Genomic DNA, 72,089 nt, shown 5'->3' with positions numbered 1-72,089 from the left:
TTTTTTTCGTCTCCCCACCCGTTACTTCCGCCGTATGGCTTGCTCCCCTGCACGCATATTACACGATGTCTACGACGCCACCACAGTGGGTGGGACCTCGCCACAATAAAGCCGGTAATCGGTTTAAATTCTCATGTAGCAAAAGTATTATGGGACATATTCTGCATACAAATCGCCTATAAATCATATTTCCATAAATCACCGAATTAAATTTTTGAACAGCGCGGTGCCTGATAACAGAAACATCGAGTCAGCCGGAAAACTGGGCTGGGGGCTGGAGGCCGGGTAAACTTTGCGCGATGAACTCTACTCTCTCTGCAGCGTTGTCATCACACTGCACTGTGAAGGCTTCGAACGGGGAAAATACCGCGTGAGTTCTTGTTCGACTTGCTGACCGTGCGGCCTTCCAGTGATGATGATCGTGACTCTGGTTGCGGTCGAGGCATCCCGAGAGCGCGCCTGATTCACGTTAACATTTATTTTAAATGTTCCTTCGTCGTTCAATATTGGCGGTTAATATGGCTTGCAGTGTCGAGGGGAAAAATCTGGCAAGTAGACAAGTCTTAGTTTGGTGAAAAACGTGGCGAACGTAATCTTGTACTGTGGTTAATGGAACATTTTCCATATCAGCTTTACTGTTTGGCATTGACGATAATCGTGACCGTGACAGTTGAACCAAAAATGGCTGAGAGTGCTCTATGTTTTTCGCTTTAATAATGTTGCAAAAAATTCTCGCTAACGATCGACAATGCCTTCAAATAAAATAATTATTCCCAAGTCCATTAGCATTTCATCTGAACTTAGTTGCACTGCAGGACGGTTAACCGACTTTGGAGAATGCAGCCTTGCTTGGTTTCACTAATTGCACAAAGTGACTTCTTCTGCAAAAATTTGCATCGTGTAACCTGTTGTGTCATCAGCGATAGCCACACAGGTACTGTACAAAAAAAAAAAATACGACGCCGACCATCAGATTGCAGCACAAGAGTTTATCATTCGAGTGCTGTACCCAGAGGGGAGCCACAGCAGGAATAACAACAATAACATTTTTACTCCGAAAAAGTAGCATCAGCTCAACTGCAATCATTTTCCGCTTCAAAAGCTTTGGAGCTCTCCATGACACGACAGAGGCCAGCACTGCAGCCGGCAAAAGTGAAACTAGCCAGGATTGCGATACTCGTCCGGCAAAATTCCGCTGTGTGCAATTATTCCGCTTCGATGCCATAATTTTCTAGATTACACAAATATGACGTAACAAATGGTTAAAGTCATGATAAATTATCTCCGGAACGGGATGAAAGAAAATGTTTATCTAACAGCCAACTATCATAAATATTGCACTCGGTTACGGTGGCTCCGAGTCCGGCGTCATCCCATAGTTTCAGCGTTCAATCTGCGAAGGGCTCAACTGACAGAGATAACTCTGCGGGTCCGTTTGATATACAAATTTGAAAACCACCTCCCGCGATTGGATTTCGGCACTAGGGTTGAATTGGGTTCGCGGGAGTTGTTTGCGTTATAAAAACTTAATACATTATTAGCGTTGCAGTGGTTGTGTAACATTTGAATAATTGAACATTTGAATTATTCCCGAAAAGATAAATAAAAATGTATATACAATGTTGTTTCTCATAAAGAGCAAGTTACGGATAATTATAGGTTAGCAAGACCGCAGTGCGACTCTGTCCTGGCTGTCTCGCAATGCTAGCCCAAGTGACCACCGAGTGTTGGCCGAACCGCAAAGTTCCGATATGGTAGACCCGAACCCCATCAACCGAATCGCGCCCTAGCTTTGTGGCTTCAAAATGTGGTTCACATATCGGCGTACATCGCCCAAAGGAATGCCGAATGATGGAAATGTTACTAATAGCTTTCTCATAGCCGTTCCCACCGGGCAAGCCGCCGCTGCTGGTGGTGAACAACGGGAGCAGGAAATGGGGCAGCCTCCCGGGAGAGCGTGATAAGTGCCTGTCGCTCATTGTTCTGCTGCTGCACACACGGGGTGGGAATACTAGAGGCAGAGATCAGTAAGTGGAGCAACCGATTTTGATAAATGCAAACTACACACGCAAGCATCGAAACTGATAGGGCCGTTCGATGTTTCAAAGTTCGCCATAATTTCCAACCCATTAGCGACGATCAGCAATTGCTTGACTGCACGTCCTTACGCGATGTAGGTCTATTCATTTTTAATGGCTTTCAGTGCATGCGATGCTGTGGAAATACATACGGTTTTGACTTACAAAATGGATGGTAATGTGCGTCGGGTTAGTCATTTGATGACGTTATAGCTTTATTGCCATTGTTTAATAAAACACTAATTACAGAAAAACATTGACCATTCTCCATCTTGTCTCAACTTGAACCATAAGCAGAAAACTACTCCAATTCGAGGCACTGCGTTATCGTTTCTGCAGTGCAGCCCAGTGCATCACGTACTCGGTGGAAGATGTGTGCCTACAAAGTTATCCTATACTTCAATCTCGCATTGCAGCCTCCTCGCTATACAATGTAGAAAGCTCCGCCACACATCATAGCTCTTTCTCCGCTCGGTGTAAAATATGCATTGCATGCTAGCCTCGGCACAGCCCTTCCCAGCCTGCAGCAGCAAAGCGCAACAAATAGCATGTCTACCTGGTTCCAAGTTATTACACACTGTCCTCCGCTGGTAGAATTTCCCGAACGGAATCAGGTCACCCCAGCCCTCCCTAGCAAGTCGATTTGAGAAACAGGGGAAGAGACTAGGGTGATGTATCATGAGTGAACCATAAATTGTACTGTTTTCAAGGTGCACCAATTTTAGTGACACTCAAAATACGTCTAGTCAAGATCAAAATGAGCCACTAAATTCTCGTTTCATGTATTGTACTTGGAATCAAGGGCAGTGGGATCGCTAAATGTGTTAAACAGAACACATCTCTTCGATTGATAACAGTCTACTGAAATTGTACATAGAACTGCTAAAGTAATGCTCTGAAGGAGCACTTCATTTTCAGGGTGATCTCACTTTTTAATAATTCATCAATTACGTAGTTCATTAAGCAAACAGTATGTGAAGTAGGGAAAGCGAAAAATAAGCGAACTGGAAATATGATACAGATTTAAAAAAAATATACCGCATCCCGACGGGACTTGAACCCGCAATCTTTCTGTCTCCGGCATGGTGTTTTGACAAATTAAACTACGGGGGACGGTGGTACTGTTCCACAATCTATATCGTATCACATTCCACTGCCGAAAAAAACAAAAAAATCACCTCCGTGGTGTGAAATTGACAGTGAAGCGAAATTGAGAATAGGACAAGTGAAATGAGATTGTTTCCCAGCTCAAAAATCTCTTGGTCCCAGAAAGTCATTTTTCCGTTTTTTTAGATAACACCAGATCTTGACGTATTCTGCATTTCTAAGACATTCGGCACAAAAAAAAATGTTTTTTTCGGTATCGAAAATTTCCTGAACTAGTTTGCATTTTTTTCATCGGGCAAAAAAATGAAAATTTGAATCATTTCACCGTTCAAAATGGTTGTGAAATAATTCCACGCGAAACGTCGTTTTTTCCGTTCTCACTTCCCTGATATGACACTCATAATAACCCAGATTCCGCGGCAGATGTCAATTTGCGACGTTTTTCTCACTTACGTGAGTCCCGTAATAGAATTTTGGTCACTTCACTCTGATTTCACCGTGGAGTGACTCCCGTAATAAGCACCATTCTATTGCTCATCCCTAACTACACACACTGCTGTGCAAGCGTTATTTATAAACTGAAAGGAATGTCTCATCACACACAGAAGACTCAGCTGATGCGGATAACTCTTATAGACCTGTGTGGTCGAGACCAAAGTCAGTCTGAGTCATGCTTGCAAGTGCGACACAACAACGGAAGGGGCACCGTAGGGGCTAAATTTTTGGAACTAAATTTCTATTTTTAACAACGGCTTTTACCCGTTAAGACACAGGAAGAAATGGAAATAACTGGTAAATGTGTGTTACGCGTTTACGTGTGTGCTTTAATTGATGATCTAAAGAAAAACTTCGTAAAACAGAAACCTAGCCTTATACAATAACCGTACACGAATAACTGGCGATTGTACCGTAAATAAAAACTATAAAGCTTATAGTTATTAAGTTGAAAAGCTGTTGTCTCGGAATAGTCATACTAGGCACAATCATAAAAGCGCATAAACGAGCCGGTTGATATGATGAATAAGCTAATACGAAGGATTTAATTTCTCCAGGTAGTTGTGATACCGATTTCACGTCCCTGTAAGCAGACTTCTTCCGTTCTAGTGATTTTTGCTCAAATTTCCTTCTCTACCTGCCAAACCCCTTGGAGAACTAGACTTTCTTTCACACAGAGTGAGTAATTTTCCACATTTAGGCTTAGAGTATTTCAGTCGCGGAGTTCGTTTTCACTCTTAATCATCGCATGTTAGGGGTAAACATTTATTTGCTCTCTCAGTTTAAGAGGGAGTAGTTTCCGTTAGCTTCTCCTTTACTAGAGAAGTTGGCCAAATATCAAAACATTTAGGGTTACATTGAAGCCACATCCTAACCGTTTTCGAATTAAATATTATAGGAAGATTCACAACTCACCTTGCTGTATTCTGCAGAAAGTTCGATTTCATACTGTTTTTGCCGCACCCCAGAGCGATGAGAACGGTAACGTATTGCTCAGTTGATCGCCGAGCAATTTATTTCGCTTTTCTTGCGTGCGCGAATGAGCAACTTACAAGAGTTTCAATGGGTTTTTGCTCTGTCGAATAAGGAGCGTTTTTTCGGCAGAGAAACTATTACTCTGTGCTCTCTCTACAGTAGATGGTGTGATGCACATTGAATGTTAGCTCACAGTTGTTAAGGGGGAAGAAAACTGTTTTCTCTTCAAGATGAAGATGAGCAAAACAATGCCTGCCTGTAGGTGCAAGGAAGAAGTATCTGCACTGAATCGAATGTTATTCAAGGTTGAATTTATTGAAACTGAACAACTTTATTCTACCCTACTGAAAAATAGGAGGGAACCAATTCTATTTTCGATTTTCCTCTCTTTGTCAGTCCTATCGCTCCTAATTACTACAAAAGGGAAGACCATATCGTTGGATTCGTGCAACATTAACACAACTCGAAATTTGCCTTTTTGAGTTTTTAATGGCAAATGATGTTAAATACTGTAAATTCCCTCCCACAAAACCCCATTTAAAATTCTCAAGAAAGAGCTTTTGCAGTATAAATCGGAATTTCTCTATGAAGATAATAGAAATTGGGTTTTAACTTGTACAACGTGCTCATAATATGTACATAAAGGACCCAAAATTTTGACTGAGACTTAGAAATTTTCGACGCAAATTTTCAATCGCGTTTTTCCGAAACTATGCCACGCTGCCACAAAGTTTAATAATAATTATTAAAACTTTTTAGCTTCAACATTTAACCAAAAGCTTGAAAAATCGAAAAACAAAGCTCAACAAAATTATAGTGTTCAATTGATTTTATTAATATTTTCTGTAAGTACATACATTATTTATGTCTCAATATGTATATGAAATCGAGTTACTTCTCGTGAAATTCTCAAAGATTTAGTTAAGAATTCTTTACAGAAGGAAAAAGAAGCCCTTTAAACTCAAGACTCAAACCATCTCCGTACCTTTCTATATTCCATTGTCTTTAGTTGGCCCAAGACGCAATCCGAAAAACGATCTTTTTCGATCCCTCTTCAGCAATGGAACATAGAAAGGTACGGAGATGGTTAGAGTCTCGTGTTTAAAGGGCTTCTTTATTGTTAACAGTGATGACGTAGAACCCCAAGATCATTGTGAAAAAAACAATGTTTGGTAGATTTTTTCAAGATATTTCACAAGTTTTGAAAGTTTCACGCTGAAAATGCCTACCTGCGTCGTTAAACAAAGCGAAATAGTGTTTCATGTGGCTTCCTTTGTTGACCGAGATCTACGTCACAATCCAAATTCGTGCTTCTGTTTACATTTTCGTCGCTACTACTGCAGACAAATGTCTTCTTCTTCCTCACCTTTGTATACCTTATTGCCTCTACAATTACTCCCAAGTGCGATATCAAAACAAACAAAAAACAAAGCATTTCGAAAAACCTCGTATAGAAATGCCACTTATCTGCATGAGGACGATCTGCTGGCTCCTTTCTGCACTTTCACCAGTAGCAGCAGAACCTGAACCAAAAAACTTAACCAGTTACACTAATATCTCTTGCAAACAACTCAGCTCGAGTAAACTCAACCGAAACTCCAAATAAACAATTTGATAAAGAAAAGCCTTTAAAAACATGCAGCGTGAAAGCAACTCTTGTGGGAAAACCGCGTGTCTCGGGTTTTTAGTACGCGGCTTTTTTTACGCGGATTCCGGAAATTGCGCGGTTTTTTTACGCGGATTCCGGAATTTACGCGGTTTTTTAAGCGGTTTTTTGAGCGGTTTTTTTTCGCGGCACGTATCCTCCGCGTGAAAAAACGACTTTAGTGTACACGTAAAAAACCGTGTAAAAAGACTTTGGAGTATTTTTCTAATGAGAGCGATATATAAAGATCTTCCACAGACCAACAGACATGCCACTCGATGACGACCTCATCGACCAAAAAAATAACGATTATTTTGAAATTTTGCTGGGCACTAATGCCGCTAGTGTCGCTATAAGCAAACGTACGCATTCATTATCAAAGACAAAAACCGTCAGTAATGCCGCTGGTGTTAATATGAGCAAGCATGCACACCTATTGTAAAGACAAAATCCGTTTTATGAAAATAAGTTAGTAGGCAATAAGCTCACATGGTGGCGCATGAGTGTAACGTTTCTTTGAAGTGGCACGTCTGTTTGACAGAAGGCCAGTACACCTCCTTCCGCTCATGAGCCGTGAGGCATAGATCATAACTTTTTTTTCTTGATTTCTCCATGATCGGACCGATTTCATTGTTTAGGTAATCTGTATTAGTTTAAAAAAAATAGATTTAATAAATTAGCCTTTCCGATAAATATTTTTTGATTTTTATTTTAACTATTTTTCTGAAAAAAATTACAAATTTAATTGTAGTGTATATTTTTTGCCGGAAAGACAAAATTGTTATCTACAGCTTTGCCGAGGACGTCATACCGATCAAACAAACTGTTTTGGCCTTAAAAATATTACAATATTGAATCATCAATACGTTCCCAAAATAACATTATTTTGAAGGTAGAACAGATGTCCTTTCAGAAGATCAATTAGTTATTTGCGTGTTTTTGCATAATTAACTAACACACATAAAACTCTTAAATCTTTTCAAATATAAGAGATAGAAATTTGACATCTTTGACATAATTCTACTACAAAAACATTGCTACAACTATCTAGAAGACACTGGCTATCTATCTCACTGTCCTAAAAAAAATCTTTATATCATTTCTAAGTGGATTAATCACTGAATCGTCCATTCCAAAATAAAGCGTTATAAAATACAGAAAAACTTTTGAAATGTTTCAAAACAGTGCTGTTTGAATCGTGTTAAAATTAAATTTCTTTTGACCAACTTGGGTCCATGAGGGCAGTCACAACTAATCTGTTACAGATCTCCTAATTGTGTACTTGCTCAATGGATGCGAGATTGCAAGTGGATGCTATGTACACAGCAATGTTCACTGAAAGCTGGATAAACTGGGTTTCTCTGCCGTGCTTGTGAGATGGTTTCGATCACACCTGACTGGCAGAGTTGTACGCGTTGGTCACCCGCTGGATTGGATCGTCACCCGCTACGAACCTGCCTCCATATGAGCCCCTCCGCATGCTATTAGTAATTGAGACGTTTGAAAGAAGGAGATCCAATGCACAAGTCATTTTTGTTGTAAAGGTCCAGGTCCATTTCGTTAAATTGATTCGCCTGCTATTTTCGCGGAATTGAGCGTGTATGCTCCGGAAAGGAATCGGCGAAGACCCCAGCTTCTGAAAACATAAACAAGTTATAGTCTGTACGGCCAGTATGATGCGATCAGGTTCATGTCAATACGGTTCAACGAGGTTGGAGATCTGTTCGACTTCAATGAACCCATTAAAACGTTTTCGGTTCACCTATAGACTTACTATAGATTTCCAGTTGGTCTCGTTGATGCTTAAGATGATGGCCTAACAATTCAATTGTCGTAGGTTCGACTCTCGGCTCGGGAGAGACTGTTAGTGTCAGTAGGATCGTAGCGCTATCTCCGCAATTGTCCTGTATATTAAACAATGTACTGCTGAGAAGTCTGTATATAATTAACAGAAGGTCACGTTCCGAAACGAAATGTAGCACCAAGGCTTTGCTCATAGATCCGCTAAAAATATTTGTTTTTTTTTTATTTTATAGTAGTTTTAATAATTGACTTATTCACTGAAACGAATTATCGTCAGATGGAATTTTGAATATAACATAACAATTAAGCCCAGCAAACCATAAGTCGTATAAGGATGTTAGTTCTAAGTCGCTCAAATGTGCATTTCAAGTTGAAATCACACAAGATGCAACATTAAATTTGATAATATCATATAATAAAACCCTGTATGGTCCAACAAGCACCTTCGCATCCTACTTCGACGGCGCTCCAACTTGCTGAAACAGTATTGCCAGCATAGAAGCTTGTATGCGAAGCGACAATTTGACGAGGCGAGTCGAACCTACCGTGGTTATAACCGTTTCCTATACAAAAGGTACGTGAGGCGAAGCAGCTGGCTTCGCTCCTACCTGAGCAACAGACAGCTCTTCGTAAAAATTGGATCAACAGTATCTGAAAGCTTGCCCCCTCCTCTGGCGTGCCTCAAGGAAGCAATCTGGGTCCACTGCTGTTTGTGATATTTTTTAACGACGTGACGATACTTCTTGCGAATGGTGGAGTACTAATCTACGCTGACGATTTGAATATCTACCTGATCATACGAAATGAAGCTGATTGCAGAGAACTCCAGAAGCTACTGGATAAATTCGTTCATTGGTGCAAGTCAAACTTCCTGGTAGTGAGTGTGGCAAAGTGTTACGTGATTTCATATCGACGACTTAAAGGACCTATCCTATACAACTATGTCATCGGTGATCAGATACTCGAACGGGTTGACGAAGTCAGGGTTCTTGGAGTATTGCTTGACTACCAACTCACATTCAAGCTGCATTATTCCGCGATAATCCAAAAAGCCAATCGTCAACTAGGTTTTGTTCTGAAAATGGCAAACGACTTTATTGACCCCATCTGCTTACGTGCCCTCTATTGTTCCCTAGTTCGTTCGATACTCGAGTTCGCATCGGTCGTCTGGTCACCTTATGAAGCTGTGTGGAAATCCAGAATCGAATCTGTTCAGCATAAATTTGTCCGTCGTGCGCCAAGAAGACTTCCATGGCGCAATCCCAACGACCTGCCCCCTTACGAACATCGATGTGCCCTATTGGGTATAGAGCCACTGAAGTCCCGTCGAAATATAAACCAAGCTTTGTTTGGCGCTAAAATACTGCGCGGAGAAATCGATAGTGCCTGCTTGCTGGAGCGCATGAGAATTTATGCTCCCGCACGTGTACTGCGTCCACGGCAACTTATTTGCCAGAACCGAGGAACACCGTATACGGTGATAACGATCCAGTCAACACAATACGGAGACGTTTTCAAGAAGGCTATCACGTTTTCGACTTTAATGTTTCTTGTGTCAGTTTTAGACAACGCTTGCGAACTGTATTTTTAACTTTAGACTAGTTTTAAAATCATTCATTAAGACCACGATGTCAGATGAAATTTAAATTAATAAATAACCGTATTTTATTTATTAATTTAAATTATAAAATTTGAATCCTATAAAACGCAATATTAAATTATATGTGAACCAATTTAACGTGTCATATAGAATTGTAAAAAGCGTCATTCCTCGAAGGCGTATAGAATGCAATTAAAAGTTTAAATGAGGCCATTTATAGCCTGCGAAGTTATATAAAATCGTAACCAATTTTTGTGTACGATGTACGTAGATGAAGATTTGTGCACATAGGCGTATTTCATGCATCTTATGTGATAATTTTCTGCCAAATAAGGGTTCACTTAACAGAGTTGAGCGCGAGTTATACGAATGCAAGACAATCTAAACTATTCATTACACCTTGTAATAGAATCACCCGCAACCTCCTCAGTACAAATAAAGCTGATCTAAGTACGTTGACTGGCCTACTGACTGGACACTGTCCGAGTAGCTATCACCTTAAAAAAAATAGGTTACCTGACAGAAGACCTATGTCGCTTCTGTAATGTTGAAGGTGAAACTTCAAAACACCTACTGTGCCAATGCGGCGCATTATTTTAGCAAAGACAGCGTATTTTTGGAAAAGGTGTCCTTGCGCCTAACGAGGTATGGAATGCTGAACTAACAAAGGTAATGAACTTCATCAAAGAGGGCTTTCCTTCTTGGGGGGAAATGCAAAGTCCTAGGGCGACCGTCACTGATACCCATAGTGATGGAACGAACTGACAGCGCATATATATTAACGCGGAGTATTCCACAATATATCTAACTAATGGTAGCAGTGGTCATAAGCTCCTACAAGGGAAAAAAAGTTATACGAACCAATTTGTTTGCTGGGAAGGTATATCACACTATAACTGTGCACTGCAAGCGCTAAAAACTGCAAACTTACTCGATGCTAATGAGAAACAACATTGTGATCGTTGCTTAGGCGTACTAGGAAACAATAAAAAATAAAAATGAACATTGGCTAATTTTATCTTTCGGACAATTTTTTTTTGACGTAGAATACGTCTAACTTTAAGGAATTTTTTTTGGCCGCAGACGGTAAGAGCAGCGATCGAAAATATTTTGATTTCTCCACCATTCCCTCGTCTTTATCTTTATATTGTGTTTATATTGACTTTTTTTAGCTAATTTATCAAGAGATTTTTCCGAGTATGTAGTCGCAATGATATAGCTGCTTAATTTGTATTACACATACTAAAAGACTCAATAACGATAATAAAAAAGTTTGAAACATGATTCAAACTAACTGGATAGCTAAAATATGATGGCTCTAGCTTCGAACCCAGCATACTTGGCTAGCTTTCTTGATAACAGCTAAAGGTTGAACTTGGCTGCTCTGCCGCTTGTCCGTGGCCCGCTTGTGTCCGCGATGCCATCTTAACCCGAATCAGCCCAGATTTCCTAGTGAATATTTTACTTTTTTCAACTTAGAATAGCTACCGCGTTCACGTACCAAACCAAACTAACTAGGGTATTTTGCCAATTGTTGCACACCACCCAATTATTGCACACTTCACACTTTTTATAACTATTATCGGCGGTTAATTAGGTTATATGTTATTTCTTTATTATATCGCCCGCAGAATTTTATAACCCGTTGAATACTAGGGTAACCGCTCCTATATTCATCTCAGTATCTATATTCTTCTCATCGCGCCTTTTTGATCAATTTATCGTTAAATTTTACCATATTTACAACGTAAAACTTTCACCCACTTGAGAAAATCGAAAAGCAAATAGATTTACTTTCGAAAATTTGTAGAATTTTTACGGTAAATTGGACAAGTGAGAGAAATAAGATGAATATAGGTGCACCAAGCTGTTGAGACGAATAATGGAGCGATTACCCTATAAGTGTTTTTGTAATTCAAAGTGATTTTTTAAGCTTTATAATAATTTTTTTCACAGGTGTCCCAGTTTCGCCTTTGCGAAGCGGTTTTCTTATTTTCGTGCTTAAGAGAGTAGATTTTTATAACAAGCGTTCATCGATCGTTAAATACAAATACACAGGTTCTATGGCTTCCAGATAATCGGCAAAGCTTATCTATTCTTAACAGCTCATTAAAAATCTGTCTATATACTAGAATAGATAGATAAATTCACAAGTTCAATAATTGGAACGACGAACGACAGTTTTTCCAATTTTATTTCACACCCCTAACCACTTTTTTCTGCATCGGGCATTTGGCAGTTCGCTCCTCTGCGGTGTTGTTTTTGTTTATCTATGCAAGCGGTAGGAGCCGCAGCTTTCCGTATCGCAGTTTATCCTATTTTTCACCGATTATCACGAGGTTACCAGATCAACAACGGATATAAAGGTAACTCTAAAGTATAATCAAGTGATTTTGCTAATATTCATACCATATTATTGAATACAGCGAAGCACCTTTCCGATTCCGAAGCCCAGCATTTCAGCTCCCCTTCCAGTAAAAAGTTGTAAAAAGTACACGGAAGACTCTCTTCGACGGGCTGCTGTCGCCGTGAAAACCAATGCAATGACGTTGGGGCTGGCATCCAAAAGCTTTGGAGTGCCGAAATCTACAATTAAGTTTCGATTAAGTCAAAAATAAACGAAAAAAAATCGTCGCGGTCCGCAAACTATGCTCACGACTGAAAAGGAATCGAAGCTTGTAACTTGGCTGCAGGAAATGGAGCGACGTGGTTTTCCCCGTACGAAGCATGCCCTTATTTCGAGGGTTAAAGGCTTCTTGGATAAAAGCCCGCGTGACTCTTTGTTCAAAAATTACACGCCAGGTAAGTACCATAAAAATTATCGAGCAAGTGCCCAACCTAACCTTAAATTTGATTTGCGTAGGTCACAAATGGTTGCAACTTTTTCTCGGCCGTCACAAACAGCTAAGTATTCGAACTCCGGGGAGCATTTCCTTGTCCAGCGTGACCTTACGTGAATTGGACTCGGAACTGGCTTGAACACATTCGTAAATACGCGATCGATCATAAAATCGAGGATATTTTCAAAGACCCGCGACGTGATATTAATGGCGATGAAACTTAGTTTGCTTTCGATCCCATCACAAAAGCTGTTGTTGCATTCAAGGGAAATCGGAATGTTTATTTGGTCCAGAAAGCAGATCCCAAAAAGAACGTTACGGTAAAAAAATCCATGACGGACGATTAGCAAGAGTGTCTGCTTACAAACGAAAACATCATCATATGATTTTTTTAGGCGCTGGTTATTTTGATTGTTCAGAACATTCACAAAATAAAAATGTGTTAACGAGAATATAAATATATGAGCATAACGCTTCAATGAGAACATCAATGTTTAAACTTATTAACCCTGGATGGTCCACGTGGTACATGGATAGCCCCATACCATTACACGACGTGTTTACATATTGCAAATAAAACAATTGTTAGCAACTTAATAACTAAAACAATAAGAAAAAGTCAATACAAAAAGCTGTGCAACAATTGGACATCGAGTGTGCAATAATAGGATTTAAAGGTTATTCTGCTGTGCAACGATTGGGTGTAGAGGTGCTACACAAAGACCGTGTAGAGTGCAGGTTTTTTTACGAATTCCATACAAATTGTTCTGGGAAATAATTTTGTGTTGGTCTATGCGCATAGTAAACGTATTCACCAGCAAAAATATGCTTCCACTTTTCCAAAATCAGCAAAATCTTTTAAACGAGTGCTTAGCTGTGCAACAAATGGCAATTTACCCTAGATGTGACTGTCTATGTCTAGCGGAATCAATCGGTGTTCATAAAAGAATTGCCAAAAGAAGTGAATGTTATTGAATTTCATTTTAAGTCGAGAATTGTTCAATGTGTCAAATGATTCCATATGACATCACTGGGCTGAATCGGGTTAATGACGAGTTTGTTGACGGTTGAACAGCTGACGGATACAAAATGCACTTCGCGCGCAATGTTCGTCTTTATACCTAAAAAACACAACCCGCAGTGCAGACTACTTTTACTTTCTTCCATGATACCGTGTGCGTGACCCCGCCCACTTGACGCGTTAGTCCTCTCCATAGGTATTTTGCACGGGTTTATTTCATCACATTATAATCGGCTGTAGTTCACATTTATTATTCGTGTTTCACATGATCCCATTCCGATGGAGATAATAGAACAAGAATCATTCTGCAAGTGTGAATTCGCAATGGTGAGAAAATAAACGAGCTCCTATCCGACGTCATTGATTGCCCAGGAAAATGTTCTTCCGAATATTCAAGCTGTTCTGCTTTCGAAGTAAACTGAAGAAATGGCATTTCTTGAAATGGCCAAGCTTAAAAAAGTCAAATAATAGCATCGTAAATACCTATCTATGAGGTTTCAATAAAAATATGTAGTCTGCGAACAATTTTTTGAATAAGTTTATCAACTTTTCGTGCGAACGTATCTGGATGCAAATAGAATAAAACTTAATTTATATAGATTGCCAACCAAAAAGCGCATTAATAATATAAAATCGTTTTTCTACGATTGCAAGTTGGGCAGTTAAGAATTTTGCATCAGTGGCATTGTTCAAAAATTTCAAGTTGCACAAATCAATATCCATGTAGGCTATTCAATAAAGAGCTACTTGATTTGAACAAATTAGACTAGATTCTATGGACTATTAATAAAACACTCTCATCAAAGCATTTGTTAATACCAATTCAATAAGCAATTGTGTTGTAATATAATTGCTCATTGAGCTGTAGCTCAGCCAAAATTCGTTTAATAGTAGCTTTACAAGCTATAAATCAACAAAATTGGTTGTCAGAAAGCGTGTGTATTCCACGTCAGTTATGCGGTCGTGTGTTGGATACAACCTCGTACTATTTTAACTTAATTCATTTAATTGAATTCTGAAATCTTGAATTCTGATGAGCAAATGAGATTTCATTAACAGAACGTAAGTGCAGCGGCGAAGCGGTTAAATCTAGGAAGTAAACAATTATTCAAATTTTTCGTACAAAAATTGTTTAATATACACTTCGGAGCAATAAAAAAATTAATGAAAAAATGCTTTCTTCTTATATTCATTTTTAATAGTGATGTTTAAAACGAGCTATGATAGTTATGTTAACGGCATAAGATAATTGACTCAACTTGCATGTCCAAATTACATTTTCGGGCTGATCCACCCACGACACATCACCCTATGGACGAAGGGACGACAGCAGAGCTCTTATCTTCCGGTGCGAACGATATTAGCACCGGACCGAGCACTGCTTGCAGTGCACCCTAACGCTAACAACGGTACCTTTCGGGGCACGAAAGAGGCCACTTGAAGCTCGAACAACTCCCAGATATAGCGTGTCTGATGGTCAGTACCGCCGCATGGAAGTAATCCAGCAGGTTGCTTCACTTCAGAGCCGGAGGGTTGAAAAGAAATTCTTTTCTGTAGCCCCTCCGCTTAACTGACCTAATGGCCTGCACCGCCTCGGCGCTGTGGAATGGATTGCCATACTTGGTTCGAAAGGGTTGGGAAAAGTCGCAGTTGAAATATGAACACACGCTTGCTTCTTTCCGTTGATCGGCGTCATTAGAGCCTGGGATTTTCCCCGGACAAGATTACCGGTCAGCTGCAGCTAAGCAATGACTACCTGAACCAGCTTTTCCTGTCTGTTTGGCGGCTGTGTTTATCTGCTGGTGATTTTCCGTTCCGACCAGAATATGAGAAAGTGGTATCCTGGGGCACGTTAACGAGAACTCGGACACGGACCAGTGACCACCACCGAGGCCAAGATTTTTCGATTATTCACCCGTTGATGCCAGAGTCTCGCCTGCCGTACGAGTGGCGGTTGTGGTGCTGTACTAGAACTAGAAAATTGTGGCAATCAAGAGCAGCAAGGAATATACGACGTACGCCATGTTCAAAATGTGATTAGCAAGTGCGTCCGCTGGACATTATGAGCTGAGCCAAGCTGAACCGGGCGAAGAACAGCGCTGTCGTAGAAAACTGATAGGGGTGATGAAATATGACCCACAACGCTTATTTGTTCTATGGTGGAAAGCAGCAGAATTGTTTCGTTAGCTGACGCATTCAGCAGTAGGGCACACTCTAGTTGCTGGGTTTTAGGTTGCTGTCAATGGCGACCGACGACGGAACCGAGCGGTGTTGCTTTCGGTGTGTTTGTACACTATCATGCAGCAGGAATTGGCCACTGAGCTGTAGATTGTAAACTGTGATGAGCGGGTATTTTGCGCTTTTGTCTGGACGGAAAATCCCGCTGGATTACCCTCGGCAAGCAGTGCCTGTATTGTTTGTTACGTGAACAGAATGATAGCTCGCTCGGGCTTTTAAGTAAATCTTAAACGTGTTTGGAAAATCCTTATAAATCTGTCATTGCGCAACCAACGCCACTTGACTTCATACGTTCAAAGCAACCGGTGGTTCATCACTTAACAGCGAAAAAAATGATCGTTGTCATATGGTTCATCATTTATATTGAATAAGATTTAATATGAAACAATATCAAGCTAATCTCGAGTGTACTCTGGATTACCATTTAGCGATGAAAAAAATCAGAAACGTACGAAATTTTGGTTCATAAGTTCACATTCGTGACGAAAAACCAAACAGAACAAAGAAGTTTATAAAAACAGCTTGATCTGAAAGAGGTTAAATCTGCTGGTAAAGCCATATCATTAGTTTTTCGTGGTACGCATGGGATCATTTTCATTCTGTCCGCGTAAGTTTTTTAAAAAATAGCTCCTACTAACACTCACATTTTATTTTAATGTTGATTTCATATAAAGTTCGAAATTTATTAGACGAATCAACGAATTTAATCATTCAAAAATTAAATAACAATCCCGAATATACGAATTCAGCTTCCGAAAGTCAAAAAATACTACCAGCAGAGGAACAATAAAATAAACCCCCGCCATCAAACGATATTTCATTCGTGGTGTTTCTTATCGTATTCAAACTGCGCGTTACCTTGAATGTGGATTACTTTTGACTTCGTAAAACTCGCTCCACTCTTGTGCTTCGTTTGAGCTGTCTTCGCTAGCACACCAGATTGTTATATCCTTTTTCGCTAGTCAATTACCGTGAGGCTATTGTTTTCTACCCTGAAGCGAAAAATGCAAACTCAATAAATCACGTAACATTGGCTGTATTGGTTTGATACATATCATAAATTTCTTTTGATCAACTCGGATCGGTACATCTACCTCTACCGAGGGGTCGAGCAACATCAACAGCAGCAGTAACGTGGCGTGGTTGCTCTATAGACGAACGACCCGGAATTGAATCACCCTTCTCAATCTTCGCCAACAAGAGAGTGCAGACGTACAGTACAACTTTCGATGGCCAGTCCATCAATATACCGGCTCAGGCACAGTCTACACGATGCTTTTTGACGGGAAGATAACACAATTTTCCCCCCATTGATTGATTATTTGTTCTCATCGCCTTCGATAAGGACTACAATCAATTTCCGCACTCCGTAAAAGATTTCTGAAGCACTTGCTCTCTGCAATCAAGTTCGAAATCATCAACATAAAAAGAAATCGCACAGAGAACATGAAATCGAACACGAGGGGCGCTTGGCGTCGTGCACTTACTGTACTATAACTTGGCAGGTTTGGAAGGCTTTTGACTTGCCGAAATAGTGGAGGACAGCCGAGTGCAAAAATGTGTAGAAAACTCGAAACAATTACATTATACCAAAACGATTCCGGCCACCATTTTTTGGCACCGCTCCAGCTTCGCGAGTTGGGATCATTGTTCCGTATGCCCCTTTTTACTGGTTTGTTGTGGTGAACCCGACTAAAAAAAGCTTCTAAAACTGGTCTAATCGTTATCCAGTATGATTACATTTTTCAACTAATAATTAGAAGCAACTTAGATGGTTCAGAAAACAGCACCAAACAAGCGAAAGAATCAAAAAGTTGTCTTTGAAAAACCGGATTATTCACCGGAAAGCTGTTAAATCTGCTACATCGCGGCACCTTCGGGCAGTATAGTCCTCGAATGCCTTTGTTATACCATTCACTACCGAGTCCTTATACGCAGCACCTCGCTCCCTCTTTCTCTTTCGTCAAGTGCGCACACAGAGCACTGTTCCAACACGGGACTACTACGGGCACTGAGGAAGGGGAAGGTTGGAACAATAGAGCTATTGCCGTACCACTACTCCAAATACCATTTCCGGGAGCTCTGAAGAATTGAGAACAAAACCGCAATGTACTGTAGATATATGTTCTGCTGCAGCCTGACGGCAGCAGCACGGCAATTGTGATAATATTTATTCCTTACGGTGCTTCACTTCGGCAGCTTTTCCATCTTTTCACGGGGCCTACCATTTTTGGGCAGCGGCCATCACACGAAAGGCGGCTCTTGTTCCGGGTGGCCCAGTGCGCAATGCCCAGGAGCGAGGACGTTCCAAATAACAATTGTCTTTTTGGAAGGCTGCTGCCGTTTCGCCGCTGCAAAAATACAGGGCACCAGCGAACTTCACGGACGCTGGTTCTGCTCCTGGAGGATGATAATGATAATGCTACACTTGAAGCTCTTGGCGCAGTTCTAAAAGTAATGATTGTTTTAGGTTTTCTTCATATTCTTTGCAGTTCTTTTCTTCTTCTTCTTTATGGTATCCTCGGAAAGCACTGCTGTGTTATTATTTTCACCGTGGGAAAATACTCTCGTGGCCACTGGGAGAAAATTAATTTTAACACGATTATTACTGTTATGATGAAAGTGAAGAATTGGGAAATACCGGTAAGGGGCCATCCACATACCACGTGGATGGATTTTTATCGATTGTTCGAACGATTGTACTATTGAAAATTGTCAAGCCTTATCGAAACGCAAATATCGACCTCTGATTGGTCGCACAATGCTTCTTTTCCTAACAAGATCGACAGAATATACCTAGTTGACTAAGAATGCGCGCTTTGTGTTTTATGTATAATTCATTCCATGATTGTGTCGATACCACACGGACGTTGATTGCTGATCGTGAAGAAGATAGAAAAGTTTCAATTTCTGGCTGATCGTTCTGGGCGCGTTGATACTTAAGCACCTGTCTCTCTGGCGGCTGTTATGGAGTTTTCGGTAGATGCAGAATTATTGGAAATGGCAGGCATTTCTGCTAGAGAAAACGGGAAATCTAGAATCATCGGCGAATGGTTATTCGGAATGATGATAATTGAACAAACTTGCCAGTGTTGTTACTGTTGTGAAATATAATAGCCCCTTTTAGTGCTCTTCAACTATGTGATTGAAGTAGTTTAAATTTTTCATCGTGTGTAACAGACGGAAAACCGCGAATTTCAGCATTTGCAAGCGAGGAAAGATTCAACATTGCCTCAAGAACGTGTTGGTAGCCCTGAGAAGGACCAGTTATAATTCATACTTGTTCTCGTGCTGGATGGCAGCAGATAACAGAAATGCAGCACTTACGCTCTTGCGTCTTAAATTAAAACGGTTATATTTTGATACCTCAGCAGAATTTTGACCTTCAGATTCATGTCTACCATCGGCAATGTCAAACACGCAATAATCTGCTTTCATACGACACGGGGACGGGAACATTTCCTTCAACCAAGCTGCGCAACACGACACAAAACATGTTATTTTGTTGCTTCAATGAGAATGCTATCGATCCGGCTCGACAGAATGTCCACAAGAAATCATTTTTGTACAAACGTGCTACGAAACTGAGGAAAAACTTTAGAAACTGAAAAAAGAGGTGGAGCTTATCAAATGATCGCTCTGAGCCAGAATGAAGAGATGTATTTTTTTTCGAACGTTGTAGTATAACTGGAAATGATTAAGTCACACATATTTTTCATTCCACAACATTCGAAACAATTATTATGTCAAAGCGGATATTGCACGCTATCTGACTATGAAGCATTTATGCAATAAATGAATGAAAATTGCAATTGCAGCAATCGGCCTTTTTCAAAGCTACTAAATGTATTTCGAAGAGCATATAGAATGGTTATCAATAAACTGCAACTGAGGTTTAATGCTGCTGCAAATGTACAGCAGTCGGCACGTTCTGCTCACGATGCTGAGTCTATTTTAGAAAATTCACAACTCTTTATTACACTGAAAATATATTTTAGTTTATTCCACGAAAACGTATGTTTTATATACAAAACCTTTTGTTATTTTCTGCAACGAAACCAATGCGTAATAAATATGAAGGTATTTTCGTCAGAACTGTCAAAACTGTTACAGATTTATATTCGTATACGTAACGAAAGGTTTTAAAAATAAACGCAATCAATCGTACAAACAAAGGCTGCATAATGTAAATAGTACGAAAAATTAGTAAGCTCACGCAAGTAATTCGTACTAAGAACGCCGCATTATGTAAATAGTACGAAAAATTAATAAGTTTACGCAAATAATTCGTACAAAGAACGCTGCATAATGTAAATAGTACGACAAATTAGTAAGCTCACGCAAATAATTCGTACACAGAACGCTGCATAATGTAAATAGTACGAAAAATTAGTATTATACGAAATCAAAAATAAAAGAGAGAAAGATTATTGATCATCACCGGGGTTTTTGCCACAACGCGATTCTAGTTCTATCGATTGCGAGAGAGCGACGACGCGCGCCTTCCCAACTTAACCCCAGAGACGTACAAATGTTCACGAAAGTTATTTCAATACGTAACCTGAGCTGAGCGGAGGTTATATGTATCGCGGCGGTTCTATCGATGCGAAAGTGAAGTTGTTTCAGAAACGTATAAATGTTCTCTACCTCATCGTGGAAAAGCAACGGATTCGGACCAAGTGTGAGAGAGAAGGAGTGGAACTCACGACCATCTGCTTATCAAAGCGGACTCTGTAACCATGTGGCTACCAGCTCTGTTTATACGAAATCAAAAATCACAGAACACCTTCAAGTAATTACTCGTTGTTATCCACGTTCATACGAAAGTACATTCGTGAATTGGACAAATTATGCGTAAGTTGCAATTCTATTCGATAACTTGCAATTCGAATGTTCTATAAAATCAACAAAAGTGCTGTACACTCTACGAAATCCATGTTTACGGATTGTGCGTGAGTGGAATAACGAAAAAATATTTGCAATGTGGTATATCTTTAATGAGTATTAAATATGAAGGTACATACTTTCGTCAGAACTGTCAAAATGGTTGCAGATCTCTATTCGTATACGTAACGAAAGGTTCAAGAAATGAACGCAATCAATCGTACAAACAAACGCTGCATAATGTAAATAGTACGAAAAATTAGTAAGCTTACGCAATAACATGTACATTATACGAAATCAAAAATAACAGAACACGAAAATTTCGTTCAAGTAAAAACTCGTGCTCCCGTTTTTTTTGTTCGTTGTTATCCACGTTCGTATGAAAGTACATTCGTGAATTGTACAAATTATGCGTAGAGCTGCAATTCTATTCGATAACTTGCAGTACGAATGTTCTATACATCCAGCAAAAGTGCTGTACAATATACGAATTTCATGTTTACGAAATGTGCGTGCAGAGAATAACGAAAAAATATTTTCAGTGTAACAAGGGTGTAACGTCTTGTAGAAGACGGTTAAAGTTTAACATTACAGCAAAATTTCGACCTTTATACTCATGTCTACCATCGGCAATATCAAACACGCAATAATCTGCTTCCATGCGACACGGGAACGGGAACATTTTCTTCAACCAAGCTGCTCAACACGACACAAAACATGTTATTTTGTTGCTTCAATGAGAATGCTATCGATCCGGCTCGACAGAATGTCCACAAGAAATCATTTTTGTACATCCGTGCTACGAAACTGAGAAAAAACTTTAGAAACTGAAAAAAGAGGTGGAGCTTATCAAATGATCGCTTTGAGCCAGAATGAAGTCACAAATATTTTTCAAGTTATATCATTCCACCACGTACGAAAAATAATTCACAACTGTGGCATGGCTGCGGATAAGCGTAGCAGTTTCAGCGGATCTCACTATCAATAGCAGCTGGGCCAGCAGATGCAGGTACAGCGGATACCAATGGCGGCCACCACTGTGGCATGGCTACGGATAGCGTTGCAGTCGCTCAGCAGTTGGGCCAGCGTATAGCGGCCACAACTGTGGCATGGCTATGCATAGCGTAGCTGTTGCAGCGGGTATATCAGCATCGATAGTAGCAGGGTCAGCTGATGCAACGACACTCCCTTCACTAAAATGCTGTTTCAGTATGGTAGCGGGAAGCATCAGCAGCAGGCTTGCATGAAGTGAATACATCAGCCAGCAACTTTCTCTAAGGCCTCTGCCATAGTAGACGCGAAAAGCGGCGCGAACCGATACGCTCGGCCGTAGGTTAATGTACAGCTCCACTGATGGCTGAAAATTAACCTACAGTCGAGCGAATCGGTTCGCGTCGCTTTTCGCATCTATTATGGTAGAGACCTAATGGGAAAGTTGTATCATTTTGTTCAGAAGAATATTGTCGCTAATATTACAGAGATGCGATTGCGTGAATCCGATTTTGAATTGAACAATTGTTCTTTTGAGAACAAATAAAAAACTGATTTGAAGAGTTGATAGCTTTTGGTACCAATATCCGTATAGTGACAGTCTCAGCGGTAGATGCAGCCGGTACTTCCCTGAGACCGATGTGGAAGTAAATGGAAGCAGCACGGCGAAACAGTTCGGGTTATACTTAGACGCGCGTCATTTTTCGTTGTTGATATTCCCCACATGAAACGACGCGCTTTCGTATGATAGCGGCGGTATTAGCGGTAGATGCATTTGCCAACACTTCCTCCTGTAAAGCCGTGTCTAATTTTCAATGTGAAAACACCTTTCTTATTGTGTTGACCATGCGCCTCAGTCCTCACTGTCAGGGTAACACAGAGATGTAAGATAAACACCACATCCTATGATAAATTGAACAATTGTCCTGATAAGGACAACAAATGAATTAATGAAGATTTAATTTTGAAGTAGAATACTTCTCTCAGGAAGTTCGGCTTCATAGGGATGTAAAATGGAAATCTAAAACTGAAAAAAGTGAGAAAAATTTCAAATGCTAATAAATCGGTTAGTTTTCGATGGATTTCCTTCGTTTTTGCAGCAATCGATTAGAAAATCTAAGATTCTTACCAAATGCATGAAATTGCAATTTTATCATTCGAACTATTGTACTATTGAAAATTCTTACGCCTTATCAAAACACAAAATTCGACCTCTGATTGGTCGTTATACGATTGCTTTCCCAAGCACGGTCAGCAGAGTGATGGACCTAGTAAACTGGGAATGCATCATTTAGCCTATATAAGAGCTTCATCAGATAATAAACAGACATTTCATCGGATATTAAATTGAACAACTGAAATTTGAAGAACACAAATGAATATTTGAAGAGTTTTACAATAGTCATAACACTTCATTAACAGCAGTATCAAACACGCAATAATCTGCTTCAATTATAATGATTAACCCTAATCGAGTGTATTTCCAAAGCTATTGCAAAAAATTATTGACATAAGACAGGCTGTCGTAATTCTACGTTAACCTTGCGGTCGTTTCTTGTAAACAACCTCTTCCACTTTTTTCACTAAAATGTTTGTAAATGTTCAGGAAAGACATTCGAGAAAAAAAATCTCGAGATATTATTTACAAAACTACGTGAAACATGCAAAATCATTACTTTTATGCTGAATTTGCCTCTAAATCAAAACTCGAAGCAGTGATCTGTGATTTTTACTATAATATAATATTCGTTGTGTTTAGGAAAGATATTTGAGGGAAAAACAACAGGTATCTGATTATTTGAAATTTAAATAATTTTTTTTAATGCAAAACCATAATTTTTTAGGCTCAATTTGTCATAAAATACAAGGATTCAAAGCGATGACACGTGATTTTTTTTCAATAAAACGTTCGTTGATATTCAAGAATAACATTCGAGATAAAAGAATATATATGTGATAACTGAAAATAGAGATATTATTCATAACTAAGTAAAACATGCAATATCATGAATATTTTGGCTAAATTTGTCTCTAAATCTTAATTCAAAGCAAGATATATGATTTTGACGTTGACTAACGTCTATATCGAAGTTAGGCCTCTGAATTTGAAAATCTAGTAATTCAACCAGGGAAAACCAGATAAAAGTGGTCAGGTTTTGAGCGCTTATTTTGCAGTCATCTATAATCAGGTTTCGAGGTTTTGGCATCAATCGATCAGAAATTCTTTTACGGTTAAATTTATGTAACAAAAACAAACTATTGTTTGAGATACACTATTGAAAAATTGGTAATTAATATCGATTGTCTAAATCATACCGCGCAGCCAATCACTACCTCTCTTCCCAAGCACAGTCGACACTAACGGATACAATCGATCTGACTTTGTTGTTATTGTTGTTGTCACTTTCTGTTTCCGATGTTTATGCTGCTGCTAGCGGAAAAAACCTTGCAAATATGCATCTTTTTGTTGGTGTTAATTTTACGACAGCGGCCGGCGCCCCATCATTCTGATTCCAAAACCGCACCAGTGACATGCGGACGCTAGGTGATAGCAGCTGAAAGGAGGAAATACAAAATAGTACCGGTCATCTCGTGCCGGTTTCACCCGTAATGCTGGTGGCTTCAGTAGTGAATGGCTACTGCAAAACACTTAAATGGCTGGAATTCTGGACGGACTAACCAGTAAACTATAATCGGCAACTGGCACCTTTTGTTGCCTCGAAATTTTGGTACAGAAGCGGCTAATTGAATTTTCTGTTTTACCAAATGCTGCTGCTAGCGGAAAAAACCTTGCAAAAATGCATGTTTGTGTTGGTGTTAATATTACGACAGCGGCCGGCGCAGCTTTCAAGAAACATTTGTCTTTACCATTCCATCATCTATGTAGCCCCGCCTTCTTTCTAATTATCTGACGAAGCCTTGGTATAAAACGTATCGTTCGAACATTTCACTCCATCAGTTTCATTATTAAACCGTACCGGATACATACGGACGCTCGGTGTTAGCAGCTAAAAGGAGGAAAAACAAAATATTACCGGTCATCTCGTGCCGGTTTCACCCGTTATGCTGGTGGCTGTTAGTAATAAATGGCTAATGCAAAATACTAAAATGGCTGGAATTCTGGACGGACTAACCAGTAAACGAGAATAATCGGCAACTGGTACCTTTTGGTGCCTCGAAATTTTGTTACAGAAGTTTTGTAAAAGAAGCGTTGCAATTCCCTCTACTATTTGCTTCAATGGATTTTTTTTTAATAAGAATACGGTAGTCAACGTCATGCGGTCGTGTCTTGAATACCACCCTCCTACTTTTTTTCCATTAAAATGTTTGTTTATGTTCAGGAAAGAATTTTGAGTGAAAATAACAGATTTTTGATTACTGAAAATTGAGATATTATTCACAATACTACGTTAAAGAAGCAAAATCATGAATATTTGAACTCAATTTGCCTCTAAATCGAAATTCAAAGCTATGATATGTAATTGTTCTTAATTGAAATGTTTGTTAATGTTCAGGAAAGACATATGAGGAAAAATAATAGGTCTTTTTGCTTAAAGTTGAGATATTACTTTAAAAACTACGTATGTTTGAAGGTGATTTTCAGCATACAGAAAAACACATTAAAATACTCTTTTTAAAATTTATATATATTATACATATACATTTATATATATTATACATATACATATTATACATATACATATACAATACATGCAAAATTTTGACTTTTTGAGCATGAGCTCAATTCGCCTGTGAATTAATTTTTTTTTGAATAAAATGTTCGTTGTTTCTTCAACATCTGCAAATATTTTCTTGCAGAAAAATTTATGTTTCGAGTCGAGTAGCGTTGCGCTGTGCTAGGCGGCGTTTGTTTCGCTGGCATAGGCATAACCAAAATAAAACAGATGAGTATATGTTTTTTTTTGTATCAAGAATGCATAGGCTCTGTTTGTAGTGGTTTTTAGCGGGCTTTGGACTTTGGCAGAAGTGTGAATGTGTGATCTGTTGGGTGCACGAGGTGTGGTAGCTTTTCGGCTGCGAGTAGTTTTTTTTTGTTTGCAAACCAGATTGTGCGATGATGTTTTACTGTTTTACTTTTTTCTCCCACAAGTAAAAGCACTAAGAACTGTCAGGTGAGTTAACTTATCAATGGGCTCGATACGACATACACGATTTGCGTTTGGTATTATATTTATTTTCCTAAATGGTCCGCGTTCGAATATGGTTCACATCATGTGATGATCCACCGAATACCACGTAGTTGCCAGTTTGCGGAACGACGTAGCACGCCGTTTTGATTGTGCTCGTCATGAATGTTTAACTGTTACAGTTTTGAATGTCCACATTGAAAACAGAGTGCAATTGAGGTGTTTTTCTGGAGCCTTTTTCTCGTGTAGTTTTGTGTAATAGTATTGTTTATTAAAATTTATGGTGAAATAGATTAATTGATTTGTATTCACTGATATGTCGTGTGCAATGAATTTTTGAACGCACTGACTCTTGCATGACAGGTAATAGAAAATTCAATAAAGTTGAGTTTGACATCTGATGACTATTTAGTCAGCCTGAAATAATCATGATTGGTTTGGTCTTATCAATAATTTTAAGACTTTGGATTAGTATGTACATCTACACCTGATGTTTGAACTTATTGTTTTAGATACACCAAGCTTTGCCATTTTTCTATCTTTCCAATAGGATCACACCCAAGGTAATGAGTAGCTCAACTTAGAAATGAGCCAACATGACGCATAGTATGCCTCAAATCCGTCATCTACCACGTTTTTGCACGGTCAGGCTTCAAGTAGGGTTCTATCAGCCAAACATGTTTTCACCTCGAAAGCAATGGTTGTGGATAATACATGAAATCTTATGCTTCACTTTTTCGATTTTTCTAGCTTTTGGGCTGCTTATGTTTTGTATACTATGTTCCAATAATGACTAGGTCGGCATTTTGTTAACAAACTTAAGACTATATTAGCTCGATGGATGGTCAATATGGAAATTTTCATTTTTAAATTATTAAGGCTTTGTATGCATGAAACTTTGCCAATTTTTCTATTTAATAGGCAACATTCGCATCGACAACTAAGAGAGAATCGGCGTGAAATGTCGTAGTGTTTCGATGTAAACCGCGTTTCCGGCTCGGGAGAATTTTACTTATATTAACGTTTTCGGAAAATAATGATTTCAAGGGGTATACCCAGATACTTGTTCATGTCTCACTGTGACTGTTTAACCGAAGATTTCGTCCGGTCGATAAATATCGCGATTAACGAAAACGCGATGTATACCTTCCCAAGAATCGCGACGGCCGACGTGCGTTCGTTTCTTCTCGGGATTGACTCGGGATCGACAAATAGCTGATTGCTACGAGTAGCATGGGCTACATCGCGTGCGTCGTACGCAGAGGATCGCGACGTTTGGCTGGAAATATACTCATGGTTAGTTTTCGTAATAAGCGTTTTTCGCGGTATCTTATCGTTTTTTTAGAGCAGACAAAGTGTATACGAGAAACGTCGTTGGTCGATCTGTTAGGTAGAAAATGTCCGGTTGACCGAGCCCCTAGAGACTCCGCGTCGGTACCTCCATGAGGTCGAATTATCTACATATAGATCAACAACGCGCAACTGATTTCGGTGTAAAGAGGATCACCTTACGAGGAGATATCATATCATTTGAAGTTGTCCCAATTTGATCAAAGGTCCAGTATCCTTGCGTACGATTTATTGTTGCGGTGTAACATTGTCAAACTGAATGACTTCGAATCGCATTATGAATATCGTGACGGATATAATGAACCTGTTCGCGCGATACTTGTTCTAAAGAACCCGACACACGAAATCAGCGCATCGTTTACCAAAACGAACCCTGCTGTGTACCTTGCCCTTTCTCCAACATCCCAGTGATTTCTCGTGGAAGTGCAGAGGTGTTCTCGGCTTCCAATAAGCGAGTATCACGTCAACATTTTCCTATACAAATTCCTTCTTTGACCTGCATTCGGATGCGGCCGGTGCTGGTATTGCCTTATATAAAGATTAAGGTCACCTGTTTTTACACATTGAGGATGCATGTTGGTCCCAAGCATCATCTGTTGGTTCTCTGTGTAATTACAGCTGATCTGGCAATAACGGAGTAGCAACCGCGGGCGGTCAATCATGCTTATGCTCATGCTCATGCTCATGCTAGTAACTCATTACGTGATTCGAAATACTTTTCTACTTTTACCAAAACTAGATCTTGGGACATTTGGAAAGGCCGACTTTCATAGGTTTAATCTATTTTTATTTTGTTTTTACGTAGTTATGTGGATTGAAACGTTAACTTCTTCTCAGACGTGTTCCTAGGACATCAACAAACATTTTCGTTATAAAAATTCACATGTTATCTCTTTAGATATGTTTACAGAGGAGAATAAAGCATGAATGGTCACGCTGAAATCTTCTTACGTTGATTTCTTTCTTCTAAAAGTTACATAAAAAGAGGTTTTACTGTGATCGATTGACGATATCCGGTTATCACCCGAGTGTGGTATATTCGGAACTGGGATGACCCCACATAACATTTTCCAAAATAACGACTTCTGGGTTCAGGAAAATAATCTACAGTGGTATTTGACCAATCATTTCAATACTTCCGAAACTTTCGAACTCCATACGTCATTTTGAAATCCGAAATGGCAACTTCCAGTTTCTGTAAAACATCCCCAAATCACAAAATGCAATCCAATATGGGTATTTCCGTTCTTTGCGTTCTCAGAATGTTAAAGTACTTAAACTGATGTTGGACGTATAAGATGTAAAATATTTTTGAAGTGAGTTGTGCTAATAATGCAAAGAATCATAAAAAATGATTCCTAATTTGAAACTTTTGATCCCGAGCATCGCCGGGAACGTTTAACTTGTTATAAATAATAATAATAATAATAATAATAATAATAATAATAATAATAATAATAATAATTTCACTACGACGATGAATATTTTATCGCTTCTCATGCATGATTACCATTAAAAATTTTTAGATAGAGGAGGAGTACCATTTCACTGCATATTTGCAACAGTTTTTACCTCTGTAAGATCAGACAGTGGTGCATAGTTATTCAAATAATTTCGATACCCATCGACAAAAAAACTTAAACTAAATTCAGCTTGAACAAACAGTGAATGAAACAATGACAAAAATATAAAAGAGCGTTGGATTAGTGAATTCAAGTTATGCAAAGTAGATACAAGTTAAGATTATTTGACACATTCACAACGACGGTACACTGACAAATCAATTTTCGAAAGTTACGGCCCAATAATGTGAACATTATTTTCAAAAACCGTTTCTAGTGTACAAGAGCTTGTAAAAAGTGCTACAAGGCCCTAGGGTTGTATGAAATGGTGACGTGGGACCAAACATTGCACTGTTATTACAGACACAAAAATTCGTTTGTTCGGTGATTTACGTATTTTAATTCTTAGCCTCCTCTTCACTGTTTTCAAAACTATATTTGATTACACTCGAAAGAACTTCATTCACACCTGGTGATGTTCATTTTTTTTGCTGCACAAGTTTGTTACATTTGCCAACAATAACATTCACTGTATAACGAAGACAGCTAATATAAGTATATTATTTTATTTGTATAAATAAAATAAAAAATATCTAACAATGTTGAATTGTAAAAAAAATTTTGAATAGATCTTAGTAAATAGACTAAAAATTTACAAGCACTCACCGGCTCATACTCTTCTATAAATTAGTATTTTTGGAAACTTACTAGTTCGATTTTAAGTCGGTCACGATTATTTAGTGAATATGGAAGATAGAAAATAAATAAAAATAACTTATAACCGTTGCAAAAATGTTCAATTCTTGTTGAGTGATTTATGGTTTTTATGGTAACCATATTCATAAGATAAACTTTCAATCACCATCAGTAGCAGTATTACAGTTATGATTGCACGCGAATAGAAGTCGTGCCCGCTGCAATGATAGACGACAAGAAACTAGCGGCCCTCTGCTCCATATATACTCTACGGTACTATTGCTTTTACCATCAGTTTCTGTTACGCTCAGGGGGCTCTTGTGGCTGTCAAACTCATTACATTTTCCATCTACCACTCATTGATTCTGGTACCAGCGTTCCTGGTACCCACTTTTTGGTTGATTTTCCCCCAAAATAAGTGAAATAGAGTAAACGTCCCATTTTGTCGGTGGACTTATTCTCGAGTGAATGTCGTTTTAGATGCAAAAAACATAAGCTCAACATTTGTTTTCAGTACAATGTGCACTTTCAATGAATAGGATAAGTTTTTTAGGCATTTGAAATGAAATATTACCGCCGTGATGAATTTATGATTGGTAGGCAAAATGTCGACGTTTATAGGCCCCTGGTTACGCTCTAACAGCATGTTTAGAAATTGTTCAAGAAAAGGGGTTGTTTCAAACTTTTGGAAAAATCTTTACCTTCGAGACATCAAATTAGTCTAGGTTTGTGGAAGCAAACATAAATTGACCTATTGGGACGGGGAGACTATGTCATTTTTTTCTGGATATTGATACAGAGAATATCACAGGGAATGGTTGGTGTCTATTCATGTCGTCTGTGCTAGGAATGCTCACATGTTATTGGGTCATAGTTCGCGTCAATTTGTCCTTGACTCTTTTTTATCGATTTTTACCGCTTTGCAATGAAAGAATAATAATAATTTGTTATAAAATTGTTCAACATTTTATCTATCTAAGAACATACTGGTTATTGTTATTCATCATGTGGTTATGCTGTTATTATCGTTTTAAATCTGACTTTAAAATTTTACAGAATGCATACCAGTATAGAAAACAAAGACGTAGTCCCACGTCAAAAAAATCTATTGCCAAGTAAAAGTCAACAAAAATTTAGCACTTTTTGATACATTTTTTTTTTCAAACTATTCCAGATGACCACAAGTGCATAGTATATATTTTTTCCAATTATATCATCATGGAGTGTATGCTTCGTTATCAATGCTTGGGTGGTTTTGGTGTAAATTTTCATATCTGTCGATTTAAAACAATATGGAAACAGATTTATTTTGTAGTATTTCACTTCATGGAAACCCCTTACATTTTATTTTATTTTTATAGCTTGATACAAATAATTGTAGCGTAAGAATCTCTCCTTTTTTTAGTTGCTACATTAGTTTTAGCTCATTGAATTAAATATTTTAACATATAATCGACATCAAAAGTTTTCTAATTTTGTTGATTCCTCCTGTTAAACCATTGAACGCATTCTCGCTGGAACTCACCTACATTAGTAATAGTTTTAATTTCGTTAAATAGTTGATTCTAATGTCCAATGCCCTTCACAAACAGCGATGAATTGTACCTTGGTATCACGAAGTTTCTAATACGAGTACTCTGAAAAGCGATCAATTTTTGAAACAGATATGATGGAGAACGAAAATGTATGACTTTGAACAGTGCAAACATGATCGTAATTTGATGAACTCGTGGAAAGGACAATTTATTAATGTATGCTGAAGATGCGATACGCTAGAAAAGGTCGATAATTTATATACAAAACGAACACCACAATTTAACGCGATTCGCAGCCTATTAATTGGCAAGGCTGATGCATTTAACAGAAAAACATCGCCATACATGAAGTGAGGAAGGAATAATGACCTAAAAAGCTGCAGTTTCACTGGACTTGTAAGCATACTAGATGTAAGCTCAAGAAGACGTAAATCAGCAAAAAAAAATTTCCGCATTGACTATTTATATGTTTATCCCATTTAAGATCACCGATGGAAAAAAATCGCTTCTAGCGACTAATGAATACGTATAAACCAAGCCTATGATGCGTTGACATCGTCGTCAGTGTGCGAGTTATTCTTATTCTTCGCACATTTGCAAACAGACCTCCATGGTAGGTGAATAACGAAGATCACAAAAGAGCACCATATAAAAAAAATCGTTACTGGTGCACTCTCTCCGCCTTCCTTCTTCAAGATTATTTTGAATGACAAAACCAAGATTAGACGCCGTTCAATGTATTCTAATTTCTCGGTTTCCAGAAATAAGTCAGGTAAGGTGTCATTTTAAAAATTCCTTTAGTTTTAGACGCATTCAATGGTAACAGGTTACTATCAGACCATCGGTAAATTCTGCATAAATCAGGATTTATATTTTCAGCCATTACTGACACAGCTAAACCTTCAACAGCTACGCAAAGTTGCACATCATCACCGAACATGTGGATTCTACAATTTTTTAAGACGGATGGAAGATCGTTGATGACACAAGAGAATAACAGGGGCCCTAAAATTGACCCTTGAGGAACACCGGATAAAATTGGAATCTCATTCGAATATGATCCATTTGCAAAAACAACTTGGGAACGCTTTGATAAATATGAGTGAATTAAGTTAACTGCTGGACTAGAGAATAAAAATTCAGAGTATAATTTTTTTTAAAAGCTTGGTATGGGAAACTTTGTCAAAAGCTTTCGAGAAATCGATTAGCAGAAGAAAAGCAACACCTCTCCTATCAACTACCGAATGAATATCATCGTGGACTTTCAAGAAAGCAGTAGTTGTGCTATGTCCACGGTGAAAACCAGATTGAAATTGGTGCAAAATATTGAAGTTTTCCAAATAACGTTGAATTTGGTTTTTCAGTAATTGAAAATATAACGGAGCACGGGACCAATTTCGAGAAATAATAACTTTATAAATTTTAATGGTATGTCGTCTAAACAAACCGCATTCGATTTGATAGAATTTATAGCTATAATAATATCATTATCATTTACTTCGATGAATTTAAAACCATGTTCATTCCCTGACAGAATTGGGGGCAAATCTGTGTCAGTAGTAAAATTGGAACTAAAGTACTCTTTGATTTCATCATTACTATTATCAAAATTCTCAGTTCGTTGTGGATTTTTTGAATACATTAATATTTTTCAATTTTTTCCACAAATCTTGGCTAGAACTGTTGGAAGTCAGATCATTAGAAAGGTAATTAGTTTTTGCTGTCTTTACTAAATGAGTAACTCGGTTTCTAAGACGCTTGGATTAGTCGTGATTATTAAGAGATCTGTCCGAAATCCATAACCGGTAAGCAATGTTCCTTGTGCAATTTGGTCAGTAAACCAGGGGTTTTTATGTGGTTTTATTACTCTGATTGGAACGAAAGTATTGAATAAATTTAGTAAATGTTCATTTAAGACATTTACAGCCAAATCAGTGTCAGCTATGCCGAAGAGAAGATCCCAGTCAATATTACTAAATGCATCCAAAAGAGACGGCAAAGCCAAACTACGATAATCGCAGAATGAACGGGTAGGCTCAATTCTGGAACGACAGATTTTAATAGATGAGAAAAGTATATCGCGTTTCGAAAATCCGGGTGCAAAGACTTGGTTAAGATTTTCAACAAAATCTGGATTGTTCGTTAAAAACAAATCAATTAACGAACTACCACCAGAATAGAAATGTGTGTTCATTGAATTCATGCATCTTTATCCGTAAAAATCAAAGCAACTTTTAAGTCTTTCTGTTTTACCATCAGAATTATTGAAGTTTGTGTTAAAATCACCCAATAGTAAGACGTTTTGGTAATTCATCGATAAAACACGCAATTGTTCAAATAAGTTTTGAGAACAATCAGATTGTGGAGGATTATAACAAACTCCCATAAGAAACTTATTAGAATTATGTGCAATTTCAAGAAACATGAATTCAGTGCGGCACATGTTACCAACACCAGCAAAAATCTCCGAACTGGACAATATTTTACATTTTAAAAAACTTTCATAGTAAACCTCCACCGCGACTGTACTTACGATCATTCCTAACAATGTTGAAACCATCAATTTCTATTAGAGAATCAGGCACATCCTCTGTAAGCCACGTTTCGCTCAAACAAATCAGATCAATTTTACTGTCATTGAAACACATTTTAAACTCATCAAACTTACTCATTTGGCGCGCGCAAAGGCTTTGAATATTGATATGACAAACATTTAGATTATTTGTCCTAAGAGTGCAATTCATCACAACTCGAGGAATACAAGTATTTGCGGGAGCATTGTGAGGGTTATTATCCAACATCCCAAGAGAACATTGCGAGTGAATTTTACCAATAATACGTCTCATAGCCCAACCAACAGGAATCAACAATTAAATAGAGCATTGAAAATCTGTTCAAACTACAACTTATTAATAGATCAATCATTTTAACCATTAGTGGTTCACATGAAAAGTATCCATCACAAAGGTGGCAGCAACAACAGCAGTCAGCAACAAAATCAGGAACAGCAGCAGCAGTCTACAACCCGTCACCCTCTTACTTTCAGGAAGGAAGAAAAGATGGGAAAAAGGAAGGGAACCACGAATGTTTTGGGAAGGATTGAACAAAAACTTCAAAGGAAGGGAATTTTAGTTTACCAGCTCCAACAGATCCGCCATTGTTTGCACCAAAACTGCATCATCATCCGCTGTCAACTTGACGAAAACGCTCCCATCCATGGTGAAAACGGGATGTAACTTCCCTGAACGTCGCAAGCTGATCACTTTACCTACATTTGATCAAACTAATACTCAAAAATACCTTCAATTTGATATCAAAAAAGTCTTAGCTAGGTGGAGTAAAACTCAAATTGCAGTCAGATTAAGTTTGCGTCGTAATTTAACCAAAGCGCTAATAAAACTAGAAAACCCAGGAGGTAAAATATCAAAAATACATCCTGAAATAACTAGCTTACGAAAACAAAACAAAAAACAAACAGAAGTCAGGTTCAAATTGAAAATAAAAACCATTCAAAGAAACATCTAAAACTCAATCTCAAGTTAGTACCTAATAAGTTAAAAATTGAAACTGGGCTTCAAATGGTGAGTTGACAACCTGGAAGGAGCGACCGACTTAACTCCGGTCCTCACAAGTTCCTATCTCACGCCTTCACGAGTCACATGATCACAATAGACTGCCAACAAAGATAACTAGAACGAGTTAACTTCCATATTTTTCATACATTTTGAACACAACCGATTTCTGACGGTTAGTGCTGCCATCTGATGACTAAAATTCTCATAAAATTGTCACTATGAGCAAAACCGATTTATCGTGCATAATCCGTCATCGATCGTTGAGCTGTTAATGATTGTATATGAAGAAGGTGTGGCAGTTTGGTCAGCTCGACGCTTAAGATAACATGCAGATTAAAGATATTGTCATTTTTGCACTTAATGCTATTGCCATATTTTTCGCACTTCAAAGCACGAAAGAAAAATGTGCAATTAACTCTCAGAGTGGGGGTTTATATTGAGAGGCTTTATTTATTTTCACGAACCATTCTACCAAAACTTAAAGTTTGATATGTCGCATGCCAGGTTTCAGAACCATTGTGCATATGGTGCATATTTTTTCTTTATTTACCTCGGCAAGAGTGGGAAACTTGACTGTAGAGCGTGCTCATAGCGGTTTTTAGGAAGTTCTGATAGTACGTTCAATTTTAAATGATGCGCCGATAATTCTTGATTCTTCCGGAATGTTTCATGGTTGAGAGCTAAACATGTGTACACATTATTATCATTTTTCGGATGGCAGCACCATAGAGTCGTCCACATGGATACTGAAAAAAATATTTCACCTTTCAGCAGTCATGTCTTGGCCTTGTCGTCAGGTGATTTTGATGTTAAGTATACGTCATATTAGCAGTGCATAAGTTAGTTCGACTTTTGCTCACGCGCAACGACAAGGCCAATCTTGTTCTAGTCATCTTTGGTTCTTTACAATGAGTATTGTGTAGTTTTTGTATCACTTTTTGTACTTTACGCCATGCAGAAGGGCATTACTTAAAAATGTACCGTAAGAAGTTTTCGAAATTTTGACCTGAGATGTAGTATGACCTTACGAATCAAATGGTTTACTCAGATCGTTTGGTGTGTCTGTGGGAGTACTTCCTCGAAATGTAGAATACAGTTTTCGATGTTTGTTGCTTGCGGGTCCCAAAACATAGTGTAGAATGCCATTCCTGTTTAAATGTTATATTCATACAAATTCCAACTCTGTTGTCTTGCTAAAGTTTTTTCCTATACGGTTTTGAAGCGAATTTGTTCATGAGGTTGTCTGATTTGTCGAATTCTCAAATACGTGCTGTTCTCATATGTCAACTTAAAAATACATGCGATTCAATTTCATACGGCGTGAATTCGTTTTTTAAATACTGTTTTCCAGATTTTTATTTTAATGCACAGATGAGAGTTTTAAACTCTTTTCAGGCTCGTCCGATATTCTGGTTGAAAATATAATAAATTGGATTGGTTAAAAATTGGATGTATACGATAGTGAAAAACATGTACAAAAGGGAAAATTCAATATGTAGCGTCAATTAAAATGAATTAACGCTTAAAATATACATTCCTCTACCATTGATTCGAATTGAATCACTAACGAACCAAGCTTCGCGAGCTCTTCAAACGGTCGTAAGCGTATCCGACGCAGCTGCTCTCACCCGTCTCGGCGGACGATTTGATCTACTACCCTTCTCTGGGGCTCTGTACGAATTTCGAACGAACCGACCGAGTCCGCTGTTGCTACGAGAACAACCATCATCACAGATTGTGCGGTCTTTGTGATCGTTGTCCATCCGTCACCGCAACTTGTCGCATGAATCTGTCGAACCGGTCACAACGGGGGAAAACGTGCTAGCCGGTTCGCTCCGGGGGTTGTTTAGCTTACACAATCGTCCCGTTTTGCTGGCGGCATCGGATCGCTTCGGTTGCACAGCCGGAGATTAAGTAATGTGGTGTACCATACATTAGACATCACAACTCAGCTTTCCCCGAAGCCAGTTGTAAATGCACCTGTTCTGGCTATCTGTTGTAGGTCTGTTACTCGGAAAAAGACGCGGAAACTCGAGAGCCTATCGCGCTCGCTGAAAGGCGCTCCTTTTGCAACAGAACCACAATTCGCCGGTATGCGGGTAGGCCACGACTTGGCACTAGCCTAGCTTTCGATGCTTTCAACTGGGACTAGCGTAAAGCATTAGCCCTCTTTCAGCCCCGAAAACTGCCGGTGCCAATCAGGCAACATCAGCAAACGATGAATTAGGGAAGAGCCTGTTTGTCACATCAGACATCGGACGAAAACCTCACCCCCTCTTCCCTAGCTACCACCAAACTTTTGAAGGATGACTCCAGTTGCTGTTGGCGAAACAATGGAATTTCGAAATTCTACCACTCTGGCTGGGCTAACCTGAGCTTGTACCTACATTTTGGCGTCCTCTGGGTGATGGTTACAATGCGAGAGGGTCGGGTTTTGCGAGAAACTCAACCATTCTAAGCATGGTTGTTGTGTTGTGTGTAGTGTGAAACTTACGTACATGGCTGTGTTGTAACCATTTAAAGGATTGAGTTCATGAACATAGGAAAACTAATCGAACCAAATAAATCAAAAAGGGATACGGAATTTTACATTACATATTTTTGTGCTGCTTTTCATGGTTGGTTTAGTTTCAATTCGTAAATTTTGTGGATGAATTTACATACATTACATACTATATCGTCCACTTCATGCTAGAACTAGATAACTCGAAATTTGTCGATTTTGAGTTAAGTATGGCATCCTATTCATCGCGTCGAGCTCTATAATTTATCTCAAACTCAATGAATTACGATAACAAGAAAAATGTTTTATATCAATTACAAAACTAGAAATCTCAATGTAGAACAAGTATGTTTTGTGGTAAAACAAGATAACTCGACTCTTTGTAGATTTTTTCGTTGCTACAACAGGCCTGAATTTATGTGGATGCGTTCTATAAAATATGAGCCATTTAAAGTAGCATTTGAAGCATCATCACCAGAATAGGTAAAATTCAAAACTCGTTTTTCTAAAAACGTCAATTTTCGAGTTATCTAGTTCTAGCATTGAGGGAACGATATGCTTTAGAGTATTATCAAAATAAAGTTAGCAGATTCTGGACTGCATTCAACAACTTGTATGGAAAATATTGAAAAATTTTAACCAACTGGTCAATAAAACCCTGGCCCCTGGCACTCCGTTTAGCGAAAACATTCTCCGCACTTTGTTAAGACTTTATAACTCAATACTCTCTTGGGTTTATCAATTTTGCTGGCAGATTTCTCCAGGTGGTTATTCGTTCTCCTTCAATGCACCACACAAATTGTTCTTTTGAGTCGCAAAGTCGAAGGAAAAGTTACAACGAGTTCACGCACTTGGAATTAAATCCCCCAATTAACCTTACAAATTTAAAGTGATAATAACCAAGATACCTTATAATGGGACGACTAATTCAGTCTGCATTGCTAATATAAAATCATTACCAGGAGTAACAATGCTATCGATTGGCACATTTCAGTATAATTGAAATGATGGTTATCACATCGTAAAATGTTTCGACAACTTTTTAACACATACACACACATTCCCTTAGTCCGCTGGGTCCATTACGATGAAGTGAACATTCCGATTAATCAATGCACGGGACTATTCATCCGAGAAACAGGTGGAATAGACACGGGCACGACACTGAACCTGCACAAATTATCTGCATCATTGTGCCTTCCGAAGCGCACTAGTTGCGAGCTAAATTGGTAGAAGGAACAGTGACAGTACGCTAGTGCACGTACAGTGGGTCGATTTCAAGCAATGTGATAAAATTTGAATAAAAAAAGGTAAGATTCAATTTAATATTGGTCTATTTTTGGTTACTATAAGACAAAGAATAATGCCCTATGATTATATTATATAACACACACCAAACGTACAAATACCATACACACAATAATCCATAAACATTTCACAAGTAATCACATACACCTGTCATAAACCACAGCATACTAATACCAATACCCACATGAACTACCCATAAATGCATAACAGTCCCATGTAATTTCTCATCACTTTTTGCTTAAACCTCAAAAACTTCTTCACATACCCGGTGCTCTCGAAAAATCGCAAGAAAAAGCTTTTTGTTCCTAGATTGATTAGAAAAAATATGAATTTTGGTCAGTCCCATGTTACAAATAAACGCAAAACAAGCTCAATGCTCAAAATAACTAGCATAAAATTATGGTCACTATCATGGAAATACCAATTGAAGTACTAATAGGAAAAATAATTTACTTGTTGCCTGCACAAGTTTTCTGTCATAAATATATTTACCTCGGATAAATGAATGTTTGCACACACATGTTATACACACACATACACGTTATACACACACACACAAACACACACACACATACACACACATACATACACACAGACAAACACACACACACAAACACAGACACACCCACAATTACAGACACACACACAAACATAGAAACACACACATACACACACATAAACACACATACACAGACATATACACAGATATACACACACATACACACAGATACACACACATACACACTGATACGCACAGATACACACACACACGCACAAACACACAGACAGAGACACACACACTTACACACACTTACAAACACACACAGACACACACACACTTACACACACAGACACACACACACACACACACATACATTCACAGACACATACACACACACTTACACACACAAACACACTTTCACACACTTCCACAAATACACACACTTACACACATACACACGCTTACACACATACACACATACACATACATATACACACACACACTCACACACATGTTACATAAACAAAAACACACGTTACTTACACATACACACACACATACACACACACATACACACACGTTACTTACACATACACACACGCCACTCACACATACACACACGCTATTCACACATCCACACATACACACCCACACGCTACTCAGACACACACGCTTGATATACGACACACTCTACCTACATTATTGGCAGAACCCAAACGGCTTCCAAGTCATCCAATGGTCCCTTCCAACGGCTTCCAATGGTCCCCAGCGTCGTTCACGTTCAATTTCGGGCTGTATTCCAAATTCCAACAACGATATCTGAATTAGATTACCACTCCAACTCCAAATCGAAGGGAAGCCGAACTGTTCGCCTTGACGGTCGACCAGGGAATGATCTTCTCTCTGCTGAATTGTCTTTTATTTTGAATTTGTTTACAGAGGTATAAATTATGGCAGGGTAATTGGTCATCCCTGAAGGCTCGTTATCTTTGTTCGCTGTTCGGCATGGTAATTTTAAGAATCAAAATAAAATTGTATAACCTACCTAACTAATACTAATTTAAAACAAAATTGGCAAAGATCGAATTGCCTCGTGAATTGACCTCTGGCAAGCTTCCCTGAATCTAGACAGAAATGCCTGTTTGTGCACCAAAAGTGTATATAGACCGGCTAGTTGGTGAAGCTTAGAATTGCGCGTTCTTGGAGGACTGTTGAGGATCATCCTTAGGATCTTGTTTTGGATAATCTGTGGTTTATCATGGTGATACTTGGCACAACTTTCCCAGATTGGCAAACCGTATTCTAATACTGGCAGGATTATCATTTTATGGATATCAAGCTTGTTCTTCAGTGACAGTTTGGATTTTCTGTTTATCAGTGGATATAAAGATTTAATTAGGATGTTGCATTTGATTGATGTTTTTTCCAAGTGTGATCTGTGTTTTAGCCGCATTGATGCAAATCTTCCAGTTGTTGAAGTAGACGGATAGAACATCCAGGCCTGCTTGAAGTTTTCTAGTCAGCGAACGGATCACTCGCCTGACGTAAAGATGTTAAAGAGGCTACCCTGGGAGACCCCAGCATCAACATCGAATGTATCAGTCTGGGAGTTGTTCAAGCAGACCCTAAACTATCTACCCGACAGATAATTTTTGATGATTTTCACAAGGAAGATCGGGAAGATGCACCGATGCAGCTTATAAACAAGGCCATCGTGCTAGACGTTGTCAAACGCTTTTTCAACGTCCAACAATGCCATGGCAGTTGTTTTGGAAACAGACTTGTTCCGCCTGATAATGTTCGTTACCCGGGTGAGTTGGTGCACAGTGGAGTGCCCCTTCCTAAACCCAAATTGCTCTATATGGAAGATGTTGTTCTGGTCAGCAAACGCTAGAATACGTCTCAGAATCAGTTTTTCGAATAATTTCGAAATAGATGATAAGAGGCTAATGGGCCGGTAGTTCTTAGCGTCAGTGGGATCCTTCCCAGGTTTATGGATTATGGACGGGAAGTAGCCAAGTTCCAAGCACTTATTGAAGATCTTGGCGAGGTGATGAAAGAAGTCAACGCTCAAATTTTTCAACCCCATCGACACCCGCGGGCTTCATATTTTCACATGATTTAATGGCTGCCATTACCGCATCTGCAGAAATTTTAGATTCCTCTGGGACAACTAGAGGGGTCATAGCGATTCTGGACATTGTAGCTGCCACATCGGGCTCAAAGGGGCTTACCAGGGAACGACCAAGACTATGAGAATTTACGAAATGCTAGCCAAGTACATTAGCTTTTTGATCAGAATGGGAGAGAGGAGGGACAGGTCTCGGCTTGTTTAGTTAATTTCCAGAAGGGGTTTGCACAATCTGGGAGAGAGCGGATATGACTCTCAAAGCTTTTGTTTCTGAGATCCACCAACCGGGCCTTATTGATTTTATTAAGACGATTGCAGTACGACTTTGAGTGAGGCAGCCCAGTACGTTGGTAATGGCGCCTAGTTGTGTTACGAAGTCTTGTATATGATTTAGTTAGGCTGTCTAGATTTAGAGTGTTACTCACCAGGTCAGAAGCAGGGATGTGTTGGTCACGGGCTAAGGATAGTGCCTCGTCGATAATCTGCAAGCACTGATCGATGTCGTCCGTCGATTCAAGCTCAATGTTGTAGCGGATGTTGGTGTCGATGAACTGCTGGAACCGTGGCCAGTCTGCACGATGGTAGTTGCGACGACGAGCACGAAATCGATTGGCAAAGTAGCCCACTTCGGCCACCACTGGATAGTGGTCGGAGTTCAGTTCCTGGCAGACGATCGGATTCGAAATGTTCGCCATGTTGGTGATGAAGAAATCGATAGTCGAGTGAGCGGCTCAACCGGGTGGAGGAGTCTGGGCTCATGATGATGTACGAAGATGCTTGTAGGTCATTGTTAGGGACAGTGGTAAATCGCGATTTCGCGGAAGCCGGGAATTCCGCGAAATCCTGCATCGGGCGCGAAATTTACAATAACCCGCTAAATGCCGCGAAATTAATGAAAAATCGCAGCACAATCAATACGATGAAACAGTACTACTGCCCTCTTACAATGCGATTTTGTCAACCTGGATTGAACTGTCTTTGGAAGGTACGGTTGCTAGATCCTCTTCGAGCAAAGGTTTTGGCGATTGATGACCTGCAAGATAGAATTCCAGAGTGTGCAGTCATAAAATTGGAGTTGCAAGATGAACTAAGTACTAGCAAGGATTTTCAAAAATACCCGACAGTGAGATCGGTATTATAATTTTTGCGGACCTTTTCCTTAACTTTTTTCGGTTGGCAAATAATATTTATCAATTGGATATGGAACATAGCGTGAGCCAGTGTAACGAGCCTGCTGACACCAAAATATGACTAGGGACAATTAAGTACAGTATGTACTTCTAGTCAGTAATGCAAAGAAATCATGAATTGTTCGGTTAAATTACCGAATGTTAAATTGAATAAAACAGTTATTTCTTATTTTTATAAACCGAAAATGTCACATTATTTAGTATTTTCTAGAGAAAAGAGTTGCCGCAAAATTACTGCGAATTTTGAATATTTTCTTTTTTGCCACCCGCGAATTTTGAACTTTTTTGCCGCGAATTACCACTGTCTCTAGTCATTGTGGACGACTTTGCCATTTGGAGGGTGTTGCCCCAGGCTTGATGTTTGGCATTGAGGTCACCAGCCAAGATGAAGTTTTGCCGATGTCTAGTTAGCTTGACGAGATCTTGTTTCAGATTAGAGGATGAATCGTTCCTTGAGCTGACTTGCGACGGACAGTTCTGTAGTGAGAAGGGAATCTGCGTTGTTTTCTTCGGAATCTGTGCGGGTAAACTTGATTCCAGTGGCAGGAGTTGTAAGCCCTGGGAGTCCCGGGGGAGGCGAGGAACGGTTCGATGCTGCGACATCGGCAAACGAAGTTGTTTTACGATTATTCAGTGGGAGAGGTGGAAGCACTGGGATTGCGCGTCGCGATGCGATAGCTGGAAAATTTTGTTCGTTATTCACTGGCACTGGGGCTTTTCTCCAACCGGATTGGTTATTGGTTGAGGCTCTCTTGCGGTTCTCAATGAATTCCGCCCGCTTCGGGCAGGTACGACTGGTGGCCTCATGATCAGCACCACAATTTGCGCAGACAGGATCGGCAGTTTCCATCAATTGGCAGGCATCGAGTGCGTGCGTTTGTCCGCATTTGATGCAGCGGTAGGCCATATGGCAGTTTTAAGTCCCATGTCCAAACAACAGGCAATTGGAACATTGGGTCACATCTCGATGAACTGGTTTGTAGCGCTCCCAGGCTACAATTATATGGAAAAGGGCACGAATGGACTGCAAATCCGCCAAACATGTTAATTTTTTCTCCAGGTTTACAAGGTATAATTGGTTACGGTACATCCGAGTCTTGTTGTGGCGTGACATCTTATGGATCTGGATAAGCTTGAGTCCATTTGCCTACAGTTTCTCTAATAGAGTGTCAATTTCCATGTGTGGAAGACCACGGAGAACAACTTTGAGCGGTTTTTCTGCTTCAATGCCATGGGAGAAATATTCCACCTTAAGCTGCTGTAGTATTACTTGTACCGTCTTGTAGTGATTCAATGCCGTAACCATCAGTTTGTAACCGTCAGTGAACATACGGATAGTGCATTTCAGTCCTTTCTCGATGTGAAAGACAATTGCTTCACGAAGACCTTCTGGAAATCCTTTCACATAGAATGGTGGAGTTTTCTCTTTTTTCACTATTTCGGGGTCCGTGGAGTTTTCCAAGACAGCACATCTGTTGTTGGCCAAAAGCTTCTTAGCCGCCGAATCGAGGGCATTTCCAGGTCGAGGCCGTTTACCCGTACTAGAACCGGTTTTCGATTTACCCATGTCAGGGTTCACCGTAGCGTCGGTTTCCAACGCGAAAATAAACACTTACGAACGAACGTGCAAAGCGAACGGAGCGAAAATAAAACAGCTATACTGCTCAACACACTAGCAGAGAATGATGAATGAATAGCTTCTCTCAACACGGAATATCCTTATATAGCGTCACTCAGTGTGGGGAACTTGGATGATTGGGGGAAGAACCAATCACGTGGAAGCATCTCTGCTTTCTTTCTTCGTCGCTTACGTAGGGTGATGAATGCGATACCAATTGGCTGGCAATGCTAGCCAATGACTGAATGCGTGAAATCATTTGGTCTATGTTTTTGAATTCTGCGTTAGGGAAATGTCGTATGAAAAATGTAAGTGGATATTCGACCTCCAAACTTTTCCGCAATTTTCACTTAGTAATAAGGAAATGGTAACTAAAATTATCATGTTATACAAATCTTGTATATTTTAGCTTTCCAACGGTATATTAACTATTGAAATCGGAACAGTTGTTTGAACGCTATTAGCATCTAAAATCTTCCATTTCGCCTACCAAAAACGTTACATGTTCAATCCAGGTTTCACAGAATGTACCTTAGTATTAGGGGTGTGCGAAACTGGCTTTTCTGGTGTCGAAACGAAACGAAACGAAATTAACCCTTAATTTCGATTTCGCCAAATTAGTCGAAACGAAATCAAGGTGGATTTCGAGTTCTCGAGACGAAACGAAATTGGTCTCCAAATTTCGCGAAATTTCGCGAAATTTCGAAAAATAAAATAAATGTTTCTGAAACATAGCATTACAATGATTTGTAACGTTGGAGCGTACGCTAACGAAGTACCCTTCAACAGCTGATCGCAAGGTGCTTACCTGGTCGACGAAGAGTAACGTAGGTATTCAGTTATCGATAAACCGACAATGACGAGAAAATCAAAAATGTTAAAAACTAAAATCTTGATGCAATCATTTATACAGATTATATTGCAGGTAATAGTAGCGCGATAGATACAAATGATATAAAGGTCAAACTCGAAATGTCTTTGTAAATAATAATTTAACGAACTTCTGAACTGATTCTTTTGGTTTGAATGCAACTATGTTTAAAATAGTAATCCTTCTTTCATAGCACTTTCATCATTCAAAATCCAAGTTTTGTCCTAGAGCTCGAACTGGAAAAAATGAGAGATGGTAGGTAGGTTTTCAACCATTCCTGTGAGTTTTGGTGTCCCTAGCAAAGATAACTTTTCCAAAGAGTTGTTCCCTATGCAAACGTAAAAGCGACGAATCCGATAAGCAATTCCTCGGCGGCCTTCTGATGCATTTCTGCATTCTCTAAAAGCAGCAAAATTCACAGGAATGGTTAAAAAGCTGTAAAACCTTTGGAGGGCAACTTTTTTTTCGCTTTTGTCGACCAGTGTTATTGAATTTTTTTTAACACCGTTTAGTCAGACTAGACTAAGTGACATTTTTATCAAATCGAGGAAAATAAAATTTAAGTTAACTATTCTGTAAACTTTGAAGTTTTCAATATTTTTGCACATTTTTTAATATAACTTAAAATTACTTTTTAACTGAGCAGTTCCACAAAAAATGTCTCAGTTTCAATATTTTTTGTCATTTTAGATTTGGCCTAAACTTTGCATAAACGTTTCTATAGGCTGAGAAGCTAGTTAAAATGCTATTTTGGGAGGGTTATTGTGATTATAAATATTTTCAGAGCCAAAAGTTTTTTGATCAGTGTGACGTCTCTGGAAAAGTTTTAGACAGTAATTTTATCTTTCCGATAAAAAAAACTCTGAAAAATTAATTTTTTTAATGTAAAAGAAACATTAAAATTAACATAAAAAAGCTTATTTTTCAAAAATCTTTTTTTTGTGTAAAAATTACAAAAAAAAATACCGAAGCGATGAAGAAATCAAAGAAAAATTAAATTTAAAAAAAATTTACAACATGTTTATTTTTGGAAGGACAATATTATTATCTATAACTTTGCCAAAGGCACTATGCCAATCAAACCAACTGTTTCGATTATAAAAATATTTTAATTACCCACAGAGTGTCCAATTGGAGATTAAAATTATTTTTTCAGCTAAATCGGTTTGTTTGACTGGCATAACTAGTGTCTCTGGTAAGGTTGTAGAAAATAATTTTGTCCTAAAAAAATATGCCCTGTGAGTTTCTGCGACACCCAAAATAATAAAATGCATTCGGGACCATTCCTAAACTACGTGGTCATATTTTGATCCCTTTCATACCCTCCTTCTCCTCCGTGGTCTTTCGTGGTCTTTTGTTTTGTGATCTTATTCTGCAAATATATGTACAATAAAGTATAAAAAATTTATGAAAAAAATGAAGGTGCAAGAAAACTGGTTATTAGATATTGCGCAAATTGTAAATAGAATTTTCAGTAATATCATTTTCTCAAAACCAAAATAACAAACAGATAATGGTTGTTTAATTATTGATAATATTTCATTGTCTTTAACAAATATAATAATTTCCTTACCTGAAAGTAATTTAAAATACGCTTTTCTGTTGAGTATATTCAAAATGATTTTTAATTTGTTGTTGAGTATCAAAATAAATAAAATTTGTTTAAGCAGATTGATCATCTACGATAAATTTTTCGCTTATAGTTATGGTAAATTGTATACTCATCTAGAAATCATCTAGAAAAATATTTAGTTGATAATAAGTGAAACCTTTTAATTTAATTTTAATTTAATTTATTTCCGATATATTTTTTACACTTGAATCGCTAGAACAAGTTTGCACTTCCAGTGAGCATCTGCTCTTTTAAGGAAGTGTGATACGATGTTGTTAACTATAAGTTGAAGCTGGTGATGATACTTGTCGACAATTGTGGGGTGGTGCTGGTGGTTCGCGCGTTGATGGCGTTGCTCTGGTTACGGCGTACGGCAGAGGCATTGGTGAGTAGTGTTTTGTGGTATTCGGGTGTAATCCAGAATTGGGCTAGATACTGTGGTATTTTCGTTTTCATGATAGCTCGCAAACGACGCTTGAAGATATATGTTGTGGGGGCATTTTTACATGATGGGGGGAGGTCGTTAAACAGTTTGCTACCAATGTACGACATTTTTTGCGACCGTATTCCGTGTTGAATCGTGGCAAATACAGGTGACCAGTTTGTCTGCTTGAGCGGTTTTCGTGCATTCTTCTTGTGACAAGGACGGTTGAAGTGATGTTATTTCGCAAGTGGATCAACATTTGATACTCCTGGGGTACACGGATTGGTAGGGTTGAGTCCCTGGGATCTTCGTATAGTAGATGAGTGGGATACAGATGAGGTTTCCGGAACACGGCTTTCAAGCTTCTGTTTTGTATCACCTGTAGCTCTCTCAAAGAAGATTTGCAAGCCAGTCCCCACGTTGCAACTAGGTACTGGAGCCGAGAATGGATTAGTGAGAAGTATAGTGTTTTCATAGTCGCCAAAGGCAAAAATGATGAAACCTTCCTTAATATACCACAGAGTGATGTTAGCTTCCGCTTGAGAGACTCAAGATGGGCCTTCCAGTTCATTCTATTGTCTAGCGTTAGGCCGAGAAATGGGTATTCAAATACTTTTTCGATGACACGATTGGCGATTTCAATTGGCTCGCGAGCCGGGAGTTCTCTGCGGAACGAGTGAATGAGCATATACTTGGTTTTCGATAGATTCATTGACATCAAATTAGTTTGAAGCTGGATAGCAGTGCATTCTGTTTCTTGATAGAAGACTGACGTGTCGTCAGCAAAGAGACGTAACTTTCCATGCAGCTCTAACTTGGCCAGGTCATTAATAAACAGCAGAAAAAGAATTGGCCCCAAGTTACTACCTTGGGGCACACCAGTCGACACGGCCCCATAGTGATCAACGGGTAACCATCTTTTAGGCACCTGACGATAGCATTACTTAAACCTGGGACGTAGGGGAGTGATGCGATAAAAAGCCCGAGAAAAAGAAATTGAATCCACCAACGCATCGTGCTTTGTGATGTGGTAAAAGTTTGTAGGTAATCTCTAAACTGCCGCTCATAGCAAGTCCGTCCCATTTGCGTTTTGGTGCTGACGAGAAAATAGCAATTGAAAATCGTAACGCTTTAGGTGAAATTTTGCACTCAAATGCTTTTTCAATCAATACCATCAACAGAATTTAGTACTGCAATGACAATCTAACACTTTTGCATCATAAAACTTGCATGAACACCGAAATTTGATTAAAATTCGTTGAAAATCATAAGCTGGGACTCACATGCGATTACTTTTACGGTACGTAGCCAGAATGATAGCAAGTCAGTCCCATAGCCAGCTACGACCGGTGATGAAAAACAAACTACTGCAAATCGATGGCGGTGCTATACCGTGCGTTTGGAATGAATCTATCGCTGGTCAATTCATAAATGACCTTCTTTCGTGCTTTATTAAACAAGTTTTTTGTGAGAAGCATAACACAATATACCTACCAACTGCGCCGCTCAAAATAAAATTAGATTTTGTTTTTACATACTGATAAATTCAAAGTCAGTTTAGGTGTAGGAACTTGTTCTAAATTTTCCTGAGAGCGGACACACGTTCGTGACGGCGGACAGCTTTCACGTAGCAGTGGAAACAAATATGAAAGAATACCTATAGCTTAGGAAAATGTTTGCTCCGTTAAAAAACAGCTAAGTAGCGTACCGAAGTATTTAATATGACTGACAAATTCTTCAAAACGAAATTCACGACAATAATTGAACAATTCTTAAGCACGTCGTTACATAAAATACGGATAAAATACGAAGAGTAGTATTTACTCAAGAATGCTTCAACTAACAATACAGTGACACACCTAAAGCGTTCACTGTCAACAAACAACAGCTGAAAGAAGCTACTGGTGGAAACTTTGTCTTGAAGAAAACATTGTACTATCAGCTAGAGCCACACGATGTAGAACGCGTAAAATTTAATCAAACCTCCTATCGAATATCACTTGGTACATCCAATTCTAAACCTGAAGACCATAAGTTTTGGTAAATATCACATTTTTCATAATCATTATTGGCTGTGGGGTTAAATTGCGAAGATTTTTTCAATGGGACCGACTAGCGATCACTTTTGCTATGGGACAAACCAACTTGCTATTTTTTTCATAGTTCCTCAGAACAAAGTATTCAAAAATATTTGTTTTATCGAAAGTAGATATAAAAAGGAATTGATTCCATAAATAAACTCAAAATTGATAAAAATGCAATTGGGACGGACTTGCCATGAGCGGCAGTAAAGCTCAAACTAACTCTAACGTTTCAATATAGGTACTTTGAAAGAGATCCTATAGACAGCTATGACAACCTATCGTAAAGCTTTGTACGAAAAACGGTACAACTATATGTAAGTTTTTTGAAAAAAACAATGTCAGAGTTTTTGAAGAAAAAAAAATGTACTATTTTTATAAAATGTTTTTAATAAACTTGTAGATCCCCTTAGGAAGGCCAAGTTCAAAGGCCGAAACGTCGGACATAAAATCTAGTAGCGTTTTGATACACCCCTAAGACTGAAAAAGCCGTATTTCCCTTGAAATAAATTACAAAGTTTTTGAATGTCGAACAAAATATAAACATCTTTCTTTCTTCCTTCAGTTCACGAACATCCAGGTCTTATATATTGTTTTTAAGACCAAAACGTTGATTTTTTTACCGGTCGTTGAGTATTGAAATATACTTTCAGGAAAAATAACATAAATCCCGACGCATTGCAAAATAGAACTATTATTCTAAAGAAGTAAATGCCATATAAGGCAAAGCCTGTTTAAAACAAAAAAAAAATTTCTTCGTTCGGATAAATTTGAAATATGTTTCAAAAATTTGATTACAGTTGATTGCTGATAACTCTCAAACTTTCCGTGACACTTATTAATTAGTAGTGTCAAATAAATATATTAATTAAAAAATTGCGAAAGCTTCGACTTGACTTAGTGGCAATAATAAATTATAAGTCAGAAAAAAGACAACGTGGTCTATTCGTTAACCCGCACGCGGGGGGATTTTTCGTGGTCTTTTGATAAGCCACCCCCCGTCTCCCTATATATGACTACGTGTTTGGGAACGGCCCCTTTGAAACAAACCAAAAATTATTTTTCTTTCAACCAATCAACAGTTAGAATGGAATGTTGTAATGCAACAAACAAATAGTTTTCTCTTTACTCAATCAAGTTATTCGAAATCATCCTCGTTCTCTTATTTCTCGTTCTTTCTAACCTTTCTTTTCTTCTACCTTGTATATTCGTCAAGTGCAAAGTCAGAATCACTTCTATGCCATAATCTGAACTTGTTTTTGACATTGTAAAATTGTGTGTCCCCTAAACAAGAGTAACATTTCTCAATTATGTGTTCAACGATAGCGAACCATTTACTTTTTAGTAATTCATTGATCAAGTATACTCTTTTGATAACACGTTTAAAATATTTTTGATAAGGTACCTGGCAATTTTGAAACTTATGCTGACTTTGAAGTCAGAGTGTTTTGAAACAATACTAAAAATTCAGGCAATTACAACTTTTTCTGCTTAACACATCGATCACTCTGTCTGCACACTATAAGGCATGATATCTGGTCAGCCTAGTGATAGCAATGAACTATCTGATAAAACACATTTAAATACACTACGGTGTGCGAAGAGGAGTCCTCTAACACAGAGAAATCCGAAAAAACGCTTGAAAATTTTTACAAGTCGAGTAGCATAGAACATTTGGCCTGTAAGATAGAGCTTCAGAGCTTTAGTTTTGACAGAAATTGCTATGCCCTCCTAAACGAAAGACAAAAAGTGACCTCTTTAACCTTGTGGGCTGCAAATATAACCACATTTGATGTACGTAAAAGATGCGTAAAATTTATTCCTACAAACAAATTACTAGATACCTTGTAGCGCATTTGGACGGCTTCATATTCCTCGAATTTGACTTCAGTGATGACATGAATTTTATGCTCTGCGTGAATAAAAAATACCTCCCGCATGATGTTACGGTTTTGTCTTTAAAAACAAAAATTACCGGCTGAGAGTTTATTCTTCTATAACTGACTTAGTATACCAGATATCTGTTGAGATATATTCAATTTAATTTATAGTCGCAATGAGCACAAACCAAAATAATGTAATAATGTGCATCGGAAATTTGGTCCGAAATTTCGCGAAATTTCGTAATCGTCGAAATTGGAACTTTAATTTCGCGAAATTTTAGGTGGAATTTAGCGAAATTCAACGAAATTTTTCGGCAATTTCGCGAAACCGAAATTTCGCGAAATTTCGGGAAATTTCGAGTTTTGCGAAATTATACGAAATCATTCGAAATCTCGCACAGCCTTACTTAGTATAGTGAAGAAAGACGTAGTCCCACGTCAAAAAAAAATTTTTTTTTAACCAAACCAGATTTTGAAGTTTTATGCATTTGGTTTCAAAAATAAAGTTCCGATTTCGACATATCTGTGCATTTATTCATCGGTTAGAAAATGAAACTTTGACCACTTAGTGTCTCCGCATCTTGTGTTCGTTTGTACTGAAATTTAACAAAGTGATTATTCCAGAAGAAGAAAATTTTGATTCTTATCTCAATAAACAGAAATGAACTATAATATTAAAAAGAAATTAAATGATCAAAAGCTTTGGAGACAATTATTCAAACAGTGGCGTAGCCAAGGTCGCTGATTGAGTATGATGGAAGCAAAAATGTTTTCGGATAGGACATTTTTGCATGGAATTGCTTAAGAACCTATTGCTTTGAACTGTTTCCCAGGAACTATAATGGATACATAAATGATGTCTGGAGCGAAGTTCTGACTTTTGAGCACCAATCTCGTTTCAACGGTATCCATGTTAGACCGTATGTGACAATTTTCGGCTGTTTTCGAAAAACTGGAAGTGGCCATCGTCCATTCAAATTGGTAAAATAATACCGTTTCAGCATGGAAAGACTTACAAATTTTTCTGAATGTTGTGAATTTTTGACGAATTTTGTTTTATTGATTACTCTTGTTATTGTGTTCAATTGTTCCAGTAGGTTCGTGTATTGCTAGCCGTAGATTGGGTTTCATTTTTGAAAAATATCGATTAAAATTATACCACACGCATCCCTGAAAACGGATGCTGCAACCTTATCAGTTTGCATGTATAAGGACAAAAAACAAACACAAAAGAAACCTTACGAAAAGCTAAGATTTGGTTAGATATGAAAATAGTCTAAAATAAGCCTTTGAATCGGAGAAACTCATCAAGAATCTGCGAAGTTAAAATGCGCAGTTTTTAAAGGCTCGATTGAACTGAACGCGATATTTTACAGTTTCAATCAATGGATGCGGACATAAGTTGGAGTTCAACTTTGTAAACAAAACTATTGAATATTATAACAATGGTTTTTCAACCTGCAGAATTCGTTGATAAAACTGTTGAACATATACTAAACATCAGAACATCTTAGAATTTCATATATAAGCTTTCGAAGATTATTACTGCTGAAATTTTTAAGCAACTAACGCCATCAATGTGTCAGGTAAAGAAGTTCTATGTCGATTGTTGTACATTCCCGGAGGGTATTGAAAAAATGATCAAGATTGTTATTGATAGTTGTTGCCGCAACTTTAGTTTTTTTTGTGAGTCCACCCACTGTGCAGCGAATGTAATCGGTTGCTTCCGTGTCAATGCGAAGCATGATGCATTGGAACGAAATTGCTCTCATTATTCGTTTCTGCTAGTCGATTGCACTGTAACTCGTGGCTTCTACATACGATACATGGATGATTGGCAGCCATTGTGATACGACATCCGTTTGCTCGAGGTTTTATTTTTTTTCAGAAGCGACTTTGAATGTTCGAACAATTTACTTTGTTTTCGCCTCTCTCAATGGAAGGTTATAATTTTACGCTACATCTTTTGAATGTGCTGTAGGTACCTGGTTTTTGCATACTGTACATCCTAATCGGTAATCATTAAGCAGTAACTGATCCTTGCGGTATAATGCTCAACTTCTCACTTTGTCCGGTAACCGCTAATCGTCCTTAATAACAGTCATAATGTGGGTCGACTGACAGATAGAAGAGTAGACACACGGACAGTGAACACAGCTTCCCATGTCCCGTAATCGAACCAATAATTTCTGCTGGTAGCTAATGGCACCGTACGGAGAGCGGAAGTGGATTTGCCATTGAATGTTCCCTCCACACCACCGCTGCGCCACCGTAGCAACGGAAGAGCTCGGGATAAATAGGCTCTTTCTAAAAGCCCTCTCGACATTAATTATCTCGGAAACGTGATTGACCCTCAGCGTCGTCTAGCGTCGCATCGCTCAGCGCTAGTGTCCTTTAAACCCACATCGATGATTCCGAGCCGACCTTGCTTTTCGAAGTGAAGAGATGTCGATTGCAAACGAAAAAGGGAACACACTCTGTAATATTGAGCCGCTCGGTGGTAGCTGGGATAGCAAAAAAAAAATATCATTCGCGACAAACGTCCGGTTTAGGTTTTTTCCGGTGGAAAAAGTCGTCAGTTTTTTTTTCGTCCTGAGTGCTACTACGTTACTTAACAAATTTTACGGTTGGTACTTTTTTCATCAAAATCATTATCCGTGAGCCCTGGTCTAATCTCTGAAGTGTGTTTATTTATTGCATCGAACGGTGGCCGTACCGAGGGTCCTTCCGAGCAACAAGAGTAAGTAATTTTGAGCAATATGCAAAAAAAAGAACCTGACGGACGATTGATTACACTTTGCCTTTACGGCTACGCAACCCACCCTACGCCCCAACAAGCAACCAACTTTCTCGCTCGTTTCGCCCGTTACTCCGTGCACTTCAACAGCGGCTGCAACAGCACAGCTTGGTGTGCCTCCATTATGCCAAAGTGATAATGGAAGCTGTCGTCTTGCCGGAAAATACGGTTATGTTTATGTTCAATAATAATATTTTACGACCAGAATATGAGCCAAGTAATGATCAAAGTTATAAACCAGAAAAATAAGAAAGAGTGATTCCAGTGCACCACTCACACGTGGAGGCCTTCGGTAGCTCCCGGCGGTTGGGGATTTCAGAGTCGTCGGTCAGATTGTTGTGCTTCTTTTGCTGCACGGGCGATGCCCACAGCGGCGCACAAGTGCAGCTAATTTTTGGTAAGTTTATTCAACACATATAGTTGAAATAAATAGGATTTTGACGTTGACTAACGTCTATATCGAAGTTAGGCCCCTGAATTTGAAAATCTAGTAATTCAACCAGGGAAAACCAGAGAAAAGTGGTCAGGTTTTGAGCGCTTATTTTGCAGTCATCTATAATCAGGTTTTCGAGGTTTTGGCATCAATCGATCAGAAATTCTTTTACGGTTAAATTTATGTAACAAAAACAAACTATTGTTTGGGATACACTATTGAAAAATTGGTAATTAATATCGATTGTCTAAATCATACCGCGCAGCCAATCACTACCTCTCTTCCCAAGCACAGTCGACACTAACGGATACAATCGATCTGACTTTGTTGTTATTGTTGTTGTCACTTTCTGTTTCCCATGTTTATGCTGCTGCTAGCGGAAAAAACCTTGCAAATATGCATCTTTTTGTTGGTGTTAATTTTACGACAGCGGCCGGCGCCCCATCATTCTGATTCCAAAACCGCACCAGTGACATGCGGACGCTAGGTGATAGCAGCTGAAAGGAGGAAATACAAAATAGTACCGGTCATCTCGTGCCGGTTTCACCCGTTATGCTGGTGGCTTTAGTAGTAAATGGCTATTGCAAAACACTTAAATGGCTGGAATTCTGGACGGACTAACCAGGAAACTATGATCGGCAACTGGCACCTTTTGGTGCCTTGAAATTTTGTTACAGAAGCGGCTAATTGAATTTTCTGTTTTACCAAATGCTGCTGCAAGCGGAAAAAACCTTGCATAAATGCATGTTTGTGTTGGTGTTAATATTACAACAGCGGCCGGCGCAGCTTTCAAGAAACATTTGTCTCTACCATTCCATCATCTATGTAGCCCCTCCCTCTTTCTAATTATCTGAAGAAGCCTTGGTATAAAACGTATCGTTCGAACATTTCACCCCATCAGTTTCATTATTAAACCGTACCGGATACATACGGACGCTCGGTGTTAGCAGTTAGAAGGAGGAAAAACAAAATAGTACCGGTCATCTCGTGCCGGTTTGACCCGTGATGCTGGTGGCTACTGCAAAATACTAAAATGGCTGGAATTCTGGACGGAAACCAGTAAACAAGAAATCGGCAACTGGCACCTTTTGGTGCCTCGCAGTTTTATAATAGAAGCGGTTAGTTGAATTTTATGTTTTACAATTGCTGTTGCTAGCGGAAAAAACCTTGCAAAAATGCATGTTTATGTTGATGTTAATTTCACGACAGCGCTAGGTGTTAGCAGCTGAAAGGAGGAAAGACAAAATAGTACCGGTCATCTCGTGCCGGTTTCACCCGTTATGCTGGTGGCTGTTAGTAATAAATGGCTACTGCAAAATACTAAAATGGCTGGAATTCTGGACGAGAATAATCGGAAACTGGTACCTTTTGGAGCCTCGAAATTTTGTTACAGAAGTTTTGTAAAAGAAGCGTTGCAATTCCCTCTACTATTTGCTTCAATGGAATATTTTTTTTTTTTAAGAATACGGTAGTCAACGTCATGCGGTCGTGTCTTGAATACCACCCTCCTACTTTTTTGCAGTTATTTATTCACTTCCTAATCAAAGAGTAACGTTCTCGGATAGTAGGACTCAGTAAAACATTTTAAATTTTCGATTGTAGCATTAAGAATTTCACCTCATGAGGTCGTGCAGTGAAGACAGGAATCAAACACTGAATTTCCAGAAATCGTCAAACAAATAGGCAAAATAATGGTCATATTTTCAGTAGATTCGCTTTCATTGATTTGATTGGTCCATGTATTGACCTGAAGTCAAAGATTAAAGGGAATTATTAATTTACAACGGCAAAATACGCCACTGACGCAATCATAGGAAAAGAAACCGCACATAAGGCGCTTATTTTTTCTTCGATCCACCGATCGCACGGAATAGCATCAGTACAGTAGACAGGACCACGAGAAGAGCCAGTTGATGTGGTAATTTAAATACTCTCCCAGCCACCCGCTCTGCTGACTTCCACCCATTTGAATGCAACATCGGAGCGAGACGTAACTCGGCTCGAATGACTCCTTTCTTCGAAAAGTCCCTTTGACGCTTCAATGCCTTTGGAGGATTTCTTCCGCTGGAAGAATACCAATAAGGATTTAAGCTGCGTGGGAAACACGAACGTTTGCGTCGTTCGAGTTGCGGGCATCAAAGAGTGGGACCTCAAGTACGAGAAAGCGAATGCAAAATATGAAGCGCCAACAGGAGGTTGGATTGCAAATCCGCAAATGGCAGAGTCGGCAGTAAGACCTTATTCCCAATTCAAAATTACAACCTTCAATCATTTTGCCACGACATGGGTAAAAAACACAATCCTGTAGACCGAAAACAAAATCAGGTTTCAATTAATAGCGGACCCCCAAATGCTAACCTGATAACCTATCTGACTTTCTTATGTTCTTTGTAAAGCGATTCTTGCTAGTCACTCTGGTTGTCTTCACATACTGCCCGATAGTAAAGATGATGATGATGATGATGATGATGCTGATGGTAGGGACAAGCGGGTAATAACCAGCATCAAAAAGGACACGCCACGCCAGCATTGTGGAGTCGAGTGGAGCACGGACGGATCGGTCAGCTTTGCGTTTCTTGGCTCGGCTTGTTCCAGTGGTTTTGTTGCGGTTCCGGTCTCTACCCCGCTTCTTAGTCGACGTCTCGAAGGAATGGAAAATAATGGCTATTTGATTATAAGAATTTCATGACGATGTTCAAGTGTGGATGGAAAGCGAAGAAATGAACTAGGTCTTCTTTCACGTGAATACACCCTGGACCTCCTCTGTAACGACAGTAAAAATGCTGGAATGTGTATGTGTGTGTATGCATTTGACTGCCGGCTGATGAAACTCCAGAAAAGCTTCTTGCGGTGATGGGACTTGGCAGATGCTTCTTTTTATTGAGTTTCGTGGAGATGCAGCTGCAAGTTTTTTCAATGCATTAGTTTTAATGAAAATATTGCTGCTTCTGGCAGTGATAAAGCCGGTGTCAGTCGGAATGGGAAAGTTAAGCTTTCGCAAGACATCGTTTGAAAAATTGACTTACGCTATAGCAACCGCTGTATGGTGAATTATTAAAACGAAACAGAGCCAGAGATCCCTGGGACTCACAAGTGCATAACGTTCCCGCTATTGTTGCAGTTCTGTCTTGCCAAGTATAATCCGAAAAATATATCAAGCCATTCTGCCCCACTGAAATCTCGTAAGAGCAGTAACATTGAAAAAATATTAATATTTATGTCTTGCTATTGAAGCCTGTTAAATGACTTGGTTCGCTTTGAGACGTAGTATAAATAAACTACGATCCATTAAATAGATAAATACCTCATAGTTTTTCATGACACAAAAATATGTAAGCCTTATTTGAAATGGTAACACCATTTTGGTATTAAAATTTCAAAATGAATATTTTTTATTCAGATGAAAATTTGTACTAGATCTTGTCTAGAGGATAGATACTCCACAGGTATTTCGATTACAGAAAGCTTACTCTACCTTGCGACCAATTACAAATGTTTCCAAATTACATCGATTTTACCTGATTAAAATCTGTGCGCTGATCTGTCAACGACGCACAGTGCAGTGTCCCACAGACAAAATTAAAAGAATCAACTTTTTTCACTATTTAAAGTATCCAGTGCTTTTCATTGATATTTGAAATATAGTACAGGTGTATAAGTAGCCTCCTGAAATCTCCTAATACACCTGTAATATGCTCATACTGTCAAATAGTTACATTGAATGAAGGCTTTTTCCTTTTACGGAAAGTCTAGTATCGTCACAAAGCAGAGATTTCTCACATCCTGGAGGTAAATCAGGGTGATCAGAAGTAAAAATATTATATAGGACTGGGCCCAAAATACTTCCTTGAGGCACATCAGCTCTAACAGGCAATCTATCAGATTTACCATTTTAATAGTTAACTTGAAGAGTGCGGTCAGGCAAGAAACTTTGTATCATTTTTGTGATGTAAAAAGGAAAAAGGAAATCAAACATTTTGGCTATCAAACTTTTATGCCAAACACTATCGAATGCTTCTTCTATGTCCAGAAAAGCAGCTCCAGTGGAATAACCTTCGGATTTATTAGTACGAATCCTATTAGTTACTCTAAGTAACTGATGAGTAGTCGAATGTCCATGGCGAAATCCAAACTGCTCATTTGCCTCCTTTTTCAACCATTCCGAAGACACCATGTGTATTTATTATCCGTCAAGCAAATGTAGACTACAGATATAATAATACAATGTTTCCTTGTATTCTATACATTATTTCCAGTAGTTAGTCGTTTTTTGATTTGATTTCTGCCCATAGTGATGTCGATATTTTCGCAGTGCTGATTATAATGACGCATCATGCGATTTATTGGGCCATTTTTTGAGTAGTTAGTTCTGTGAGAGTTTTCCGAAAATATTTTACGATTTCTTAATTGACGACTGGGTGCATAGAAAATTTAGTTGCCAAAATAATTTAGAAGGTTGCACGCGTTGAGAAATAATGTCATTGATAAAATAAAGCATTGAAAGTTCGCGGCGTTCTTGAAGTGCTTGTATATCTATAAGCATGCAGCGTGCTTCATATGATGGTAAGGAAAATGCTGTCCAATTTAGCTTACGAAGCGCGTACAAAAGAAATTGTTTTTGGACAGATTCAATGCGTTCTTCATGTGTTACAATATAGGGATTCCATACAATGCTACAGTATTCCAGAATTGGTCGGACGTATGTAATATATAATAGTTTGATTGTATATGGGTCTTGAAAATTGTGGCCGGAGCGTTTTATAAAGCCCAGCATACTATTTGCTTTGTTGATAATTGTATTATAATGTTCTATGAATGTAAGTTTGGAGTCTAAGATTACGCCTAGGTCCCTTACGATTTTGCATTTTTCCACTGGTTGGTTTCCTAAGAAAATGTTTGTAGGTGGTGTTACTGTTTTTCTGCTGAATGCTATTGAATTACATTTTTCGATGTTGAGTTGCAATAGACTTTTGTTGCACCAAGAGTAGAATACATTAATTTCATTCTGGAATGTTTCGAAGTCTTCTGCATTGATTATTTCTATAAAGAGCTTCATGTCGTCAGCATATATAAGCACACGTATTGATTTGAGAAGAAAGGAAATGTCATTCACGTATAATATAAAAAGAAGAGGGCCCAGGTGAGAACCTTGAGGAACCCTGGAAGTTACTTCTATTGGGTTTGAGAAGGAGTTTTGAAAGCGGACTATCTGTGTTCTCTTTGTTAAGTATGACTGCAGCCATTCCAAGAATTTTGTTTCCATTCCGTATTTTTCGAGCTTGAAGAGCAATAATGGTATGTCGATTCTGTCAAATGCCTTGCTAAAGTCCGTATAAAGAGCTTCTACGTGGTTGCCGTTGTCCATTACAGTCAAAGTGAAAGTTATGAATTCCAAAAGATTTGTGGTAGTTGATCGGCCTTTATAAAAGCCGTGCTGTTGAGTTGTGATTTGGTTTTTTACTTGCTCAAAGATTTTTTCATTAATTAATGATTCAAATAATTTCTGAATAGAGTTCTGGAAAAATTCCATCCTTCAGAGACATATTAAAGAGGTGTAGTAAAGGTGTAGATAGTTCTTCTGCCAAGTTTTTGGGAAAAATTGAAGCTATTCTGTCAGGTCCAGGACCTATCGTAGCGTCTAAGTTTTTAAGCGCTTTCTGAATTTCGAATTCAGATATTTGATTGACAGATAAAGAAATCGAAAATTCAGGAAAATACGAGAATTATTCGCGGTCGCGATCTGTTTCTTCAAATGTGGTGTATATTTCTTGAAAAAAAAGGGGCAAAAAGGCTACATATTTCATTATTAGTTTGTCCTAATTTACTGTCAAGATGCATTCGTGATGGAAAGTTGCTACTTTTTAGTTTGGTTCTTACATAATTGAAGAAGTTCTTATGGCAGGACTTGATTTGATGTTCGACTTTACGGTTATGCTCTTCATGCGCAATTTTAATGGCTGCGTCAAGTTGACGGCGAATTTCTTGGTAATTTTGAAGATTTTCGCTATTGTTGTCTTTTTTGTATATTTTATGTGCTTTTTGTTTTCTATTTTTTAGGTTCTACAATTGTGGATTAAACCACACTGGATATTTGTTGGTGTTCGTTCGTCTTCTTTTTATTAGTGGTACATTTTCTGATCTAATTTGATTAATTATTTCATAATATTTTAATACTTCTTCGTTGACATTTCCTTCTTTACAAATAATACTACGCCAATTTATTATGCGTAGTCTACGTTTGACTTGTTCGAAGTCAGTTTTGTGGTGTTCCGGTACATCCTCGTACTCGCAGTCGCTAGGGTACGAACTGTTATTCATTACTATTGAATATTCAATTGCTGTGTGAAATGCTTCATTTTTCCAGATGGGAGTCAATGATGCATCTACACAGAAATCTTCAGTGCAGTTTGTTAATAATAGGTCTAAATATGCATTTTGTTTGTTTTGACATGATTGATTTGATATAGACCGAGTTCTGAGGATTTGCCAATAAGATACTGCAGTGTTTCGTTGTCGCCTACGACTGGTAGTAAGATAGATTCATTTTCAATGTCTACGATAAAGTCTGCATTACGTTGGTTGAAGTCGCCATAGACATGCAGTTTTATTTCTGGTTTCATGTTAGGCATAATAGATTCTAAAGTTTTGAAAAATAATTCATATGAATGTTTATGAGCATGTTCCGGTGGAAAGTACACGGAACAGAAGATATGTTCTTCGCCAGCAATAAATGCTTTGGCCCATACATGTTCAAATTCTTTATATTTGTCGGATATTATTTCTTCAGAAGTAAAGTCTACATTAATGGCAATGAGGACTCCACCGCCTGACTTTTTTTTTACTGGTAGACAAATTCCGATAGTGCCGGAATACATTATAATGGTTTCCAAATACGTTTTCGCTTCTTACGCTTTCGTCCCAGCTAGTTTCAGTTCCTAGAATTCCTTTGAAGGTGGATGATAATAGGTTTTGATTGATTTCCTTCATTTTGGCTGGACTTTTCATGCGGTTGAAAGATCAGCTCCAGATCAGCTAAAAAAGCACGAGTTACTCGTGTTTTCAAAAAAGGCACCAAGTCAAATGTTGAAAACTATAGACCTATTTCCATACTTTCAAACTTATCAAAACCGTTCGAAAAGCTTTTTCATACAAGATTGCTTAATTTTCTGACTATCAATCATTTGATTGATCCAGGGATCGTCTAACTACTCAGAGCTGTGCAAAAAATCTTCGTGCGTCTCGCAGATTTTTGTGCACGTCTCCAATATTTGGAAGGAGTAAGAGACGAAGGAGAGAGAGATTTTATACTTGAGAGCCAGAGATCGGGTGCTACTCATTTTTTTGCGTGCAAAGCACACGCCGTTGGGAGACTGCACAATAATTTCTAAAGAGACGAGTAAGAGCAGTTCGGATTGCACTGTACATTTCGTTTCCAAAGAGACAGGTAAGTGCAGTTCGCATGTCACAGCACTCTCTATCCGTCTCTTTCCGGAGATGTCTCTGTGCAATTATGTGCAATAAAAGCGTTCGAAACTTGCTACGAATGTTGCATTGAAATCTGTGTAGGGGGATGAGGGGCATAATAAGCACACGGGGTGAAATGGGCACCCCTCTTATATGCGAAACTACGCATTTTTTAATACAATGTGGTATGTGGAACTGTTCCGTAGTTACTACAGTATATCTTGATGTAGAACAAAAGTGATTTGTCTGTTTAAAATATGGAAATATACTGAAAAAATCAACTTGGTTCCCGGATGTTGGAAAAATTATTATTATTGCGCACTACAAAATAAGCTTATACGGTCGTGCCTCAATCAAGTATGTAGACACATCAATATGACGTATGGGTCGTACCCCAAATTTCACTATCATTGACGTTTTGATTTATACTATAATTAGTGTTAAAATCTCATACTAACTTTAACTAATTCGATAGGAGCGAAATGGTCACCTATAGTTGGGGTGAAATAAGACAAGGTGTGTTATCACATAAATTTTCCTGAAATTCATCTCAGTAGACTTGTGAGACTTGTTCTGTTTCCATAGTCAGTGTTTGTTTACAGTGATGGTGCGAACATATATTAGAAAATCTTTGAAGCCGAATCGATCAGAAAAAGGGACTGCAGGCAGAATTGGCCACCATAAGGCACGATGGGACATTTACGAAACAAGCCGCCAAGTATCATGGCATCTAGCGACAAACGTTGGCCCATCAGTTGTACTTCTACACAGATATGTTCTATAAGAGTGCTCATTATGCCCCAGTGGAAAGCTCATTGTGCCCCACACATCCACTGATTGCTAGTTTTATAAGCATGAATCTAATTTGTGTTTTTCACCATTATACGATAAACTTTTCAATGCCCCTATTCCCCCTACGAGTCAGCAGGAAGCCGCAAACGGGCAAAATTTTCACACAGCACAGGCATAATCAGGGTTGCCACTCTCATTTTTAAATACATTTAACTACTGCACAAGAAATGTAAAGCTAGCTTAATTTTGTTGGTTTCGTTGGAAAGTCGAGAAAGTCCGTAATCAATGATATCTTTTAAACGTCGAATTATAGAGAATAAGAAGCACCTAGAAAAGGAACGATTTCCTCTCTTAAATATGTGATAAACATGGGTTTTGTTGTTAACTAAATTAAGTTTTAAAGTCTACTGTACAAGAAGTTCTTTGACGCCTCTTTATGTTTAGGTGCTATTTAACTTTAAAAGCATTAAGCTGTGCCTTCATTTAGTGTTGTCAACATAGAAGCATACCTTTCAAAACAATAATATGCGTTGTACGGTTCATTTTTCATTTTTTTGAAAAGGTGTGATCCGCATCCTCATACAACACAGATAATCGTTATGCGTGAAAATGTCGAAAAATAAAATCTGTATAACTACAGATTAATCTGAATATGTGCCATCACTGGCTGTGATCAAAAACTCTCTCAACAAAGAGGCACACAAAACCCAAGAAATTTTCCGAGGTAGAAACTACTGTGACTGCGGGTAATTCTGCGCAGCACGTTTTCCGCGCACTCATCTTAAAAAACTATTTTTCAACAGTAAATTTTACTAAAACACAGTTGATTTGTGTGCTTTACCATGTGCATAGCATAGTCTGCTATAATAGTACAGAGATTAGGTATGTATTAGTAAAATTTACTGTAGCAAACAGTTTTATAAGCTCAGTGCGCGGGAAAATGTGCTGCGCAGAATTACCCGCAGTCACGGTACGTCTTTCTGCACTATACTGGGGTAAATTCCGTGAGGTCTCCTGAACGACACGAAAGGGATCCGAACTGCTTTTACTCGTCTCTTTGGAAATTGATGTGCAGTCTCCCAACATCGTGCATTCTACTCGTAAAAAAAAAATGAGTAGCACCCGATCCCTGAGTAAGAGACATCTCCAGAAAGAGACGGATAAAGTGTGTTGTGACATGCTACCTGCACTTACTTGTCTCTTTGGAAACGAATGTACAGTGCAATCCAAACTGCTCTTACTCGTCTCTTTAGAAATTTATGGGCAGTCTCCCAACGGCGTGTGCTTTGCACGCAGAAAAATGAGTAGCACCCGATCCCTGGATTGATCAACACCAATTCGGATTTCAGCTTCGTTCAAATACCACAAGCGCTGTTGCAATTTGGTTAATGATATTCAGACAGGTGTAGACCAGAAGAAGATTTGTTCGGCAATTTTCTTAGATGTTTCTAAGGCTTTTGATTGTGTTCCACATGACAAGCTTCTATTGGAACTTTATAATTACGGAATAAGAGGAAATGCTCACAGTCTAGTTAAATCGTTTCTACAAGGAAGAACACAAGTAGTTCAACTGGAAAGACACAGTAGTCAGGAATATAGGACTGATTTTGGAGTACCTCAAGATTCAACATTAGGGCCGCTCGTGTTCATAATATTCGTCAATGACATATTTAAACTTCCTTTGAAAGGTACGCTCAAAATGTATGCAGATGATTCCGTTCTCATATATATGATGCTGATAGTTTAGAACAATTATTTACCTATATGTAGCATGATCTGAACATCATAAATATCTGGTTCTATAATAACGGATAAACAATAAATGCAGCTAAATCTAAGTACATGATCTTTTCTAGCACTGACCGTTTTGAGTCAATAAATTTTAATCTTGTCTTAGGTACTAACAGAGCTGAAAGAGTTCAAGTTAATACTTATTTAGGTTTACTGATACAACAAAATTTAAAATGGAATAATCTTATATATAGTATTTACTCAGAGGAGTTTCTTTCGGCTTCGCAGTCTTTAAAATGTGAACAGAAAACGATATTTTTCTCTTACACCGACGTTTCGAATAATATATATTCTTTATCAAGGCTCTACAAGTAAATTAAAACCAAAGAAGATATTTTAGAAACAAATACATAGATTATGCACATAATATCATTACCGAGAGGACCATTCTCCTGTAAAGTGGTTCTAACAGTTGATAAAAAGTATAGTGATAGTATTTATATTAACTTAAAATTAATTAAATTCCTTGGTATGCTTAGAAGAACTAGCTACATGCTGCCACCCAGAGAGAGAAAATCTTTGTACTATGCTCATGTTCACTCGCAATTAACCAACATGAATATTGTTTGGCAGAATGCTCCAGCATACGTTATCAACAAAATTACAGTTACATTAAATAAGTTTATGCGAACAATTTTTTGGGAGCAGTACAATAATCCTGATACAAGAATAACCGACTTGTTTTTGAATAATAACATGCCCAGTCAACATTTTCAAACGTATAATAATGTTTCGATTCCAATATCCGCACTCATATATATCATACAAACTCGCATTTGATGCACAAAAACAGCATATGCGTACTATTTTGGAGGCGATATACGTACTGAGGAATAATGGTATGCAATTTATTGATATACGTATTCATATACGATAATTTCCGATTGAATGTGATTTGTTTCACACTTTAGTACAATTCTAAGCCTACAATCGTAAATTGGTTAGACTCCAGCATGATATACAATCAAAACTGAATTTCTGCGCATGATAATAAGCATGGTATACGATTTCGACTTCGTCAAGATATATTTGCGATAATTTTTATACATTGATATACGATTTGTGATTGACTGGGATGCTTAATTTCAATCAAATTAAATTTTACGAAGCAGTACTGTTTATTTACAAAGTCAAAAATAATCTCAACAAGGATATTATAAATCTGCTGAGAAATCGAGACGTCCATAGATATGAGACACGTGCAATTAATAATTCAAGAGTATCTGCACCAAGAACAATCTACAGTGCAATAGTAAACTTCACTAACTTACCTTCAAATATTTCAAATATTGTTCCTCTCCAAAAATTTTAAAAAGCTTCAAAAGCTTACATATTGAATTTGTCAAGTGATTTGTAAACTGAATCAACTGAGTAATATCTTGTTCATTGAACTATCCTGAAAGCAAACAAGCCGGGATAACATAGACCCCAATATCAGTAATACCGTGACTGTCGGAGGTCTACTGTACCTTAATGTAAATGCTTTGAATTTGCAAATCTAAATTGTATATACGCTTAGACAATAGTAAGGAAAGTTTTGTCTGAAACTTTCTCCTTCTTTTGCTGTATTACTTAATAATCCAGAGTAACCGCAGGTTAACGGTGCTTAATATTCAGTTTAAATAGGCTAAGTTAAATTAAGCTCCCTTTCCTCTTATGTTAGTGTGTTAGAATATGTGTATGAATGTTAATAAATGAATGATGATGGATGCACGCAGATATATATGTTGGATGTAGGAATATCGGTCAGGATCACCCGATCTGGGAAAGTGTGAATGTTTTTCGAAAGCCCAACGGACAGCAAATAAAGGAACTGAGCATCGCGCGACGCTAATTCTCTTTTCCTGAAACACTTTATTCGTTAACTTTAAATACGTTTATTAACTACTTAACGATAATTAGTTATATTTAATTTTAATCGACATATCACAATTTGCTGCCATGGCTTAAAATAAGTGTGCACCTGTTGCAAGGCTGAAGACGACTGCTCATCGATGATGAAGTGGAAGACGATCTATCTGATCGATTCTGTTCGGGATCAATTTATCGATTCGATTGCGAGCTATCAAAAGTGGTGAATATAGCTGTGAGTGTTTATTGGTAGCGCCTCGTTGCAAGGGTATGACCGTACTCCAACAATATATGAATGCGTTACTAACCCCGAGCCCACCGCGGGCAAACGGTCCAAAAAGCTAATGAGTAGAATAAGTTAGGTTAAGGTTAAGTTAAGCTAATGATCTCGAAAACGAAGAAAAAGAAAGTTTCAGCAGTTAATAATCATTTGTTGCAATTATCGATAGCCTAAATAAATAAATAAATAAATAAAAAAATTGAATTCTCATTGATATATGTCATCATTCTTCTTCTTTCTTTCTTTCTTTGTTGGCTAACGGACCGTTTACCGGTCTAGGGCTGAACGAATTAGAGATGTCCAGCTCCTTCTGTCTTGGGCAGCCGTTCTCCAGTCTCTTTGTACACCAGCAGATCGTGCATCTTCTTGCACCGCACACATCCACCGCGTGCGAGGCTTACCACGGAGTCGACGGCCTCTTCCTGGTTCTCTACTGGAGATAGTTTTGGCGGCTCTCTCGTCAGGCATTCTGGCTACATGTCCAGCTCACTGAAGCCTGCCCCGCTGTATTACCTTCACTATATCAGCATGTTTGTATACCTGGTACAACTCGTGTTTCATGCGTCTGTGCCACACTCCTGTACACCGCCAAGTATCGATCGCAGAACGTAACACTCAAAAACTCCGAGCACTCGTTAATCAGCTTCCTTCAGAGTCCATGCTTCATGTCCGTAAAGGGCCACCGGGAGTATCAGCGTCCTATACAGCGCTAGTTTTGTGCGAGTTTGCAAACTACGCGACCTTGGCTGCCGTGAGTTGACAAAGTGACGTAAGAGCCATTTTTCCGAATATGGGTTTTTCATGCCAATATGTTCATTATTCGAAGACCTATCATTTGGTATTTTCCTTTTCGTTGTTACTTATTCGTATGTTGCATAAAATCAAAAAAAAAAAAAAAAAAACAAACAAAGTAACGTAGGCACCCATTTCAATACAAAAGTGACCAGAAATTCATTCGTTTTTGGGCCGTACTGAAAAACTGATCACTTGGATCTACATCACATTGTCATCTCACGGAAGTTTTCTATCCAATGTATGATTGAAGGGCACTGGGTACTGAAATGCCACTGCGACAGTCTCACTGATTGTCTTTTGTGGCTGGCCCCGATTGCTGTGCACAGGTTACGGATTGCTCGTACTCATTGATGGAATAGAACTGTTTTGTTGTAAACCTGTACCCCAATTAGGTACAACATAGTTGATGAAACTAATGACCTGCTTGGGATTAGAGCTCCACACTTGGTATGGAGTTAAAAGGTAACTTTCTAAGTAGTTGTACCTAGAGGAAGCAAGAGCTCCGCAAGAGCAAAGCTAATGCTCTGAGCTCTCTGGTTCAGATTTGCAGAATCGGCAGGTGTCGTTCAACACTACACCGATTTTCTTTAAATGATAAAAAGTGGGACAGTGTCCGGTAAGGAGTCCCGTGATTATCCGTAGTTCATTACGATTTAGACTAAGTAACTTTCTGGCGGTTCCGGGGTTCGGATAGATTAACATTTTAGCTTGTCTACAACCCTGTACCTGTTGCCATTGGGATGCTATTTCTAGCCTTTCCCAAGTTAGTAGTTCGCTTTTGATAGCGGAATTGGGCGTACCTAGAAACGGCTCGGGGTCAATAAACCGCTGAGCTGATCCCTGTCTTGCTAGGTAGTCAGCGTGTTCATTACCTTCGACTCCGGGCACCCAAAACAAAAAAACTGAGTTCTGCCGGGAGAGTTCCCGTAGAGTTTCGATGCAATTCCAAACAAGTTTGGAAGCGCATTTGACGAACTTAAGTACTAGTAGTGCTGCTTGACTGTCCTAGAATATGCCGATTTTCGCATGTCTGTAGTTGCGTTTCAGACATATTTTTGCGCAGGTATATACTGCCCATAATTCAAAAATTGGCTAATATCCCATTTTTACCAAATCCGAGAAAACAGTTTCTCGTGATGGTACACACCCTAAACAAGGTCCCTACGAAAACCGACTGTCGAAAAATGCATTTGGGAAGGCAGCAAATGTGAAACAATTTTGGCTAATATCCAAAATAATTGAGAAGTTGGCTAATATCCAATATGTTTCAACCTGTGGCTTGTACACGAACCAGTGTGTTATTAATGTACTTTGTTTCGTCTAACTTTCGAAAGTGTGTTGTAGCCTGGTGATCACTGGCCTCAGGAGACGGATCTTAAGGCCCTTGCATCAAATTTTACTTTTTTTACGAAGAATATTTGATGCAACAAGAATTTTTCGTTCTGCCGCAAAACCCAACGGTCAAAAAGCTCGACTGTTTCCTTTTGTCATGAATATTTATATTCTTAGAATTGCTATTTTGCTCTTTGATAAGAGGTTAAATTAAAGAGAAGATTCAGGTTTCATTTCGGATTTGTTGAAAAAAAAAATAGGAAAGTGGATTGTGAGATTATCATGAATTAAAAATATTTTTGTTTTGAAGTAGAATACTTCTCTCAGGAAGTTCGGCTACATAGGGATGTGAAATGCAAATCTAAAACCGAAAAAAGTGAAAAATATGTCCAATTTCAAATGCTAATAAATCGGTTAGTATCCGATGGATTTCCTTCGTTTTTGCAGTAATAGATTGGAAAATCTTCTAAGATTCTTCCCAAAAGAAGATAATTGTAATTTTATTATTCACACTATTGTACTATCTATCTTCTATCTATCTATCTATCTTCTTCTATTTATATAAAAGAGAAGTTTTGTATGTATGTATGTATGTATGTTCCAGCATAACTCTCGAAGGCCTGAACCGATTCCAACCAAACTTGGCATACGTGTTCTTTGTATAAAGAAAGTGGTCATAGAAATATTTAATAGGAGGAGGGGTCACCCTTAAAGAAGGAGAGGGTCGAAAGTAATAAATTTTCATACATAATGGAAACCTTTCATTGAAATTTGATGATTTTCGGGTTCTTGGTCATATTTGGAGGCCGGAAGTTGATGTCCAGAGACCGAAACATGATGTTCGATGCTATTTTCAATCCAAGATGGCGACTTCCGGTTTCTGGGAAGCCATTTAAAGCTGTGGAAACACTCACAAACCCCCCAATGTTGCAATTTTCGGAGCAAAAATGACTCTTAAGAACCGGTTATCGTTATCTGACGATACTTTGAAACTTGGGTTGCCGACTTCCGGTTTATGGAAATCTGCGATTCGTTTTGGATAAAAATTATGTTTGGGAAAGTTGCTGAAGCTCAACTATTACCGAATAAAAATTTAGTTAAGAGCATCGATCAAATAAGATAAGAGCTCCTACAATCCAGCTATTTATTTAAAAAAAGTTTTGTATGTATGTATGTCTGTTATGTACAGAGAAAGTGGTCATAGAAATAGTGTGAAGAAGGAGATGCAACCCCCAAAGGAGGAGAAGGTCTTAATTAATCAAAAAATCTATTTTCATGCATTATGGGAACTTTCTGAATGAATACGATAGTTTTTAGGCCTTTGGTCATATCTGGAGACCGGAAACTGATTTCCAGAGACCGGAACATGATGTCGAAAAGAGAAAGGGGCAGCTATCAAAAAGGGAGGGGGTCTTAATTTATGAGAAAATCAGGTCTTTTAGTGCCCTATGGAAACTTTTTGAAAAGGTACGATAACTTCCATGGCCTCGGTCGGTCATGGCCAGAAGTTGATGTCTAGGGACCGGAATATGATTCCCGATGTTTATGGCGACTTTTGGTTGCTGGGAAGCTGTATACAACTGTAGAAAACGTTTACAAACCTCCAAACATTGGTATTCCCGGAACCAGGATGACCTTTAGAAAGCAGAACTAAAACTCCCATGACATTTTTTAAATTCAATATGGCGACTTCCGGTTTTAGAGTTTTATGAAAAACGAGTATATGCTCTGCAATATGTATATTTTCGAATTCAAGATGACTTCCAGGCTCCAAATATTCATCTCCGGCCCAAATTTTTAAATCGTGCATGGCGGATTACATTTAATGGAAAGGTTACTAGAATAGCGAAGAAGGCTTGGACGTAATATTTTCGCGATTTCTGCTTTCTGTCAAGCTGTGAAAAACTAAGTAAAATGGTTAACTAATGTCAATACACTAAAGCAACTTTTTACGCGGGGATACATACCACGTAGAAAAAACCGCGTAAATTCCGGAATCCGCATAAAAAAACCAGCGTTAATTCTGCATTCCGAGTGAAAGGAAACCGAAATCCGCGCAAAAATAAATACCGCGTAAACTCCGGAATCCGCGTAAAAACCGCGTAAATTCCGGAATCCGCGTGAAAAAAACCGCGTAAAAAGCGACCTTTTTCTAAAAAGAGAACTATGTTCAGAAAATGACAACGGGCGTCCAACGCTATTTTCAAATTCCTGAAGAAAAATATTCAAATACTCCCTGATATTAGGTTCATAAGTCAGAGCTGATTTCCCAAAACCGAAAATTGGTGTCCGAACGTGTGGTATAGCGAAGGTTTTTTTTCTGCACTGGAAGTTATTAAAAACTTGAGAAAAATCTGGAGATAGTCCCCGTATCTCCAAATTGTTAATTAATTCATGAAGACTGATGTTCAACTATAAGGATGATATTGATATTGTTTACACAAAAAAAATAAAACGAGAAGACATAGCAAGCAATAATTTTAACTATCAGAGATGAGCCTAGGCTATTGATTATGTAATTTGAGTGTAATTATAGTTTATTGTAAGTTAATCGATACCGTCGAAGATGCTGATGAGGTAATCCATTTTCCAACGGAATTTTTTAACTCACTCGACCCAATTGGAATGCCTCCGCATCGATTGTGAATCAACAAAAAAGGTGGTATATAAGCAAGTTTATTACTAAAATAGAAATATTATTTGAAATGCTCGGGCTGGAAAAAATATATGGAAATATAGAAAATTATAAAAAAAGCAGAAATTTTTACACGAGCAAGGCCGGGTACATTCAGCTAGTTGAAAATAGTCAAGCCTTGTCAAAACGAAAAATTCGACCTCTGATTGGTCGTTATATAATAGCTTCCCAAGCACGGTCGACAGAATCATATACCTTGCAATTGAAAACATGCTTTTTGGCCTATATAGCAGCCTGTTACAGCCAAAGCCGCTCATAATAGTTCTAGACAGCGACAACAGCAGTCGTCCTTAGCAGCAGCACTAGCAGTGCAGTGGATACCAGCGATGGCGGAAAGCGGCCACAGCTGTGGCGTATCAATGGATAGCGCACTATTTGCAGCGGATTCCAGCAACGATAGCAGCTGGGCCAGCTGATGCAGGGACAGTGGAAACCAATGGCAGCGTATAGCGGCCACCACTGTGGCATGGCTATGGATAGCGAACTAGTTGCAGCGGATCTCAGCATCGATAGCGGCTGGTGCAGTCTGGCACTTTAGCGAAATGCAGTCTCTGTGCGATAGTGGCTCTTTTAGTTGATAGTTGACTCTTTTTGACAACACGTGAGCCGTCTAGTTTTGAGTGTTATATTAGCATTTCACTGTTTACTTTATCACAACGAATACTTTGTTCGCACTGTCAGTGATAACGCAAAGATGTAATCGGCATCTTATCCGATACTAAATTGAACAACAAATTGTCTTTTTCAGGATGAAATAAAAACCTGATGATTAAAGCGTAAATGTTTTCTCTTGAGTTAATTTACATTTTTGAATTTGTAAAAGTTATAAATTTTACTTTATTTCCGTATCTCAGAACGTACTGAATTATCTTTTCCTTCAGTCATGAGCACGACATCCGAAAAAATTTCATCTCAAAATTTAAAAATTGTCAAGCCCCAACCATGATAAGCAACTTACTATATAATTGAATTTGAATGATCTGATTAGTCAACGTTTATTTACTAGAAAAATGACTGACACGCAAGCAGCCGGGTTATCTTTCTTGTAAAAGTATTCTACTTCAACCTTGCGGTCGTGGCTTTGTACACAACCCTCCTGTTTTTTTTATTGTTACACAAAATTATTGTCTCGTCGTCCTTCTTGTCCTCACTTGTGCTTCCGTATTGTTTTATCGAATTTGAAGCTATTTTCAT

Source organism: Wyeomyia smithii, chromosome 2 (assembly GCF_029784165.1).
Source record: "Wyeomyia smithii strain HCP4-BCI-WySm-NY-G18 chromosome 2, ASM2978416v1, whole genome shotgun sequence".
NCBI classification, from domain to species: Eukaryota; Metazoa; Arthropoda; class Insecta; order Diptera; family Culicidae; genus Wyeomyia; species Wyeomyia smithii.
The sequence above is the reverse complement of the archived record's forward strand: the minus strand, read 5'-3'. Positions refer to the sequence as shown.